This window comes from Heloderma suspectum, chromosome 5, assembly GCF_057233095.1.
Source record: "Heloderma suspectum isolate Gila_16-S chromosome 5, 16-S_ref, whole genome shotgun sequence".
Lineage (NCBI taxonomy): Eukaryota > Metazoa > Chordata > Lepidosauria > Squamata > Helodermatidae > Heloderma > Heloderma suspectum.
This window is the reverse complement of record NC_139462.1, coordinates 17,090,228-17,162,016: the sequence shown is the minus strand read 5'-3', so window position 1 is coordinate 17,162,016 and position 71,789 is coordinate 17,090,228. Positions and strand designations below refer to the sequence as shown.

Sequence of the window (71,789 nt, the reverse complement as noted above, 5' to 3'; positions counted from 1 at the left end):
AGGATGTCCGGCTCAAGTTCAGTGACCGCACTATCATGGCTATCAGGGACATTCAGATCTTTCCTGTATAGTTCTTCTGTGTATTCTTTCCACCTCTTCTTAATCTCATCTGCTTCTGTTAGGTCCCTGACTTCTTTGTCCTTTATCATGCCTGTCTTTGCACAAAACGTTCCCTTGAGATCTCCAATTTTCTTGAAGAGATCTCTAGTCTTTCCCATTCTGTTGTTTTCCTCCATTTCTTTGCATAGTTCATTTAAGAAGGCCTTCTTGTCTCTCCTTGCTATTCTCTGGAACTCTGCATTCAGTTGGATATATCTTCCCCTTTCTCCCTTGCTTTTCGCTTCCCTTCTTTCTTCAGCCACTTGTAAAGCCTCATCAGACAGCCACTTGGCTTTCTTGCATTTCTTTTTCTTTGGGATGGATTGAGTTGCTGCCTCCTGAACAATGTTACGGACCTCCGTCCATAGTTCCTCAGGCACTCTGTCTATCAGGTCTAATCCCTGAAATCTATTCCTCACCTCCACTGTATATTCATAAGGAATATGATTTAGGTCATACCTGAATGGTTTAGTGGTTTTCCCTACGTTCTTCAATTTAAGCTGAAATTTTGCAACAAGAAGCTCATGATCTGAGCCACAGTCAGCTCCAGGTCTTGTTTTTACTGACTGTATAGAGCTTCTCCATCTTTGGCTGCAAAGTACATAATCCATCTGATTTCGATATTGACCATCTGGTGATGTCCATGTGTAGAGTCGCCTCTTGTGCTGTTGGAAAAGAGTGTTTTCTATGATCAGCGTGTTCTCTTGGCAAAACTCTATTAGCCTTTGTCCTGCTTCATTTTGTACACCAAGGCCATGCCTGCCTGTTATCCCGGTGATTTCTTGACTTCCTACTTTAGCGTTCCAATCCCCTATGATGAAGAGGACATCTTTTTTTGGTGTTAGTTCTAGAAGGTGTTGTAGGTCTTCATAGAACCGATCAACCTCAGCTTCTTCGGCCTCAGTGGTTGGGGCATAGACTTGAATTACTGTGATGTTGAATGGTTTGCCTTGGATTCGTACTGAGATCATTCTATCATTTTTAAGATTGTACCCCAGTACTGCTTTTCCCACCCTTTTGTTGACTATGAGTGTTACTCCATTTCTTCTAAGGGATTCTTGCCCACAATAGTAGATATGATGGTCACCTGAATTAAATTCGCCCATGCCTGTCCATTTTAGTTCGCTGATTCCCAAGATGTCGATGTTCAATCTTGCCATCTCATGTTTGACCACCTCCAGCTTACCTTGATTCATTGATCTGACATTCCAGGTTCCTAAACAATATTGTTCTTTATAGTGTGTGTGTATATATATATATATATATATATATATATATTTCTCTTTCTGGGGGTTGTTATATTGGAAAAAAAAAGGCTCTTTCTCTAAAACTGGTCTGTCTTCTTCTTCTTCTTCTTCTTCTTCTTCTTCTTCTTCTTCTCCATAGAACAATCCCCAAAAGCAGTCTTGATGTCACAGGTCTATCAAGAAGGTATGTATTTTCTAGTTAATTTGTATGTTTTAAGGGGGTTGTGTGTGTGGGGGGGAACCACGTGCTGCTATCCACCTGCTGCTATTGGTAAAAATGAATCTGCATGACAGGGAGCATCAGTAGGTTAACCATTTTTTAAATTAATTATTATTTCCATACAGAGCTGTTGCTGCAATCTCTGTGCATAGAATAACAGCCATTTTGGGGGAAAATACTGCATGCAAGCAACTTTGATTTTTGTCTTCACATTGTAAGAATGTGTAGGAATCCAGGCATTTCTATCTTCAAACGTCTTTACAAATCCTTTTTCCTGCAATAAATAGAAAATAGTAGCTTTATCATGCCCTATTTTTTACGGATGGTAAAACATTACGTGGGGGGGTCTTGTTTTTAATACAAGAGCAGTATCGCTTCTTTATCATCTTGGAACCCACCCCCACCCGTAATAAATATTAAAAGAACACACGTCTCTAGCAAGGGATATGGATCTTAGTGTGGTGGGGTGTTTCAAACTTACCCATCCATCATGATCCATGATCCATTTCGCTTTGGTGTTTATGATAAAGGCAGTGATAAAATTAGCAAGTTCTTCTATATTCTGTCTTGTTAGAGCCCCATCGTGTGTCTGTAGCTTCTGTACAATTATACCTCCAAAAAGAAAAATGGTTAAAATCTGCCCCCAGTTGATTTTTCCATCAGCAAACTCAGACCGCATCACCACAGTAAAAGTGTTGAACACATCAGCCAGACTATGAATTTGGAGATCAAGGATGAGGGGGTTTAACTGCTGTTCAATGTCGTCTTGAATTGTAGAAAGTGTTTTTTACAAAATTAAGAACGTTTTGCATTTTGCTATTTTATGGGGTATTTGTCCACAAGCTGTGCTTAAATAAGCATGAACTAGCATAGCTGTTTCCCCCTCCATTCTTCTCAAGGGGTTTGCTAGAAATGGTCAAAAGGCTCTCACACCATACGTAGTACGGGTAGAGGGGGCGGAGCAAAAGCTTGAGACAAGACTCTACATACCTTTGAGTGATCAAACTAGCACCTTCGCCTTATTTACTATCTCATGAAATCACACACCTGACAGAAATGCACCAAAATTAAGTCAAATGATAAAGAACTGGGTAAGGCTTTTGGGGTGGGGGTATTTTTAATGTAAAAACAACATGCTGTTTCTGAAAGTACTGGCTATATGTATAATGTTATATATATATATATATATATATATATATATATATATATATATTTACACCCCTTCATGGATCACTGCCTTGTTGTGGCGAAGGGGCTTGCGTAACTCAGTGAAGCCATAAGCTATGCCGTGCAGGGCCACCCAAGACGGACAGGTCATGGCAGAGAGTTCTGACAAAATGTGGTCCACTGGAGAAGGAAATGGCAACCCACTCCAGTATTCTTGCCAAGAAAACCCCATGGAACGTATCACAAGGCTAAAAGAGATGACGCCGGAAGATGAGCCCCTCAGGTCGGAAGGTGTCCAATATGCTACTGGGGAAGAGCAGAGGGTATTTCCAAGTAGTGCCAGAAAGAGTGAAGCGGCTGGGCCAAACCCGAAAGGACACTCAGCTGTGGATGTGTCTGGTGGTGAAAACAAAATCCGATGCTGTAAAGAACAATATTGTTTAGGAACCTGGAATGTCAGATCAATGAATCAAGGTAAGCTGTAGGTGGTCAAACATGAGATGGCAAGATTGAACATCGACGTCTTGGGAATCAGCGAACTAAAATGGACAGGCATGGGCGAATTTAATTCAGGTGACCATCATATCTACTATTGTGGGCAAGAATCCCTTAGAAGAAATGGAGTAGCACTCATAGTCAACAAAAGGGTGGGAAAAGCAGTACTGGGGTACCATCTTAAAAATGATAGAATGATCTCAGTACGAATCCAAGGCAAACCATTCAACATCACAGTAATTCAAGTCTATGCCCCAACCACTGAGGCCGAAGAAGCTGAGGTTGATCGGTTCTATGAAGACCTACAACACCTTCTAGAACTAACACCAAAAAAAGATGTCCTCTTCATCATAGGGGATTGGAATGCTAAAGTAGGAAATCAAGAAATCACGGGACAACAGGCAGGCATGGCCTTGGTGTACAAAATGAAGCAGGACAAAAGCTAATAGAGTTTTGCCAAGAGTACATGCTGATCATAGCAAACACTCTTTTCCAACAGCACAAGAGGCGACTCTACACATGGACGTCACCAGATGGTCAATATCGAAATCAGATTGATTATGTCCTTTGCAGCCAAAGATGGAGAAGCTCCATACAGTCAGTAAAAACAAGACCTGGAGCTGACTGTGGCTCAGATCATGAGCTGCTTCTTGCAAAACTTCGTCTTAAATTGAAGAACGTCGGGAAAACCACTAAACCGTTCAGGTATGACCTAAATCATATCCCTGATGAATATACAGTGGAGGTGAGGAATAGATTTCAGGGATTAGACCTGATAGACAGAGTGCCTGAGGAACTATGGACGGAGGTCCGTAACATTGTTCAGGAGGCAGCAACGAAATCCATCCCAAAGAAAAAGAAATGCAAGAAAGCAAAGTGGCTGTCTGATGAGGCTTTACAAGTAGCTCACGAAAGAAGGGAAGCGAAAAGCAAGGGAGAAAGGGGAAGATATACCCAACTGAATACAGAGTTCCAGAGAATAGCAAGGAGAGACAAGACGGCCTTCTTAAATGAACAATGCAAAGAAATCGAGGAAAACAACAGAATGGGAAAGACTAGAGATCTTTTCAAGAAAATTGGAGATCTCAAGGGAACGTTTTGTGCAAAGACGGGCATGATAATAGACAAAGAAGGCAGGGACCTAACAGAAGCAGATGAGATTAAGAAGAGGTGGCAAGAATACACAGAAGAACTATACAGGAAAGATCTGAATGTCCCTGATAGCCATGATAGTGCGGTCACTGAACTTGAGCCGGACATCCTAGAGAGTGAAGTCAAGTGGGCCTTAGGAAGCATTACTAACAACAAAGCTAGCGGAGATGACAGTATTCCAGCCGAACTATTTAAAATCCTAAAAGATGTTGCTGTTAAAGTGCTGCATTCAATATGTCAACAAATCTGGAACACTCAACAGTGGCCACAAGACTGGAAAAGGTCAGTTTACATTCCAATTCCAAAGAAGGGCAACGCCAAAGAGTGTTCAAACTACCGCACAATTGCGCTCATTTCACATGCCAGCAAGGTGATGCTCAAAATCCTACAAGCTAGGCTTCAGCAGTATGCGAACCGAGAACTACCGGAAGTACAAGCTGGGTTTCGAAGAGGCAGAGGAACTAGAGATCAAATCGCCAACATTCGCTGCATCATGGAGAAAGCAAGAGAATTCCAGAAAAATGTCTATTTCTGCTTCATTGACTACGCTAAAGCCTTTGATTGTGTGGATCACAACAAACTGTGGCAAATTCTGAAAGTGATGGGAGTACCAGACCACCTTACCTGTCTCCTGAGAAACCTGTACGAGGGTCAAGAAGCAACAGTAAGAACCAGACATGGAACAACCGATTGGTTCAAAATTGGGAAAGGAGTACGACAAGGCTGCATATTGTCACCCTGCTTATTTAACTTATATGCAGAGTACATCATGGGAAATGCCGGGTTGGATGAATCACAGCTCGGAATTAAGATTGCTGGGAGAATTATCAACAACCTCCGATATGCAGACGATACCACCCTAATGGCAGAAAGCGAAGAGGATCTAAAGAGCCTCTTGTTGAGGGTGAAAGAGGAGAGTGCAAAAGCTGGTTTGAAACTCAACATTAAAAAAACTAAGATCATGGCATCTGGCCCCATCACTTCCTGGCATATAGAAGGGGAAGAAATGGAAGCAGTGACAGATTTTACTTTCTTGGGCTCCAAGATCACCGCAGACGGTGACTGTAGCCATGAAATTAAAGGACGCTTGCTCTTGGGGAGGAAAGCTATGGCCAACCTAGACAGCATAGTAAGAAGCAGAGACATCACCTTGCCGACAAAGGTCCGTCTAATCAAAGCTATGGTTTTCCCAGTAGTAATGTATGGCTGTGAGAGCTGGACTATAAGGAAGGCTGATTGCCGAAGAATTGATGCTTTCGAACTGTGGTGCTGGAGAAGACTCTTACGAGTCCCCTGGACTGCAAGGAGGTCAAATCAGTCCATCCTAAAGGAAATCAACCCTGAGTGCTCATTGGAAGGACAGATACTGAAGCTGAAGCTCAAATATTTTGGCCACCTAATGCGAAGAGAAAACTCCCTGGAAAAGACCCTGATGCTGGGAAAGACTGAAGGCAAAAGGAGAAGGGGACGGCAGAGGATGAGATGGCTAGATAGCATCACCGATGCAATGAATATGAACTTGAGCACGCTCCAGGAGAGAGCGCAGGACAGGAAGGCCTGGCGTGCTATGGTCCATGGGGTCACGAAGAGTCGGACACGACTGAACGACTGAACAACAACAACATGTATTTACAGAAGACTTTATGGCCAGCCATCCTTTTAGCAAGAAAAGGCCCAGTACAGCAGTCACACCAGCATCTGGTAGCGCAGATAAAACAGAATTGTTCTAATAAGTGTCATGTGGTTTTTAAGGTTTCCTGTAAAGCTGAAAGCAGTGTGTGTGTGTGTGTTTTCTTTTTTAGAAACTACAACCAATGTTCAGGAGGCTGCTGTGATTAACCCCCCAAAGAAGGCCACAAGAAAGCGCATGGGGATGTAAGCCCGTGGGCCATGGCTGGCAAAACGTGGGAGTTTAAGGGTGATTCCTGTCTCTCTGATTTTATCAAGACCTTCACAGACAGTGCGCAGTTCAAAGGGTGCACTTTTATAGCCCATGACTCAAAGGGGTATGATGGTTACGTTATTCTCAGTCAGCTGATAAAAGAGAAACTTACTGTAGATCTTATTACTCAAGGGGGAAAATTGCTGTGTATCACCGTGAAGGGGCTAGATATAAAATTTATCGATTCACTCTGTCATCTACCCATGGCCCTCTCAAAGCTACCAAAAGCCTTGGGTTTTACCGGCACCAAGGGCTACTTCCCACATTATTTTAACAAACCTGAACATTGGGACTATGTGGGCCCGCTGCCTAAAGCAGAGGACTATGGTGCCCAATACATGATGCCTGGAGAGAGAGAGGCTTTTTTAGCATGGTATGATGAGAACAAGTCAAAGACTTTTGAAATGCAGAAGGAGTTGATGTTTTACTGCAGGCAAGATGTTAATATTTTGGAACAGGCATGCACCAAGTACCGACACGAAATCATGGAACTGACACAGACAGTGAGAGCGTTTTGGAATGGTAAGAAGTATGTGAAGAAAAGGTTAGCAATAGATCCATTCCAATACCCCACTCTGGCTAGTACATCTTTTGCAATGTATAGGTTTAAGTTTCTGATGGAATACACCATTGCCATACCCCCACCAGATAATTATCCCCGGCTGTGTAAACGGTTTTCAACCCCTGCAATTCGGTGGTTGAGTTACATAGAACATAAAGAAAACATTCAGATTCAGCACGCCTTAAAGGGTGGGGAATTCAAAGCTGACCCTTATTTTCTAGATGGCTATGCGGTCATAGATAAGAAGAAGACAGCCTTTGAATTTCATGGCTGCTTTTGGCATGGGTGTTTAGTGTGTTATTCTCCGGAGGTTAAGAACCCCCTGCAGGGTAAAACATATGAATTCCTGTACAACTCCACACAAAAAAGGGCTGCTGAACTGAAACTGATGGAGTTTGAAGTCAGGACTCTATGGGAACACGAGTGGAGGTATATGTTAAAAACAGATGAGGACCTCAAGAATTTTCTTGGTGGTGCTCATTTTCCAGACCCTCTAGAACCTAGAGACGCTCTCTTTGGGGGGTGTACTAATGCGGTCTGTCTGTATTATAAACCTGAAGATGGGGAACAGATTCATTACTATGATTTTACAAGCCTGTATCCCTATGTGAACAAGAATAAAGCATACCCTTGTGCTCACCCCAAAATAATTTATGAGAACTTTAAACCGCTCTCAGATTACTTCAGGATTGCAAAGGTTAAAGTTTACCCACGCCGAGGTCTTTTCTTCCCGGTCCTTCCTACCAAGGTGGGCGCTAAGCTCATGTTTGCCCTGTGTGCTGCTTGTGCAGCAGCGCATCAGCAGGAAACGTGTAAACATCCTGATGAGGAACGGGCTCTGCTAGGAACATGGTGCACTGTTGAGCTGAATGCAGCTGTAGAAAAGGGCTTCAAGGTTGTGAAAATTTATGAAGTCTGGCATTTTGAAAAGCTGACCACCCGTTTGTTTTCAGATTACATTGACGTGCACCTTCGCCAAAAACAGGAGGCTTCAGGGTACCCACACTGGTGTGTCAGCGTAGAAGATAAACAGCAATATATCGCTGATTATCTCCAAAATGAAGGGGTGGCGTTGCGCCCCGATGAGATTGCCGTGAACCCCACAAAACGGCAAATTGCAAAATTACTTTTAAATTCTCTGTGGGGGAAATTTGGCCAGAGGACAAACCTGCCTAACACACAAGTGGTGAGAGACCCTGATGAGTTATTTCAGATTCTGTTTTCTGATGCTTATGAGGTTTCAGTGTGTGAATTTATCGATACTGATGCTGCATGCGTGTCCTGGAAACATTCTGAAGACCTCATGATAACTCTAGGTAGGAAGAATGTGTTCATAGCTGCCTTTACAACAGCATATGCTCGGCTGAAGCTCTACACTTTGCTAGATGGCCTGCAAGATCGTTGTTTATACCACGATACCGATTCTGTGATATTTGTGAGTAGGGAGGGGCAGTGGATACCCCCTCTCAGAGATTATTTAGGAGACCTCACAAGCGAAATCCCTGCAGATGAATTTATCACAGAGTTTGTGTCGGTGGGTCCTAAGTCCTATGGTTTTAAACTTTCAGGAGAAGGGAAAGTTTTTTTGAAGGTCAAAGGCATTACATTGAACACCACTAACTGTGAAAAAATTAATTTCAACAGTCTCAAAGACTTAGTTTTTGCCTGCGTCTCAGACAGGGAGCGCAGACCGCCTTGTGAGATTGTCGTACAGCAGCCAGGTATTGTAAGGAACAAAAGCCATTGGACTCTGGAAACTAAGACTCTCAGGAAAACTCAAAAGGTGCTATATGATAAAAGAGTTATTACTGAAGGGTTTAACACACTGCCTTACGGTTTTTGACTATGAATACACGCTGGCAACACCCCTTTTCAGCAATTCTAGCGGGGCCTAGCAACTGTGGGAAAAGCTTTTTCCTCAAAAATATGCTGGACAATGCTCACACTGTGTTCTTGGTTGTACCTGAAAATATTGTGTGGTGTTATGGTTGTTGGCAGCCTCTGTACAAAGATCTGCTATGTAAATACCCATTTATTCAGTTTGTGGAGGGTTTACCTGCAAAATTTGATGATAATGATTTCTTGCCCCTCAATAAAGTAAATTTTTTGGTGATAGACAATCTGATGTTGTCGGCGTCTGAGAGCTGTGAAGTCGAAAAGGCCTTTACTCAGTATGTACACCACAGGAACTTGAGTATTTTTTTCATCACGCAGAATATTTTCTGCAAGGGAAAAAGCAACCTCACCATCAGCCTAAATGCAAAATATATGGTGCTGTTCAAAAATCCCAGGGATAAATTACAAATTGCGATTTTAGCTCGTCAAATGTACCCACAAAACAGTCAATTCTTCATGGAGGCGTTTGCAGATTCTACAAGCAAACCTTATGGTTATCTGATGGTAGATTTAAATGCATCTACCCCAGAAACTTACAGGTTAAGAACTGGTCTTTTTCCACCAGACTGGCCTGTAGTGTACACCATTAAAAAAGCTCCATCTGGTTACAAAAGGCTTCGCCTTTAGTGCTAGCCCATCTATTGATGCCCAGCTCCTCTGCAAGGCAACATGTCTAACGGTGTAAAGAGAAATTTGGCACTCTTAAACATTCTTATCAAGGCACCGCCACGCCAGAGGAAAGCCATTTTATGTGCAGCATCTGATGATCTGACTGCGGCCATCTCAGAAATAGCACTCAATACTTTAAAAGGCAACATTCCTCTATCTCCCCAACAGGTACGTACATTAAGAAAGAAACGTAACTTTATTAAAAGCCTGAGTAACAAGAAAGTCTCTCTGAGAAAAAAGAAGCATCTGGTGAGACAATCTGGTGGGTTTCTTGAACCGTTACTGAGTTTCGCAGTCCCCCCGCTCACCGGGTGTTTAGCCAATCAGTGATGGAGTATGCTGAAAAGATGTATTTGGTCCCTAGCCACCAGCTGGAAAAATTAAAGGGGCCACCTCCTAAGGAGGAAAACATTGGAACTGCAGCAATCAGCTCACTAGATACTGAGATGCAGGGAATTCTCCACAGGAGCGACTTAACAGAACATGAAAAAGTTAAACATTATGCTTCTTTGCTTCAAAAATATCTAACCCATGTAAGACAGAGGGAGGTGGAGAAAGAAAACCTAAACCTGTTTCTACCTCAGCCACAACAAGCCTCTGTGGAAGCGTCAGTGATCTCTGACAATGTCTTCCAAGAAGTACTGGACAGTCTTCCTGCTAGATATAAGAACAATGCAAGGCTCCTATTGATCAAAATGCAGCAAAACAGAGATGTTTCTTTGTGGGATGAGAAAGGAGCCTTTGTGTACAAGGGGGTGGCTGTACCTGGTTCCAATATTCTGGATTTGGTGAAGGGGATCACACAGACCCTGAAAACCAAACGTGCCCCAAAAGGATGGGATGTTTTTATGAGTGCTCTGGCTGAACTAAATGTCCCAGCATCTGTAGTGGGTAATCCTACCCATAGAGAAACCTTGGACTACCTAAAGAACCCCAAAGGTGCGACGCCAATGTTGTTGCACACTTCTACAAGTGATGAAAAACAAAAGTGTTCTGATGCTCCTACCTGGTTCAGCTTATGAAGTAACCTTTTGTGTTTTTTTGTTTTATCAGGACTAAAAATAAATTAGTATTTATAAAAAACTTACTTAAAGTAATCTGCGCTGTGCCTGTCTACTTTAAGGGTAAATGGTTAGAAAACATAAAGATAAGAAATTCTTTGTTTTAAAAACCCCAGTAGAGGATGCTTTATTGGGAAATGAGGCTATGAAAATCACGGTATGATCTATAGCGCTGGGCAAGTTGGAGCATGTCTAAGGCATGCCTGGGCAGGTTGGAGCATGTCTAAGGCATGCCTGGGCAGGTTGGAGCATGTCTAAGGCATGCCTGGACAGGTTGGAACTTGTCTAAGGCATGCCTGGGCATGTTCTTGTTTTTTACAAAATGATCCACCATTTGATCATTTCTTTCTAAATTGTGAGAATAGGGTAAATAGTTAGAAAACATACAGACAAGAAATTCTTTGTTTTAAAAACTCCAATAGAGGGTGCTTTATTGGGAAATGTGGCTATGAAAATCACGGCATGATCTACAGTGTTGGGCAGGTTGGAACATGTCTAAGGCGTACCTGGACATGTTCTTCTTGTTTTTCACAAAATGTTCCACCATTTGATCATTTCTTTCTAAATTGTGAGAATACAGTTCTTGAATCTGTTTAAATGTTAGGCCTTTACAACGCTGCTGCAGGAAAAATACACAATGGCAGCCACAAACCACGGACTCATCGGCTTGGAGTTGCCTGGGTTGAAACACAGTCTTCCTGGCATTTTTTCTTAAAAAAATGTCAGTGCTCGCCAAAGCACAGTGCTTCCCTGTTTATGTGGTAAGTTCCCTAAACAAGGCCATCTGTCACTACAAAAAACTGTGTAACTATAAACTGCATAACGGAAACATAATCGCTGCCCTAGTTCTGCTCACTGCCAGTCGCTTCCTTTCTAGGCGCTGCCAAAGATGTTCTCCGCAAGTTCCTCATACCACGTTCTTCTAAAAACAAATGCCAGGACGCATGCCTCTTTGGAAACTCTGGACCCTTAATCCCAGGTGGGCTGTGAGTTATTCCGTGGCGGGAGGAAAGGCAGTCTGCATATGCTCAGGGGCACTGGTTTTTTACTCCACACATCCCATACTTGGGCTTAAGAACATAAGAAGAGTCATACTGAATCTCCTCTAACAGTTAGGAAAGCAAAGGTTGTCCTTGGGCAATAGCTCTCAGGCCAGCCTACCTCACAGGGTTGTTTGCGAGGCAAAGATGCTGCTCTGAGCTTCATGGAGAATGGGTGGTATCCAGCGTTGTCCCTCTTAGAGCCAGCATTTCACTGGAGGCACTGGTGGCCTTGGTGGTGTGGAAAGCCTTTTATCAGCTTAGGCTGATATGCCATTCACAACCTTACCCGGATAGAAGGAGCCTGGCCAAAGTTATCCATGCTCAGGTGACCTCTCGTTTGGATCACTGCAATGTGTTCTGTTGCAGTAAATATAATGCAAAGGGGCTGCCTTTGAAAATGGTCCAGAAACTTCAGCTGGTCTAAAATAGGGCAGTGACATAAAATAGGGCAGTGACATATGACTGGCCAATACGATCACATTACATCAGTACTTTATGCTCTGCACTGGCTAGCAGTCCATTTCTGGACCCAATTCAAAGTGCTGGTATTAAAGCCCTAAATAGCTTGGGGCCAGGTTACCTGAAGGACCTTCTCCTTCCATATATACTTGCCTGGACCCTAAAATCATCTTTAGAGGCCTTCATCTGGGTGCCCCTGCCAACTGAGGTGAGGACGGTGGCTACTAAGGAAAGGGCCTTTTCAGTGGTGGAACCCTGATTGTGTTATGTCCCCCACAGAGAGCCTTGCTTGGTGCCTACATTGTGGTCTTTTCAGCATCTGGTCAAGACCCTTTACTTTTTACAGGCTTTTTAGTCCACATTTAAAGGAAATGTGTCATTGTGCTTTTAGATCAGCTGCTGATTTTCACTCTTGTTTTAAACTTTTAAAGGGTTTATATTATGTATTATCAAGCTGTATTTTAGGGGTTTGATTTTTGTGAGCCACCCAGAGAGGTTTGGCTATTGCAGTCAATCAATCGATCGATCGATCGATCAATCAACGAGACAAACCAAAATACAGTACTATCACCATTAAGGTCAACCCGAGAGGAAAGGACAGCAAAAGAAAAACCCAGGCTGGTACTTACTTGCAACGCTGAGGTGAAAGGCAATGCACAGTGCGCGAAGCACGATGAGGCGTTGTGATGCCATTCCTGCTTTACTCGTCAGCCCCGCTCACCAAGAGGGAGTGCAGCCTTGAACACTTGCCTGGACGGATCTTCCATGGCCAAGAGGCTTCTATTTATTTTATAGAGCCAATGTGACGTCAAACAGTAAGGGGTAAAAACAATTTCCCATATGTCAATTTCCCATATGTCCATTTCCCATACGTTTTTCTCAAAATTTGCAGTGCCGAGTTTGCAATTTTGTAATAGAATCAGCACAGAAATAGAAATGTAATATATAGGGAGAGAGAAAGAGTGAGCAAGCAACTTTTAAGGGAGGAGTTCTAATTGGTGGGTACCTGGAAACATTCAAAACTAGGGGTGTGTGAGAATGTCTCTTGGCCTGTTTTGGATAAGAACTTACCAAAATTTGTAAATTTCTCCATAAACAGAGGAGAAAGAATGTCAAATTTAAAACAAACTGATTTTAGGAAAAAGCGAAACTGATAGATTAGACCACCCAGGCCCTGGGCACTGAGTGCTTAGCTGTTAAAAGTCTGGGTTTGTGTTGTCAACCCTGTTGGTGGGGCTGAAGTAAGGTTGCCAAATCTTTTTCTCTGACAGCTGCATGGCAGGCAAGGACAACATGGTTTTCTCCATGCTGGGAATAGCTGTCCCGGCTGAATTTCATAGAACCATAGAATCATAGAATAGTAGGGTTGGGAGGGGCCTATAAGACCATCCAGGCCAACCCCCTGCTCAATCAGGAATCCAAGTCAAAGCATCCTTGACAGATGGCTGTCCAGCCTCGTCTTGAAGGCCTCCAGTGTGGGAGAGCCCACCACCTCCCCAGGTCATTGGCTCCATTGTCCTTTTGCTCTAAGAGTCAGGATGTTTCTCCTGATGTTCAGACGGAATCTGGCTTCCTGTCACTTGAGCCCATTAGTCCGTGTCCTGCACTCTGGCATGATGGAGAAGAGATCCTGGCCTTCCTCTCTGTGACAGCCTTTCAAGTCCTTGAAGAGTGCTATCCTATCTCCCCTCAGTCTCCTCTTCTCAAGGCTAAACATGCCCAGTTCTTTCAGTCTCTCTTCATAGGGCTTTGTTTCTAGTCCCCTGATCATCTTTGTTGCCCTCCTCTGAACCCTCTCCAGTTTGTCTGCATCCTTCTTCAAGTGAGGTGCCCACAACTGGACACAGTACTCAAGAGGAGGCCTAACTAGTGCTGAGTAGAGGGGAACTTGGGATTCACGGGATTTGGAAGATATACTTCTCTGAATGCAGCCCAAAATAGCATTGGCCTTTTTTGCAGCCACATCACATTGTTGGCTCATATTCAGTTTGTGATCTACAATAATTCCATGATCCTTCTCGCTGGTAGTATTGCTGAGCCATGTATCCGCCATCTTGTAACTGTACATTTTCCTAGGTGCAGAACTGGGCATTTATCCCTATAAAATGTCATTCTGTTGTTTTCTGCCCAGCACTCCAGCCTATCAAGATCACTTTGAATTTTTTTCTGTTTTCCAGGGTATTAGCTATCCCCCCCCAATTTTGTGTCATCTGCAAATTTGATCAGCATTCCCTGCACCTTCTCATCCAAGTCATTAATAAAAATGTGGAAGAGCACTGGGCCCAGGACTGAGCCCTGCGGTACCCCGCTCGTTACCTCTCCCCAGTTTGAGAAGATCCCATTGAGAAGCACTCTTTGAGTCCAGTTCTGTAGCCAACTGTGGATCCACTTGATAGTTGTTTCATCTAGCCCACTTGGAGCTAGTTTGCTCATCAGGATATCATGGGGCACTTTGTCGAAAGCTTTGCTGAAGTCGAGGTATATGATGTCCACAGCTTCCCACAGCCCACAAGGGAGGTTACTTGATCCAAAAATGAGATCAGATTAGTCTGGCAAGATTTGTTCTTGACAAATCCATGTTGGTTTCGAGTAATCACTGCATTGTTTTCAAGGTGCTTACAGAGTGATTGCTTTATCATCTGCTCTAGAATTTTCCTGGGAATTGGTGTCAGACTGACTGGTCTGTAATTCCCTGGTTCTTCCTTTTTGCCCTTTTTGAGGATAGGAACAACATTAGCCCTCCTCCAGTCATCTGGCACTTCACCCATCCTCCATGACTTCTCATAGATAACAGACAGTATTTCTGAGAGTTGTTCTGCCAGTTCCTTTATTACTCTAGGGTGCAGTTCATCTGGCCCTGGAGATCTGAACTCATTCCAAGTAATTAGGTGTTCCTTGACCGTATGCCTACCGATCTCAAGCTGCAATCCTGCCCTTTCAGCCTGTACTTCACCTTTGCCAGGGGGGTCATAGACCCTCTTTCGGGAGAAGCCTGAGCTGAAGAAGAAACTGATCACTTCTGCCTTTTCTTTGTCATCTGTTATCATTTTGCCATCCTCATTGAGTAGTTGAGCCACCATTTCTTTCCTCTGTCTTTTACTATGTATATATCTGAAGAATGCTTCTTTGGTGCTTTTAGCATCCCCCTTGTTCTGCCACACAAGTCAGGAATTTCCTGGAGGGGCCATGTTTTGCAGAATTTGTCTCCCAACAAATATCGGGGAAATTGAAGTCCCCCATTACTACTACATCATGCTTCCTTAAAACATTGGCTATTTGCTTTTCGAAACCTCTGTTTGACTGACCTTCAGCCTCTTGCTCACTCTCATGTAGGTTCCCCTGTGATTCTTCCTCTGCAGGCTGTCCTCCAGTCTCATCCGCAAGTACTTGGAATCGGTTCCACAGCCCCACTGCTTCCACTGGTGCAGAGTGGCGTCTAGTTCTTCTTCTCCTAACTGTCACCTTTTTCCACGGAGTATCCTCTACTCCTTTTTTCTTCACCTCAGCATTTCCCACTGCCTCAGCTTGCTGTTGCTCTTCAAGCTTCTGGTCTTCCCTTTGCTGCTGCAGTTCCCCCATTCCGTCCAAGAACTCTTTGTGTTCTCTTATTCCCCGGAGGGTCGATAGTCGCCGCTCCAGTCCACTTACTTTTTCTTCCAGCAGCGTGATCAACTTGTGCTTGTTGCAGGTGTAGGCCATGTTGTTCTCAGGCAAGAAAACAAACATTGCACACACCTGGCAGGTCACCACCACTGGAGGGTCCTGTCCTTCCATTGCCTCTTTTCCCTTTTTGTGTCTAGCTTTGTGATTGTTCTAGACTAGCCTGTGCCTGCTCCTCTGCTCAGTAGAGGTTAAAAGCAGAGTCCCACTGGTGTGGAAGTGTGTGTTACAAGACAAATAAATGGAAAAAAGTTAGTTAACAAAATAAAATAAAATGAAAAATGAAAAAAAAAGTTAGGGGCTTCCCCTTGACCTCCCCTGCCGACCTCCCCTGGCCAACTCCTGTTTGCTCCCCCTGTCCGCTCGCTCTGGTCGCTCGCTCTCTGGGAGCTTGCCTGCTTCTGTAGTCCCTGGACCAGCTGGAGCAGCTTGCTCTGCTCTGCTCCGCTCTGCTCTGCTCTGCTCCGCTGGGAGGCGGGAAACAGACTTTTTGCTTCATGCGAACACGCAAACTTAGACATGCACACATACACAACTAACAAACGCACTCATTACATGTGGCAGCCAAAGTAATTTTGGGGAGCATCGTCATCCAGATCTGTGGGGCTGGACCGCTTTCAGCCTCAGGGCCGACTTCAGTTTTGCAGACACTCTCAGTGGCCATGTTGCAGTGGTTGGTATGCCGAAAAAGTGCAGGAAAGGGCAACTAAATGATCCAGGGGCTGCAGGGACTCCCCTGTGAGGAAAGACTACTGCGGCTGGGATCGTTTAGCTTAGGACACTGGTGACTGAGGGGAGACATCATGGAGGTGTATAGAATTACTGGGGCTGTGCACCGCTTCAGCCTCAAGCCCAGAATCTGAGCTGAAGTGGGGCACTTTGGGCCGCTTCCGAGTCGAGGCAGAGGGGGCACGAGGCGGCACAAAGCAGGTTGGGTCACTCTGAAGCGTCCCCCTTTGTAACATGGCAGCTGCTGGAGCCAGAAGAAGCCTGCCGCTGCGCATCCTCAGCTCCATTTTTCTCCTCCTCAGCATTTCCCACTTGCTGAGGAGCATCCTCAGGGACCGGAGTTGGTGGCGGCAGCGGCGGTGGCAGCAACGAGGACTTCCTGGAACAAGGAGACAGCTGCCGGCATGTGCCCTGAGGGCCCAGGTAAGGAGCTGGGGGCTCGCATGTTGCCTTGTGGGAGGGAGCAGGATTCAGCTGTCCGAATCCCACTTCAGCTCCGTAAGCCTAAGTGGTTTGGGGGCCTGAATCAGCCCAAAGCAAATCGGGCCTGCCTCAGAAGCCCCAGAGTGGCCTCCAAGCCAATTGGGGGTCCCTGCACAGCAAATTCCCTAAAAATTACATATGGTGTGGAGAAAGTGAAGAGGGAGACATTTTTCTCCCTCTCTGAAAAAGCTAGAACCTGGTGGGGTCATCCCATGAAGCTGATTGGCGGGAGATTCAGGACCGATAAATGGAAGTCCCCCTCCCCACAGGGCATAGGTAAACCATGGAATTTGCTTTTCCAAAGTTTCATCCTCGTCTTCTCCTTGATTGGGTGGCCGGTAGTAGACTCACAGCCCACCTGGGATTAAGGGTCCAGGGTTTCCAAAGAGGCGTGCGTCCTGGCATTTGTTTTTAGAAGAACGTGGTATGAGGAACTTGCGGAGAACATCTTTGGCAGCGCCCAGAAAGGAAGCGACTGGCAGCGAGCAGAACTAGGGGAGCGATTATGTTTCCGTTATGCAGTTTATAGTTACACAGTTTTTTGTAGTGATGGATGGCCTTGTTTAGGGAACTTACCACATAAACAGGGAAGCACTGTGCTTTGGCGAGCACTGACATCTCCGCAGATCTGCTTAACATGAGAACAGAAGAACAGCCACGCTGGATCAGACCAAGGGTCCATCTAGTCCAGCATTCTGTTCTGTCGGGGCCAAGCAGAGGCCCGTGGGAAGTCCACAAGCAGGACAGGAGCACAGGAGCCCCCTCCCCAGCTACTGGCATTGAGAAGCCTACTGCCTCTGGTGCTGGAGGTAACGGAACAGACAACCTGCCGAGACCCCGTCACCATGGATAGCCTTTTCCTCCGTCCATTTGTCCCATTGTCCTGGCCAAAGGAAAGGCGGATAGACGCTTGGCTGTTTGCACAAGGGGCGTGGCAAAGTCCACTGCGGAGTCCCAGTGGATCAGATATTGCGAAATATTTTTGTGGCCTCCTGCAGCAGCTCAGCCCGGCAGGGTTTTTTCCCTGCTGGCCCAGTTTAGGAAAACCACAAGGGCGTCCACCTGAGCATTTCCAAAACAGATAAAAAGCATCACCAAAAGAAGAGGGTGCCGATTTGCTTAGCATTCACATATGCAAATTGATGATGTACGAGTGCCCAACCTTTTTGGGCCAGCAGGCACAGCTGGAATGTTGAGTGTGTGTTGTGGGCACTCTCACAAAAATGGATGCCATAATGGAGGCTTTCCAAGTCAAAAGGTGGCCGCCCTGGTGGGCATGGCAAGCTGGTGAGGCAAAAAGAACGCGAACTTGCCCAAGAATGTAAGTACAAAGCAGAGCAGAGGTCTGAATTCGAATCACTCTTTGGAATCCATGGTTATCTGTTCCAACATCCATTTCACAGAAGACAAACGGATGAGGCTCAGACAGAAGTACTCAGTTTTGGGGCCAAGTGATAAGGCAGAGGCTTGACTGTTTCACCCAAATAACAAAGCACATGTTTGCCCCCATGAAGCACAATAAAATACCCAGGCAAACTGGTGATGTTCGTCAGAGAAACACACCCGCATATAGACAAAACACCATTTCACCCCACTCCCAAAGTCAGGCAAAACACCCTCAACCCCGGCAACACACACACACACATCACATTAAACATCAGACAAAACACAGACATACACGCACATACACAGAGGTCACAGACAAAATACCCCTCTCTAACGAATGCAGCATGCCAGCCTCCCTGTAAAAATAATAATGACATAAAGCTGTTTTTGTGTCGTTTTTTAAAGAGTTAACACATACCCCTCTCTTTAACATGTCCTTCAGGGACTCGCCAATCGAGATTTGTATGTCATTCAACAAAAGAGGGGAAGAGCATGTTATGTGAGTGAACGGGACTGACTCCATATTGAGACACAGCCACAAAGTCGGGCCTCTTCCTCCCCAGCCTCAGCAAAGGTGGCAGACAGGCACTGGAACGGGGTGGAGCGCATCATGCAAGGCTAGATCAAGCCATTCGGTTTCTAATGGCCTGCTTAAAATGGATTCCCCAGAGGCAAAGGTGGGGGTAAGAATTCAGCCAAACCTGAACGTCCTGGATAGCAAGAGTGATATCTGGCAAGTTACCTCATCAGCTACCTGCCATCTGCTCCCATGCTGAACTCTGGCCTTGACGCCTGTCTTGAGACAGTCATGGACATGCAAGGCCATCTTTTGTTAGAAGAGTAAGAGGTAGCAAGTAGGACTTTTGTCTCCCTCAAGTACAGCCATCATCCTCAAGCACCCTCTGTTTTATACGGGATGGGAGGCCAACTCAGCCTCTCTCCCATAGCAAGCAGTGCCATTTCCAGCGCCCATGAGCAGTGTCTGGCTCATCAGAGTTGTGATGCACTGCCTTTCTCTGCACTGTAGAAGAAGCCTCAGGTTGGGGCCGTCCTGAGGCCCCCTCTTCCCACAGGTGTGGGGCCATGCTGCTGAAATCACGAGGTGCCTCACCCCCCCGCCCCGCCCGGTAAGCTGCCACACTGCTGCGGAAATTGCTCAGAGTCTCTCCTCCCAGAGGACAGGCTCCATGCTGAAATGGCTGAAATCACACAGCTCCTTGCTTGCCAGAGCCAGGTGCCCACAGCGGGTGCTTTGCCTCCCCTAGCCAAGGCTCTCTGCTTTCCTTCCTCTTCACCTGAGACCAGGAATTGCCACGTGCACTAGTTCCTGTCTGCCCGAAAGGGCTTCGGCCCAAGGAAAGGTGTATTGCTTTTGGAGGTTCTTGGTTGAAATTGTAGCCTCTCCCACCCCACCCCCCGCCGGTGTGCTTCAAACCTTGGGAAGACCCCTTCCCACAGCCTTGGAAGCCCCTTTTAGGCCTGGAGCTTCACCAAGAATGCAGCTGATTTCCCCACCAACGCATAACTTGGTGAAGGCTGGAGCATCCCCAATTGGTCCAAAGCGCTAGATCCATTTGCTCAGCTAATTCCCACAAAACTAGCTTGTGCATCTGAATCTTTGAAACCCCAATACATGTGCCAGTGTGGCGTTGTCCTCTCCAACAGCGTCTTGAGTGTGGGTCTCTTTGTGTGGGAATCGCCTTCTTGGCCATAGATGCTCTGTTGCCAACGTCGAAAGATTCCTTATAAGCGGTTGTGTGAGTCTCATTAGAATGCGTGCAGGTTTGTACACAGGTCCAGCTACAGCACATCACGTAACAAGCAGCATGGCTTTCACACGCACAACTAACAAACACACATCAACACACAAATCTGTGGTGTTGAACCTCTTTCAGCCTGAGGGCCAAATTCAATTTGGAGAAGCTCATGGGGCCACCAGGACCATCGAGGTTTAGCTTAAAGCCCTTGCTGTCGGCAATGAAGCCTTCAGAGAGGCAATTCTACCGTTAGTGTAGGGAAAAAACTGCAAAAGCTGGGAAACCACGAAATGGTCTGGGGAAAGGGGTGGGGCCAGGGGAGGGGGCGTGGCCAATTGGAGAAACTTGGGAGGCCTCTTTTATTGTGTGCTTGTGATTGATCACTTCCAGCAGTTTGCAGGTCTTTTACACGATGTCGTCATCCTCCAGGGCTTCTCCCATGCTTTGTGACCATTATCATGTTTGTTTTTTTTCTTAATGGGGAAAGTGTGGTTTTTTTCTAAATGGCCTCTATAATGCCATAGAAATCTTGTGTATTTGCACAATTCTGCTATACCAGAGCTCCACCAAGTGATAATGGAACAGCTAAAAAGGCTGAGAAAGAAAAAACCCCAGGGGAAAAAACATGTAAAGGTACCCATCTTAATCCCACAAAGAATCCAGAAGCAGAAGCCTCGGAAAAGCTGCGAATTAAAAGCTTCACGCAGAAAAGCCCCTAGCCTCCGAGCGCCATCCTGGTTGGTTGGAGTGCCTTAGGTGGTGGCTACTACCAATCTCAGTGTGTTGTTGCAGAAAGATCTTCCAGACATAAGCGGCCGCTGAGGAAACATCATGTGATCACCATCAAGTAATCACGTGACCTGAGTCACTGACAGCCATTACCATTTTTATCTTTATTTTCTTTGTGCCAAACACAAGGTCAACAGATGCATTCAAGGTAGCCTCTGGTAATACCTGCTCAAAGACAGGATATAAATATGTAGGTCTGGGGTTACCGTCAAACTCTGTGTGGTAGTGCTGGAAGAATTAAGACATGTCACAAAGTAAAAACATTTGGTTTCAAGACCCATTGTCGAAACAGAACTTAACTTGCTGAAATGTTTGTCCCTTTAGCAAAACTCCAAGTACCTTTTTCAGATGGTTCAATCGGCTCATCAGCTTCAGGCCAAATTCTCAGCAGGTTTTGAACAGGGATGGTCAAATGGTCAGTTTCTCCCAAGTTCCGTTTTTAAAAATCTCAAGTACATAAATCCTTCCATCCTTCCAGTACTAAGAAGAGGGATAGAAAGGGAAAGCAAATACTCCAGGTGAATGACTGGCTACGAAGGTGGTGCCAGTGTGAGAGATTTGGATTCTGGGACCACGAGCTATACTTCCTGGAAGATGGGCTGTTGGCAAGGGACGGGTTGCACCTCACGAAGGCTGGGAAGAATGTGTTTGGCCACAGCATGAAGAACTTCATCAGGAGGGCTTTAAACTGAATCCTACGGGGAAGGGAGGCGTAAAGTTGGGGGTAACAATGGACTCATGCACCGCAACGGAGAGAACAGCTCTAATAGCGCCCAATAATAGTCTTCAGACACATGTAGGAAGAAAGCCAGACAATGAAGCACATGGTCTTTGATATCTATACACTAATGCCCAGAGTATGGGGAACAAACGGAACAAACTTGAACTCTTAATACAAGAGGGAAATTATGACTTGATAGGTGTAACTGAGACTTGGTGGGATGACTCTTATGACTGGAATTCAGCAATTGAAGGATATAACTTGTTCAAAAAGAACAGAAGGAACAGAAAGGGAGGTGGAATTGCACTATATGTTAAAAATACATATTTTTGCACAGAAATGCAGGAGGATGAGCTTGGTAGCCCCATCGAGAGCATCTGGGTTAAAATAAATGGAGCAAAGAATAAAAGGAACATAGTGGTCGGAGTCTACTACCGGCCACCCAATCAAGGAGAAGACGAGGATGAAACTTTGGAAAAGCAAATAGCCAGTTTCAAGGAAGCATGGTGTAATAATAATGGAGGACTTCAATTTCCCTCAAATTCTGCAAAACATGGCCGAACGAGCTGAGGTTATGTGAGTTACTCAGCGGAGGGAGGAAAGGCAGTCTGCATATGCGCAGAGGCACTAATTTTTACTTCATGCATCCCATACTGGAGCTTAAGAACATTAGAAGAACCATACTGGATCAAACCAAGGGCCACCTAGTCCAGCATTCTGTCCACAACAGCTGCCCACAGGAAACCCACAAGCAGGACATGACTGCAACAGCACCCTCCCGCCCATGTTCCCCAGCAACTGGCGTACAGAGGCAGACTGCCTCTGACCCTGGTCGCAGCATATAGCCATCAGGACTAGCAGCCATGGACAGCCTTCTCCTCCATGAACCAGTCTCACCCCCTTTGAAAGCCATCCAAGCTGGTGGCCATCACTGTATCTTGTGGTAGTGAATTCCATGGTTTACCTATGCCCTGTGGGGAGGGGGACTTCCATTTATCGGTCCTGAATCTCCCGCCAATCAGCTTCATGGGATGACCCCACCAGGTTCTAGCTTTTTCAGAGAGGGAGAAAAATGTCTCCCTCTTCACTTTCTCCACACCATATGTAATGTTTAGGGAATTTCTTGTGCAGGGACCCCCGGTTGGCTTGGAGGCCACTTTGGGGCTTCTGAGGCAGGCCTAATTTGCTTTGGGCTGATTCAGGCCCCCAAACCACTTAGGCTGACGGAGCTGAAGTGGGATTCGGACAGCGGAATCCTGCTCCCCCCACAAGGCAACACGCGAGCCCCCAGCTCCTTACCTGGGCCCTCAGGACACGTGCCGGCAGCCGTCTCCTTGTTCCAGGGAGTCCTCGTTGCTGCTGCTGCCGCCACCAACTCCGGGTCCTGAGGATGCACAGCGGCAGGCTTCTTCTGGCTCCAGCAGCTGCCATGTTACAAAGGGGGACTCCCTGGAACCAGAAGACAGCTGCCAGCGCACGTCCCGAGGGCCAAGCAAGGAGCTGGGGGCTGGGCAACAGAATGAGAGGCGACGCAGCTGGGCTGCTGGGCCACTCCGAGGTGTGCCGAGGTGCTTCAGAGTGACCCAACCTGCTTTGTGCCGCCTCGTGCCCCCTCTGCCTCGATGCGGAAGCGGCCCAAAGTGCCCCGCTTCAGCTCAGATTCCGGGCTTGAGGCTGAAGCGGTGCACAGCCCCAGTAATTCTATACACCTCCATGATGTCTCCCCTCACTCACCAGTGTCCTAAGCTAAACGATCCCAGCCGCAGTAGCCTTTCCTCACAGGGGAGTCCCTGCAGCCCCTGGATCATTTAGTTGCCCTTTCCTGCACTTTTTTGGCATGCCCACCACTGCAGCATGGCCCCTGAGAGCATCTGCAAAACTGAAGTCAGCCCTGAGGCTGAAAGAGGTCCAGCCCCACAGATCTGGATGACGATGCTCCCCAAAATTACTTTGGCTGCCACATGTAATGAGTGCGTTTGTTAGTTGTGTATGTGTGCGTGGGGGTGTGTGTGAATGCCTTCAGCCGGAGGGGCCGTAGCTCAGTGTGACAGAGCACAGGCTTTGCAGGCAGAAGGTCCCAGGGCTTCTCCAGGAAGGGTGAGGAAAGAATCCTGCCTGAAACCCTGGAGAGCCATTGCTGCCAGTCGGTGTCGGCAATACTGGGCTAGACGGACCAATACTGGGCGCAGGATGAGGCAGCTTCCCATGTCCTCACGTTCCTGAGCCTTGCTGCTCATTCCCCCTTTTGCGGAATGCCATACAAATCCCGACGGGCGAGGGCCTTGAGCACACGTCAAAGAGAGGGTGACGGCGCAAGGTCCCAAGTTCAAAGTGTGGGATCTCCAGATAACACGGGAGATATGGCCCTCCAGTCCAGCTCCTATCAGCCCCAGTTGGGGAGGATGGGGACTGTCATCCAGTAACATGCAGAGGGCCGCGGGCTGCCCACCCTGGGAAAAAGCCCCTCTGTGCTGCAGAAGACCCTCTAATGGAGACCCTGGAGGGCCGCAAGCAGACAGAGGAACGGCCCCAGGCTAAAGGGGGCAAGGGGCTCCTCCGCTGCACATGCATGCAGGCGGCAGTGCAGGAGCGCACCACCTCACAGAAAGAGTGCAGCGCAAGTGCGCCTCTCTCCGGCCAGGATCCTTCACCTCAGAGCTCAAGCGCACCGGGAATATCACAGGACGACTGTTGCGTGTTCGCATGAAGCAAAAAGTCTGTTTCCCGCCTCCCAGCTGAGCAGAGCAGAGCAGAGCGGAGCAGAGCAGAGCAAGCTGCTCCAGCTGGTCCAGGGACTACAGAAGCAAGCAAGCTCCCAGAGAGCGAGCGACCAGAACGAGCGGACAGGGGGAACAAACAGGAGTTGGCCAGGGGAGGTCGGCAGGGGAGGTCAAGTGGGGGCCCCTAACATTTTTTTCCCATTTTTTTAAATTTTATTTTGTTAACTAACTTTTTTCCATTTATTTGTCTTGTGACACACATTTCCACATCAGTGGGACTCTGCTTTTAACCTCTACTGCGTAGAGGAGCAGGCACAGGCTAGTCTAGAACAATCACAAAGCTAGACACAAAAAGGGAAAAGAGGCAATGGAAGGACAGGACTCTCCAGCAGTGGTGACCTGCCAGGTGTGTGCAATGTTTGTTTTCTTGCCTGAGAACAACATGGCCCACACCTGCAAGAAGTGCAAGTTGATCACGCTGCTGGAAGAAAAAGTAAGTGGACTGGAGCGGCAACTGTCGACCCTCCGGGGAATAAGAGAACACAAAGAGTTCTTGGACAGAATGGGGGAACTGCAGCAGCAAAGGGAAGACCAGAAGCTTGAAGAGCAACAGCAAGATGTGGCAGAAGTGGGAAATGCTGAGGAGGAGAAAAATGGAGTAGAGGATACTCCGTGGAAAAGGGTGACAGTTAGGAGAAGAAGAACTAGACGCCACTCTGCACCGGTGGAAGCAGTGGGGCTGTAGAACCGATTCCAAGTACTTGCGGATGAGACTGGAGGACAGCCTGCAGAGGAAGAATCACAGGGGAACCTACATGAGAGTGAGCAAGAGGCTGTAGGTCAAACAGAGGTGATGAAACCCAGGCCTACAACAAGAAGAAGAGAAGAGTGGTAGTAGTGGGAGACTCCTTGCTGCGTGGGATCGAGACCCAAGTATGTCGCGAAGACCCGTGGACTCGCCAGGTATGTTGTCTCCCGGGAGGACGGATTAGAGACATGACTGAAAGGTTGCCTGCACTCATCAAGCCCACTGACAGGTATCCCTTTCTTTTCATCCATGTGGGAACAAATGATACCACCAAGCGGAGCTACGAAAAGATCACGTCAGACTTTGAAGCTGTGGGAAGGAAACTCAAGAACTTTGGGGCCCAGATAGTTTCCTCATCCATCCTTCTCGTAGTTAGAAGAGGGATAGAAAGGGAACGAAAAATACTCCGGGTGAATGACTGGCTACGAAGGTGGTGCCAACGAGAGAGATTTGGATTCTGGGACCACGGCCTATACTTCCTGGAAGATGGGCTGTTGGCAAGGGACGGGTTGCACGTCACAAAGGCTGGGAAGAATGTGTTTGGCCATAGCATGAAGAACTTCATCAGGAGGTCTTTAAACTGAATCCAATGGGGAAGGGAGATGTAATGTTGGGGGTAACAATGGACGTAGGCACATGCACTGCAACAGAGAGAACAGCTCTGACAGCGCCCAATAATAGTCTTCAGACACATGTAGGAAGAAAGCCAGACTATGAAGCACATGGTCTTCGATGTCTATGTACTAATGCCCAGAGTATGGGAAACAAACAGAACGAACTTGAACTCTTAATACAGGAGGGAAATTATGACTTGATAGGTATAACTGAGACTTGGTGGGATGACTCTCATGACTGGAATACAGCAATTGAAGGATATAACTTGTTCATAAAGAACAGGAGGAACAGAAAGGGAGGTGGGGTTGCACTGTATGTGAAAAATATATATCTCTGCACAGAAATGCAAGAGGATGAGCTTGGTAGCCCCATCGAGAGCATCTGGATCAAAATAAATGGAGCAAAAAATAAAAGGAACATGGTGGTCGGAGTCTACTACCGGCTACCCAACCAAGGAGAAGACGAGGATGAAGATGTGCATAGTAAAAGGCAGAGGAAAGAAATGGTTGTTCAGCTATTAAATAAGGATGGTAAAACGATAACAGGTGACAAAGAAAAGGCAGAGGTGCTCAATTCCTACTTTGGCTCAGTCTTCTCCCAAAAGAGGGTCTATGACCCCCCTGGCAAAGGCGAAGTACAGGCTGAAGGGGCAGGAGTGCAGCTTGAGATCAATAGGCATATGGTCAAGGAACACCTAATTACTTGGAATGAGTTCAAATCTCCAGGGCCAGATGAACTGCACCCTAAAGTAATAAAGGAACTTGCAGAAGAACTCTCAGAACCGCTGTCTATTCTCTTTGAGCAGTCATGGAGGACGGGTGAAGTGCCAGATGACTGGAGGAGGGCTAACGTTGTCCCTATCTTCAAAAAGGGTAAAAAGGAGGAACCTGGGAAGTACAGACCAGTCAGTCTGACATCAATCCCTGGGAAAATTCTGGAGCAGATGATAAAGCAATCCATCTGGAAGCACCTTGAAAACAATGCCATGATTACTCGAAGCCAACATGGATTTGTCAAAAACAAGTCCTGCCAGACAAATCTGATCTCATTTTTTGATCAAGTAACTTCCCTTGTGGACTGTGGGAATGCTGTGGACATCATACACCTTGACTTCAGCAAAGCTTTCGACAAAGTGCCCCATGATATCCTGATGAGCAAACTAGCTCCAAGTAGGCTAGATGAAACAATGATCCGGTGGATCCACAGTTGGCTACAGAATCGGACTCAAAGAGTGCTTATCAATGGGATCTTCTCAAACTGAGGAGAGGTAACGAGTGGGGTACCGCAGGGCTCAGTCCTGGGCCCAGTGCTCTTCAATATTTTTATTAATGACTTGGAGGAGGAGGTGCAGGGAATGCTGATCAAATTTGCAGATGACACAAAATTGGGGGGGATAGCTAATACTTTGGGAGACAGAAACAAAATTCAAAGTGATCTGGATAGACTGGAGCACTGGGCAGAAAACAACAGAATGACATTTAATAGGGATAAATGCCAAGTTCTGGAACTAGGAAAAAGAAACCAAACGCACAGTTACCAGATGGGGGATGCGTCGCTCAACCCAAGCGAGAAAGATCTTGGAATTGTTGTCGATCACCAGCTGAGTATGAGCCAACAATGTGATGTGGCTGCAAAAAAGGCAAATGCTATTTTGGGCTGCATTGATAGAAGCATAACTTCCAAATCCCGTGAAGTACTAGTTCCCCTCTACTCAGCAGTGCTTAGGCCTCATCTGGCGTACTGTGTCCAGTTCTGGGCACCACACTTTAAGAAGGATGCAGACAAACTGGAAAGGGTTCAGAGGAGGGCAACAAAGATGATCAGGGGACTGGAAACAAAGCCCTATGAAGAGAGACTGAAAGAACTGGGCATGTTTAGCCTTGAGTAGAGAAGACTGAGGGGAGATATGATAGCGCTCTTCAAGTACTTGAAAGATTGTCACAGAGAGGAAGGCCAGGATCTCTTCTTGGTCATTCCAGAGTGCAGGACACGGAATAATGGGCTCAAGTGACAGGAAGCCAGATTCCAGCTGAACATCAGGAAAAACTTCCTGACTGTTAGAGCAATACGACAATGGAGCCAATGACCTAGGGAGGTGGTGGGCTCTCCCACACTGGAGGCCTTCAAGACGAGGCTGGACAGCCATCTGTCGGGGATGCTCTGCTTGGATTCCTGCATTGAGCAGGGGGTTGGACTCGATGGCCTTGTAGGCCCCTTCCGACCCTACTAGTCCTACTACCCGACTACCCTCATTCTATTCAATGATTCTATGACTGTTGCGTGTTCGCATGAAGCAAAAAGCACACCAACCCAGCCAGAAAGTCCTCGCTGGGGGTTTGCCCCTTGTCACAGAATTCAAGGTCTCTAGACAGCCAGAGAACCGGGTCAAATGAAGGCTGTTTTCCAGGAGGCTGATCTTGGCGCTGCTGCTCTTGCCAACGACAAGGACACAGATTTGTTTGGGGTTGGACAAAATTACCTGCAAGCAGACTTGCAGAGATCACCATGTCCAGGAGAGGGCAGGGCATCCCTGTTTATGGGGGCAAGTCCACTCCAAACCCATCTACAAGCAGAATAAAAGCTGCTGCAAAACCTGGACGTTTTCACTCCGGGACATTCCCTTGTGACCATTTGTCTTCCTTTCTCCACAGTGCCAAAGATGCAAGACGCTACTGCCTTACACGAAGTGGGTGGTTAGGTTTTTAAAAAGAAATGCCAGGACCGGAACCTCTGTGGTGCGCTGCGGGTTACAACGAAATGAAGTCTGGACATGCCCGGCAGCACTGTTTCTACTTCACACATTCCATTTCTGAGCCTCGGGGGCTGAGCCCTGCTAGGATTCTTCCATATCCAGATGCTTCCCTTTCTCCAAAAACCGGGCCTGGCTGACAGTAGACAAAAGCCACCGTGATTAAGTTTATTTCGGGTGTTTAAATGAAAAGTGGCATTTTCAGAGCTAGAATTGCCATAGTCGGGTCTCAGTGCCCACTAGATCACACTGCTTCCCTGTTTGTGTGGTACAGTTCAATAAACAAAACCACCTACCAGCAGGAAAAACAGTGGAACTCGAGGCTGCGTAAGGGAAACATTTTTGCTTCCCTAAATCTGCTCACTGCCTGTTATCTTCCTTTCTTGGCACTGCCAAAGATCTTCTCCGCTAGCTCCTCATGCGAAGTTCTTTTAAAAATAAATGCCAGGACGCACGCCTCTTTGGAAACCCTGAACCCTTAATCCCAGGTGCACTGTGAGTTATTCCGTGGAGGGAGGAAAGGCAGTCTGCATATGCTCAGGGGCACTGTTTTTTTACTCCACACATCCCATACTTGGGCTTAAGAACATAAGAAGAGTCATACTGAATCTCCACTAACTCCATTGTCATCCAGTGATCCAGCTTCCTCCCTAGCTGGTCTCCTGCATCTGATATATTTAAAGAAATCTTCATTGTTGGCCTTGATGTTGTTAGTGATACGGTCCTCAAAAAGTTTTTTTTTTTTTCATTTCTTATGGTCTGCTTGCACCTCCTTTGTGCAAGTCTGAGGACAGAGTCCTGCATTATTCCCCCACTTCCATCCGTACAGGCTCTTCTTCCAAACAAACCCAAACTGGACTGGTTGTAGACAAGGCTGGAGCATTTTGTTGCTCTGAGGGGCCTTCTTAGGAAAGCCAGTGTGGTGTAGTGGTGAGGGGGTTTGACTGGGAGTCGGGAGACCAGGCTCTAGTCCCCACTCAGCCATGGAAGCTCACTGGGTGACTTAGGGCCAGTCACAGACTCTCCGCTCAACCTACCTCACAGGGCTGTTGTTGTGAGGATAAAACGCAGAGGAGGAGGATTACATACACCACCTTGGGTTCCTTACGGAGGAAAAAGGCAGGATATAAATGTAATAAATAAATAAAATAAATATCTCCCCACTGCCGCTGCCTTCGCCACTACACACAGTCCTGGGTTCCTGACAGCCTTTGGCTCCTTCTCCCCTCTCCCATCCCTAATGATATATCTGCTCTACACTTATCAACGGTATATTCGTTGATCAAAAAGGTCAGCCCCTTGCCACACTGCAACTCCCAGGATTCTTAGGGGGAAGCCAGAGCATTCAAGATCTCCCGGCACCTCTACCCACAGAAGTACCGACCCTCATGGAGGGAAAGGAAATGATGGTTGAACAGTCTGTTCTGTAGACCTGGCCTAAGACCAACAAAGCAATCGTTGTGTATTTCCCTCAAGGGATCTACTGGGCATGTTAAGAACTACATTTTCTTTCTGTGTCCCAGCAGTCTGCGGGCCAGACTAAAGTGGCACGTCGTGATGTACCACCAGCGTGTGTGTTATCGCCAGAGGCCTCCAGTGTCAAGGTCGGACTTAGTCCAGTTAATTGGACTAAGCGATTTCAGTGGCTCTCGCCCCACCGCCTGGGGCCTGGGGAAACTGCCTTAGCCAGCCTATGATTGGCTGACAGGGATTTTCTTGGAGTTGCCGGGGTGGCAGTATACAATCAGGAGAGTGACAGCAGCCTGGGGCCTTCATCTTTGTTTCACCTTTGCTTTGGACACCACCTTGGTCTGCTTGGTCCTGTCCTAGTTGAAGACCCATGCTTAGGTGTGTATAGGCAGGTTTAGCTAAGCTTTGTTGTCTTTACCTTGAAGCATTGTTTCCAAAAGTAGGTCTTCAAGGCCTTTTATTCCCCTTTCCTTATGTAAATAAACTTAAAACCTACCTCAAGTGTTGTCTGTGCTTTCTTCCAAGCAAGCCTTGATACTAAATCCAGAGCCTTCTGCTTGGTTATTGCTAGTGCTTAAAGTTTCATGCCTGGGGCTTTGGAATTAGCGGGTGCCGGTTTGGCCTCTTATTTCACAATCCCTAGGAGTGTCCTGTAAGGTCTGAGGGTCCCCTGGCTCAGGCTGAGGTAGACGTCAGGGGTGGTGTCAGCCTACTTTGCAGGGTTGTTGTTCAGCTCAGCTACCATTTGTCCTTGCCTTCTCAGGTGGAAGCTAGGGCACCCTCCTTCCTCCTTTCACAGTACATTTGTACAATTCAGTCTCGAAGCCAGTTTTTCCCCAGTACTAGGAACACATTTGGTTCCTAACACTTCCCCCTACCAAGAGCTTCCATAGCTACACTGGAAGCTGTACTAAGTGGTTGTGTGAATGTCAAAATGCAGCATTCACAACAAAAAAAACACCTGAACAAAAGGATACATTGTAAAGTGAAAAAGGCAAATTAATTGCTTGAATTTATGCATAAAAACGTACTGTTAACAGCAACAACAACAGAAGAACAAGTTTTGATCTCTTCATGTTTTAATCTCTTCACATTTTAACAGCATTAAACGTTTTTACAAACAGATTCTTAGGAAATGTGACAGCCAGCTAGAAGCTAGTAGCGTGGAAGCTTTCTGAATGTGCCACGAGGTATGCTGACAAATGAACTGCTACATTATTCTTCAGTAGCTTTAATCTTTGCAGTGCCTCCTCTTGCAATATTTAAAATGGATTTAAAACTATTCTCCTAGAAAGCAACTGGTTTGTCTAGTAAAGTGAAATCACAACAGGCTTAACCATCATGGCCCACTAACCTAGGAATTCTGGGAAGTACGACTCTAGGGAAGGACAGATCCGTGTTTTACAATGCAGGTTGTTAAACAGATATAAGTGTGTGTGTGTGTGGTGGGGGCTACAATTTCATGCCGAGAAAGGGCAGTAAGAAGGGGATGCTGAACTCTGTTCATTGCCAGGCGCTTCCTTTTTTCCTCTTCCCCCAAAAGGAAAAGTAACAGCCTCCAAAACTCTATTTGTCTTAAAACTGGACTATGTTGGAGAGGCTGCATAATGGCAATTCACTCATTTTTTCCTTTGAGCTTTAAGAGCTACAGTTGAGCAGAGTGGGGGATAAATGAACACTTCCGGAAAATGCATTTTCAGGGCAGCTCCTGCCCTCTCAGGCAGAGATGTTTTGCAGCCCTGCAACCCCAAATCCTTGAACTGGAGATGAGAGGGATTAAACCTGGGGCTGTATAAAATTTTGGCATAGACACGTGTCACAGTGCAGGTTGTATGTGTGTAGGAACAGGATTTTAGTGGATGGAAAATAAAATAAGATCAGGGTATTTTTCCTCTCCTGCATAGGTAGACAGAATCAAAATGATGAAAGATGAAGAGAAGGGAGGGAGGGAGGGAGGGAGGGAGGGAGGGAGGGAGAGAGAAAGAAAGAAAGAAAGAAAGAAAGAAAGAAAGAAAGAAGCTGCATTTCACATTTGGGATTTGTGCGTCATTCGTGCCTTGCCTTCCAAGAGCATTTCAAATTGTTTCATTCCTGTATGAAAGATAAAACATAGAATAAATGTAGATAATACAGAAAAGAGGTCCCAGGAGACCGTGGCCACCATCTCTTAACCTACAAGGAGCTCCTGTATTTTTAAGACAGGCCTGCAAAACGTGTGACCCACGGAAGAGTGCGCCCCCTGTGTCCACATGAGGGTGCAACCCATGCTGCAGGGAGCTTGTTCTGTGTGCATAGGTTCATCCCCTGATTTAGAACCCGGGTTGCGCGTGGGGAAGCTGACACACATGGGTGGGGGGCGGCAGTGAGGATCTACTGGTATCAGGTATGTTCTTCTAGTAGGCATTTCAGAGGGAGAACTGGAGACAGAACTGGTGTTTTCAGTGGCAACTCTGCATGAAGAGTAATATCTCGTATGGCTCTTATCGATCATTTCTAAACAGGCTTCTTCTTCCGGTTTAGAAATTCTGACTTCGTTTATCCCTCCAAAGAATCCAGTGAGGCTGGAACTGGAATTGCCTGCACGTTCCTCTTCAATCGCCCTGCACTGGCAGCCAGAGGTTCCACTTAGCCAGTGGCTTTGCTGGTCACACGGCTAGGGCCCCAACACCCACACCGTGCAAGCAGAAGATCTAAAGCTCAGCCCCTGGTGTCTCCTGTTGGAGGATCTCAGATAGGGGGGCTGGAAGTGAGGCGTGTCCGAGACCTTGAAAGATGCTGCCAGTCAGGTTGGGCTGTGCTGGGCAAGCTAGATGGACCAGTGCTCAAACATGAGAACCGGGGAGGGGAGGTCATATTGGAACTTACGTTGCTTCCATAATTTTGATTAGATTCTTCACCCAGTTAGCTTCCGGCTCAACACATACTTTCAGTCCTTTCTTTAGTGTGATTCTACAAAGACAAACAAATTCGAAGATGTCGCTGTTCACGAATTGGCAGTTTGTGCAAGGCAGGAACGCTCTACAATAAATTACATCTCTGAAACCCGCGGAGAGGAAATGGACGAGTCACACTGTGGTTTACGCACTGGCCGCAACTCAGTTGTGACTAAAGGATCAATTCTCTGCTCCCTGGGAGGGAGGGAGCTGAAGGACCACAGGATGTTGTGGAGTTCTCTCTCTGTCTGAGGGAGGGAAGTCCTTCAGAGGGAGAAAAGAGGGAGATCCACCAGAAATGGGACATACTAGAACTGTACCAGGAGACCCTGTGGCAGCAAAGAGTCCTAAGCCCCCGTATTCCCCTGGCACACATAAAGAGTCCTAAGCCCCCGTATTCCCCTGGCACACATAAAGAGTCCTAAGCCCCCGTATTCCCCTGGCACACATAAAGAGTCCTAAGCCCCCGTATTCCCCTGGCACACATAAAGAGTCCTAAGCCCCCGTATTTCCCTGGACACATAAAGAGTCCTAAGCCCCCTTATTCCCCTGGCACATATACACACCCAAGGAAGCCTGGAGCTATCCAGCCCTGGAACTGGCATAGCAAATTCCTTCCCCTTGGAGTCAATAGGAATGAGGATGGTTGAAGAAAAGAGGGGCAAGAGACGTTGCCCCACTACCTGACCTGGCCAGGGCTTTAGAAATGGCAGAGCAACTGCCACAAACCTAACCCCCACACACACTCACCTCCATAGGATTGCAACGGGACTTGAATTTGACTACAGTCCTAAACCCCCATACTAGGGAGTAAGCCCCACTGAACACGAGTAAACAATACAAAGAATGGCACTGTTAAGGACAATGGACGTTCCGCTGGTCCATTGGTCTTAGTCCCAACTAACTAGAGCTGGACTGGAGTCAGCATGATTTACACAGAACGCTGGGAGGGGCTGTTTCCATGCCAGAAGGAAGACGACACTTGAGTGCTTTCTTCTGGCCTAACTTCAGAACCCATTTTGGAGCCCTACTCAGACAAGCACAGCAAAGGCCACTTACATGATTTCCATCTTCCTGCAGGCGACCCCAGTTGGAAATATTTCGATGCTTGCGTATTGTTTGGGATGGATGAATTTGGATGTTATTCTCGAACACTTGCAGGATAATTTCACTGGCACAAAGATATCTGTTGGGTCCAGAAATGGTTGAGAAGATAGGAATAAATCAATGTTTTTCAGTGATATAGGCGGGTGGCACTAGAAAGGAATATAGGAAGCTGCCATACTGAGTCAGGCCATCAGTTCATCTAGCTCAGTGTTGTCGACACTGACGGACAGCGGCTCTCCAGGGTTTCAGGCAGGATTCTTTCCTAGCCCTACCTGGAGAAGCCGGGGATCGAACCTGGGCCCGTCTGCATGCAAACAACTGCTCTGCCCCTGACCCATGGCTTCAAGACGTTACAGCATCTGTGAGGCTCTCACTGTGAAGAGCACTTCTGTGTTGTCTGCACTTCTTTGGTGATTTTGGTGTGCCTACGAATACCAGCCCTACGTTTGGAGCCTCATCACACAAGGCTTTTTATTTCACAGTTTACTGGGCTTCCCTTTCCACATTCTAAGCGAGATCACCATCACGTCTTTACACAGGCAAGTCATCTGCAGCCTTGGGGCGGAGAGCGAGCCGTGAATCAGTGGGTGTCCCGGGAGATTCGTGTCTCTCTCTCCCTCTCCCTCTCTCCAAAGCAGTGGTGTAGTGGCAAATTCAGAAGTGCAGGGTCCCTTCATGGTAGTCACAGCCACGCCCCCTCGCAGCCACGCCCCCTTCGAAAATTAGACAACCTTGAAGGTTATACAATACAAATGAGCTTTCAGTCACTTCGTTCAGAGTACCTGGTCACCCTAATTCAGAATTATTAAAAGGTCCATTTGAAAAGAAGACACAGACACAGACAAAGTCATGTCCAGCAACTTGCTAGAAAATATTATTTGGTTCATCATAGAATAGTAGGACCATCGAGTCCAACCCCCTGCTCAATGCAGGAAGCCAAGTCAAAGCATCCCAGACAGATGGCTGTCCAGCTTCATCTTGAATGCCTCCAGTGCGGACTAAAAAGGTTAGTCCTTTTTAATCCAAGAAACATGTGGTGGTGGTGGTGGTGGTGGTGGTGGTGGTAGTGGTAGTGGTAATAGTAGCAGCAATAATAATAGTAATAAATCATAGGATGACGATGACGATGACGAAGAGCATTGCAACCAGATGTGACGCAATGCCCCATTAAAATACATGGGACTTAGTCCACGGTGCCCCACAACTCCTTTAAGGCTGCAATCCTACACACACTTATTTGGGAGTAAATCCCATTCAGCATAATGGTACCTACTTAGCAGAGGGAGGGGACAAGGAAAGCCAGGAGGACCTCTCAGAGATCCTCTCCCACTTTACTCATATTAACCCTTCAGGTTCAGGTTAAGTGACTCGTGGCCCTAGTCCCTCCAACATAAACTCCACTGAACATGTTGGGACTTACTTCAGAGTAAACAAACCTACTGTCAACCAGAGAGGTTGGATCCAACCCCAGCCCCCCTCCTGCACCTTGAAGGGCAAACTTGATGTGCAAACAAACAGCAGGTGGAAGCTTTTCCCTGCATGGTGCTAAAACACGATCCCCTGCTACTGTCTGCACGCCGGGCCCACTAGAATCCCCCTCCCACACACAGCAAACCCCACACATCAGCACGAGCAACAGGCAATGGCGGCAGCAGCGTGCCCCCACCCTGCTCCTGCTGTGGCCAGTGGCAGCCACCCTGAGCGGGTGGCTGGTGCTGCAGGGCGACAAGGGCAGTGCCGGGCACAGAGCTGGGACGGGAAGCAGGGTGGGTCAGGAAGCTGAGGGGCTGGCTGGGGATGGTCAAGTTGTGAGGCATGGCAGCTGCTTGGGGGGGGGAGGCGGAGGAGCCGAGAGCTGAGGAGGAGTGTGGGGGCACCGAGAGGAGGCTGCAGAGCTCCCTCAGGCTCCCTCTCTCACGCCCTTTGTCTGGCTGGCTCTGCGTGGTACGCGAGGCAGGTGCCAGTCGCCCGCACTCCTTTCCTCTGCTCCCTCCTTCTCCCGCCACATCTGCCCTGCAGCAGCAGCAGCAGCAGCAGCAGCAGACTGCAACCCAGCTGGCAGCCAGCTCCAATAAAAGCACAGGAGCAAGCCCTGGTGCAGCCCCAGAGCACTACACCGCTGCTGCAAAGCAGCATGGGGCGGGTGGGTGTGGCTTCGTTGCTGTCAGCTGTTTACATGGGGGGGTCGTCTTCTTCCTCCTCCCCGGCCAGCTCTGCACTCGCTCTGAGCCTCTCCTAACCCAGCGAAGAAAACTCTCCCCCCCAGCCCAGGTCAACAGGCAGACACGTGGGGGCGGGGGAATTGTCATTTTCCTGCTAGCCCAATCGCTTCTTCTTCCCAGGCTGTGGTTATAGCGGAACCCCACATTTACACACAGCCATTAAAGCGGATTTACATTTAAATAGTGGATTATCGGGGGGGGGGGTAAAGATAAAAGCCAGCTGGATGTGCCCTGGCGGTTGACGGCATCATGTAAATGACCCACAACCTTCCATGAGTGACCAAACACGAGCACAAGATAAATGCCTCGTGTAAAGACAGCCTTGGAGGGAGGGTGAAATCTTCTTTATTTTCAGGGGCCGGGGAGCTGATGATGAGGTAGGACACAGAGCGTTGAAGAAGAATGGAAATGAAAATGCAATCCAGAGTTTCTGTCAGCAGCTAGGTTGTGTATCAGTTCTGTACAATTCATTCTGGATCATACGGTTGTTTGTACATTGAGTAATCACACCTGATGCACAGGGGCTCAATTATCTACTGATTAATTGCTTTGTTATGTACAGTATGTAATGTGTACTGCATTCTTGTTTATAAGATTGTTTGTACATTGAGCATTTGCACCCGATGCATAGGTGCTCAATTACCTACTGATTGTTATCGGGTTGACATTGACTCGTGTTCTCTTTGTGCATCAACAGTAGAAGTGTTTTTATGTTCCTTTGATTGGTCCTATTATTTTATCTCTCTCTCGGAGGGACCTCTTCCTCCCCTGTTTTTTTGGGCACTTATTGCAGAATATTTCCCTACATGAAAAGGTGACTCTGATGAAACAATGATCCCCTTTATCAACATTTGACAAATACATAAAGCACATTTAATACTGAAGGTATTACGACTCTTCCTGCTTCAGACATTTCAAGGCATGTCCAAGAAGTGACGCATCACACACCGTTGCAAGCGGTGTGAGGGAATTCTCAGGAACAGGCTCCCTATCATAGAATTGAATCTTCTGCTAACTCCGCCATGATTGTCTGAGTCAGCTTTTAGGGTTAACTGAGCAGCAGTGAAGTACATCAGGTGACCCAGGGTCCAGAGGGCCACAAATATTCTGCTTCAGATTAACAGCCCCCTTTACTGCTTTTTAAACTCTGCAGAGTTCTAAAAAACCATTTGCCTTCAATTACAATGTGGCCATTTTGAAATTGCACAAAACGGAGGCATGTACAGTCAAACCTTAAACTCCAAATGTGGATCCCACTCTAGGCTGCTGCCATAATGTGTCTTGCTATGCTAGAACTGGAACGGAAAACTCCACATCAGACAGGACAATCAAAACATTAGGATTTTTCCCACTTAGAATGGACACCACGGACTTTTAAAAACCAACACAGTTTGGAAAGTTCCTGAATTTTGCTTCCTATTTCTTCAAATTGAAAGGTTGTGAGGTAACAAACTGACCTATTGGAGTGGCCGTGGCTCAGTGGTAGAAGGTCCCAGGTTCAATTCATGGCATCTTCAGGTAGGGCAAGCAGGTAAGTCAAGTAGGAAGCTTGCAATGTGACGGAGGGAGCCCACAGGAGGCAATCGCTCAGAGGACATTTCAAGCTTCCTCAACTCAACTGGTGTAAAATACAGGTTGCTTATTAGCCTCTCCACAGCCAGCCATGTTTCCTGTCTGGAGACCAAAGTGCATCTAGATATCGGTTGCTAATGCATGCGACATATTCCCCCAAATGGCTGGCAGCACTTCTTTCCCCTGTGGCTTGAATGGGTGGATGGCAAAGCCAGCGCAGCTTTTCCCAGCAGAGACTTGCAGCAATGAAAAAGGCTGTTCCTGCTGCGGAGCCCTACCAGAAAAAGGTATTTTAGTTCACTATCACCATTCCTAGGATTGCTGGCTTTTCAACAGGTGCAAATAGCGGTATTTCAGCAGGTGCAAATAGTGGTATTTGAGTTCACTACCACTATTCCTAGGATTGCCAGCTTTTCAGCAGGTGCAAATAGCGGTGCCTCTACTTTTAACAAACTTGATCTGCTGAAATGGGGCAGAAAGATTGTTAACATGGGACTGGCCGATATGATCATATTACATCAGTGCTTTATGATCCGCACTCACTACCAGTCCATTCTGGGCTCAATTCAAAGTGCTGGTATTAATCTTTAAAGCCCTAAATCAGGTTACCTGAATGATTGCCTCCCGCAATATATACATGCCTGGATACTAAGGTCATCTTCAGAGGCCAGGTGCTCCCACCAAATGAGGTGAAGAAGATGGCTACTAAGGGCCTTTTTAGTGGTAGCACCCCAATTAAGGGACATCCCCCCCAGAGAGGCTCACTTGGTACCTACATTGTGGTCTTTTCAGCATCTGGTGAAGACCTTTTAATTTTTACAGGCTTTTTAGTCCACATTTTTTAAAATGTGTCCTTGTGCTTTTAGATCTTTAAACTGCTGCTGGTTTTCACTCTGGTTTTAAACTTTTCAAGGGTTCATACTTTATTTTATCAGGCTATATTTTAGGGTGTTAATTTTTGTGAGCCACTCAGAGAGGTTTGGCTGTTGGGTGGAATAGAACTGCAGTCAATCAATCAAGACAAAGCAAAATACAGTACTATAACCATTAAGGTCAACCCGAGAGAAAAGGACAGCAAAAGAAAAACCCAGGCTGGTACTTACTTGCAACACTGAGGTGAAAGGCAATGCACAGTGCAAGAAGCACGATGAAATGGTGTGATGCCATTCCTGCTGTAGTCGTCAGCCCCGTGCACCAAGAGGGAGTGCAGCCTTGATCACTTGCCTGGATAGATCTCCCGTGGCCAAGAGGCTTCTATTTATTCTATAGAGCCAATGTGACGTCAAACAGTAAGGGGCTATTTTAGCTAACATATTTGCAAAGTTGCATCACGGTCAGTTTCCCATGTGCTTCCCTCAGAATTTGCAGTGCTGAGTTTGCCATTTGCTAATAGAAGCTGCACAGAAAATGTAAACAGCTGAGTATTTAACAAATCATAAGGGTTACAACAGCTTGGCAAATCAAGTCCATTAAAATGCGCGCGCATGCGCACACACACACACAGTATACTCTTTATTCAACTGCAGTATATAAATTTTTTAGTTGTATTCACTATATTCATTTTTGAGCCATGCTCCGAGGGAGAAGTAGCTGGTAACTTTCAAAACTAAGGGTGCATGAGAATTTCATTTTGCAAATTTCTCCATAAACGGCAGGGGGCCGGGGGAAGGGAGGGAGAATATCAGATTTTTAAAAACTGAATTTGGGAGAAAGTGAAACAGATAGATTAGACTACCAATGTCAGGGTTGCCTCGGAGCATATAGAGTGCCAGAGCAGTTCAGATGCTGAGGAAGAGCTGCAACACGTGGGCGAGGAACTTTCCCAGGCTTCAGAGGCACAGCTGGACGGAGAGGCCCTCCCTTCACACATCCCTCTGAGTGGTAGCGAACAGGGGGAGGCGAGGGAAGGACAACCTGAACTCTTAGACGCAAGGTGCAGACGCAGGCACAAGTGGGAAATCGCAGGGGCTGAACTTAGGCGCTCTGCCTGATTGCCTCGGCATCCACAGCTGCACCTAGAGGTGTCACGGGACTGGGGGAGATCTTCCCCTCCCACCCCTTGAGTTAAGAGCGTTTGCTGCCTTTTTCCCAAACGGAGACCAACTTTCGTAGCTCCCCTCTGAACTCCTTGAAGACTTTTCCTGTGTAGACTGTGAGTCTCTAGCAATTTGCATCTGTATGCCTCATTCGGGTAAATGGAATTAAAGCCTTGGAAATGCAGCCTCTTGTCTGAGTGTTGATTTGGCTATTGGAGTTCTCAGCAGGGCAAAAGGGAATCCTAACAACCCAGGCACCGGGCACTGAGTGCTTAGCTGTTAACAGTCTGGGTTTGTGTTGTCAACCCTGTTTGTGGGCTGAAGTAGGGCTGCCACCTCTTTTTCTCTGACAGCTGCATGGCAGGCAGGGACAACATGGTCCTCTCCATGCTGGGAATAGCTGTCCCGACTGAATTTACCTACTTGAGATTTTTAAAAAAGGGAACGTGGGAGAAACTGACCATTTGACCATCCCTGTTCAAAACCTGCTGAGAATTTGGCCTGAAGCTGATGAGCCGATTGAACCATCTGAAAAAGGTACTTGGAGTTTCGCTAAAGGGACAAACATTTCAGCAAGTTAAGTTCTGTTTCGACAATGGGTCTTGAAACCAAATGTTTTTACTTTGCGGCATGTCTTAATTCTTCCAGCACTACCACACAGAGTTTGACGGTAACCCCAGACCTACATATTTATATCCTGTCTTTGAGCAGGTATTACCAGAGGCTACCTTGAATGCATCTGTTGACCTTGTGTTTGGCACAAAGAAAATAAAGATAAAAATGGTAATGGCTGTCAATGACTAGGGTCACGTGATTACTTGATGGTGATCACATGATGTTTCCTCAGTGGCTGCTTATGTCTGAAGATCTTTCTGTGACAACACACTGAGATTGGGAGTGGCCGCCACCTAAGGCACTTCAACCAACCAGGATGGCGCTCGGAGGCTAGTGGCTTTTCTGTGTGGAGCTTTTAATTCGTAGCTTTACCGAGGCTTCTGCTTCTGGATTCTTTGTAGGATTAAGATTGGCACCTTTTCATGTTTTTTTTCCCGGGTTTTTTTTCTTTCTCAGCCTTTTTAGCTGTTCCATTATCACTTGGTGGAGCTCTGGTATAGCAGCCCTAGAGTTGCACGTTCCTGACCAAAACAAAAAACAAGAAACAAAAAACAGCTGCACCGATTTAATTCAATTGAGTTTAATTGGTGCAGCTGTTTCTTTTTTTTATTTGGGGGAATTCAACTGGTGCCGCTGTTTCTTTCTTTTACTTTGGTTTCCAGCCTTATAGCTGTTTTTTCTGGTCCCTAATGGGACTGTTGCTTGCAGGTTCCTGATCCCTGATTTGCAGAAAACTTAGCATCAAGAATGACAGAGCTCTGTCATCTCACCAATTAAGCATTGACAGAGCATGTCACTATAACAGGATAGCACAAGAAGCTGTGGATGAAACTTAAAATGTCTTCACAAATGTCACACAAGTACATTTCTTAAAAAACAAAAACAAAATACCCCTCTGATATTGATAAATCATGCAAAAATAAAGGAGAGGATCAAAATATAACTTGCATCAAATCTTGAAACTCTTATAAACGTGTTAGTATTTTACTTTCCCCTTCATGGATCACTGCCTTGTTGTGGTGAAGGGGCTTGCGTAACTCAGTGAAGCCATAAGCTATGCTGTGCAGGGCCACCCAAGACGGACAGGTCATGGTGGAGAGTTCTGACAAAATGTGGTCCACTGGAGAAGGAAATGGCAATCCACTCCAGTATTCTTGCCAAGAAAACCCCATGGAACGTATCATAAGGCTGAAAGAGATGACGCCGGAAGATGAGCCCCTCAGGTCGGAAGGTGTCCAATATACTACTGGGGAAGAGCAGAGGGAATTTCCAAGTAGCGCCAGAAAGAGTGAAGCGGCTGGGCCAAAGCCAAAAGGACACTCAGCTGTGGATGTGTCTGGGGGTGAAAAGAAAGTCTGATGCTGTAAAGAACAATATTGTTTAGGAACCTGGAATGTAAGATCAATGAATCAAGGTAAGCTGGAGGTGGTCAAACGTGAGATGGCAAGATTGAACATCGACATCTTGGGAATCAGCGAACTAAAATGGACAGGCATGGGCGAATTTAATTCAGGTGACCATCATATCTACTACTGTGGGCAAGAATCCCTTAGAAGAAATGGAGTAGCACTCATAGTCAACAAAAGGGTGGGAAAAGCAGTACTGGGGTACAATCTCAAAAATGATAGAATGATCTCAGTACGAATCCAAGGGAAACCATTCAACATCACAGTAATTCAAGTCTATGCCCCAACCACTGAGGCCGAAGAAGCGGAGGTTGATCGGTTCTATGAAGACCTACAACACCTTCTAGAACTAACACCAAAAAAAAGATGTCCTCTTCATCACAGGGGATTGGAATGCTAAAGTAGGAAGTCAAGACATAATTGGGATAACAGGCAAGCATGGCCTTGGTGTACAAAATGAAGCAGGACAAAGGCTAATAAGAGTTTTGCCAAGAGAACACGCTGATCATCGCAAACGCTCTTTTCCAACAGCACAAGAGGCGACTCTACACATGGATGTCACCAGATCGTCAATATCGAAATCAGATGGATTATGTCCTTTGCAGCCAAAGATGGAGAAGCTCTATTCAGTCAGTAAAAACAAGACCTGGAGCTGACTGTGGCTCAGATCATGAGCTTCTTGTTGCAAAATTTCAGTTTAAATTGAAGAATGCAGGGAAAACCACTAAACCATTCAGGTATGACCTAAATCATATCCCTTATGAATATACAGTGGAGGTGAGGAATAGATTTCAGGGATTAGACCTGATAGACAGAGTGCCTGAGGAACTATGGACGGAGGTCTGTAACATTGTTCAGGAGACAGCAACGAAATCCATCCCAAAGAAAAAGAAATGCAAGAAAGCCAAGTGGCTGTCTGAGGAGGCTTTACAAGTAGCTGAGGAAAGAAGGGAAGTGAAAAGCAAGGGAGAAAGGGGAAGATATATTCAACTGAATGCAGAGTTCCAGAGAATAGCAAGGAGAGACAAGAAGGCCTTCTTAAATGAACAATGCAAAGAAATCGAAGAAAACAATAGAATGGGAAAGACTAGAGATCTTTTCAAGAAAATTGGAGATCTCAAGGGAACGTTTTGTGCAAAGACAGGCATGATAAAGGACAAAGAAGGCAGGGACCTCACAGAAGCAGATGAGATTAAGAAGAGGTGGAAAGAATACACACAAGAACTATACAAGAAAGATCTTAATGTCCCTGATAGCCATGATAGTGCGGTCACTGAACATGAGCCGGACATCCTAGAGAGTGAAGTCAAGTGGGCCTTAGGAAGCATTAGTAACAACAAAGCTAGCGGAGATGACAGTATTCCAGCTGAGCTATTTAAAATCCTAAAAGATGATGCTGTTAAAGTGCTGCACTCAATATGCCAACACATTTGGAACATTCAACAGTGGCCATAAGACTGGAAAAGGACAGTTTACATTCCAATTCCAAAGAAGGGCAATGCCAAAGAGTGTTCAAACTACCGCACAATTGTGCTCATTTCACATGCCAGCAAGGTGATGCTCAAAATCCTACAAGCTAGGCTTCAGCAGTACGTGAACAGAGAACTACCGGAAGTACAAGCTGGGTTCCGAAGAGGCAGAGGAACTAGAGATCAAATTGCCAACATTCGCTGCATCATGGAGAAAACAAGAGAATTCCAGAAAAACGTCTATGTCTGCTTCATTGACTACGCTAAAGCCTTTGACTGTGTGGATCACAACAAACTCTGGCAAATTCTTAAAGAGATGGGAGTACCAGACCACCTTACCTGTCTCCTGAGAAACCTGTACGAGGGTCAAGAAGCAACAGTAAGAATCAGACATGGAACAACCAATTGGTTCCAAATTTGGCAAGGAGTACGAAAAAGCTGCATATTGTCGCCCTGCTTATTTAACTTAAATGCAGAGTACATCATGAGAAATGCCGGGTTGGATGAATCACAGCTCGGAATTAAAATTCCTGGGAGAATTATCAACAACCTCAGATATGCAGACAATACCACCCTAATGGCAGAAAGCGAAGAGGATCTAAAGAGCCTCTTGTTGAGGGTGAAAGTGGAGAGTGCAAAAGCTGGTTTGAAACTCAACATTAAAAAAACTAAGATCATGGCATCTGGCCCCATCACTTCCTGGCATATAGAAGGGGAAGAAATGGAAGCAGTGACAGATGTTATTTTCTTGGGCTCCAAGATCACCGCAGACGGTGACTGTAGCCATGAAATTAAAAGACGCTTGCTCCTTGGGAGGAAAGCTATGGCACACCTAGACAACACAGTAAGAAGCAGAGACAGCACCTTGCCAACAAAGGTCTGCATAATCAAAGCTATGGTTTTCCCAGTAGTAACGTATGGCTGTGAGAGCTGGACTATAAGGAAGGCTGAGCGCCGAAGAATTGATGCTTTCGAACTGTGGTGCTGGAGAAGACTCTTACGAGTCCCCTGGACTGCAAGGAGGTCAAATCAGTCCATCCTGAAGGAAATCAACCCTGAGTGCTCATTGGAAGGACAGATACTGAAGCTGAAGTTCCAATATTTTGGCCACCTAATGCGAAGAGAAAACTCCCTGGAAAAGACACTGATGCTGGGAAAGATTGAGGGCGAAAGGAGAAGGGGACGGCAGAGGATGAGATGGCTAGATAGCATCACCAATGCAATGAATATGAACTTGAGCACACTCCGGGAGAGAGCGGAGGACAGGAAGGCCTGGCGTGCTATGGTCCATGGGGTCACAAAGAGTCAGACACGACTTAACGACTGAACAACAACAACAAAAATAATGAACTGTCAGTTGACTGTTGTCCCAGTCCTTAAATATGTATTGAATTTTTGCCACTCCTGGCCTAAGCATTTCTGGCAACCTTTTCGACAAGTGTGGAACAAGTCATGTCTGAAGGATGGGGCAATACTGTGCAGTACATCTGCCTCCCAGAACACCTTGAAGTTGTTTTGCTTGCAGTCTGCTCCAAGTGGTGCAGGCAGCCTTACAACACTGGAGAGGGAGGTGGGAACACTGGCCTGGCTCTGTTGTAGGTAGCCCCATAGCCCTCCTGTCTCTGCCCAAGAGTGCCCCAAATCACTGTGCAGCCTATGCCACAAGAAGATCAATGCTAAAATGTTTAAAAGCACGCTTTTTCAGAATTGAGCACAAACTATACAGCTGGGCTTCCAGCACTGAATTTGACCTCATTCTCCATTTTCATTGTCAAAAGATTTTGCTGATTGTCTTCCTTGGTAACTGTTGTAAATCCCCTCCTACAAAAGTAATTGCATTCTTTAGAGACAGCAGTCTTTGAAGGTAGGGGCATTCCCAAGAAAGCCATATCACAAGAGGAAGCAGATGGCCGACCTCTCTAGCATTGAAGCTGAAGAGATAGCAAAATGCCATGTTCGTGCAAATAATTAGCGCAAGAGAAAGGGAAATGGGAAAAATGCTGGTTCAGTTTACTGATTGTACCCCTAAATATACTGATAACTGGTTTTAGGGGCTTTTTTCATTTCTGCATTCAAACCAGTGGAGCGGGACGGGGTGAGGAGTTCCTGAAACTGCAAGGTTGGGGAAGATTAAGAACACAACCTTCCTTTAAACTGTTGTCTTCAGATTGAACTTCAGAAGAAAGCTGAAACTGTTCTTAGGGAGGCATCACTTCTCTTGTGTATGCCTGCTATTCCTTTCGACCCACCGTTGCCCCTGGGTGAACAGGTTTTGCAGGTGGTGGAAACTATGGTAAAATGTGCAAAATCTGTTTTAACAAGAAACGAAAGTGTGAGCATAAGGATATAAGAAGAGCCATCCTGGATCAGACCAAGGGTCCATCTAGTCCAGCATTCTGTTCAGACAGTGGCCAAGTAGCTGCCCACAGGAAACCCACAAGCAGGATATGAACGCAACAGCACCCTCCTGCCCATGTTCCCCTGCCTACGGTGTACATAGGCATACTGCCTCTGATACTGGAGGTAGCTTATAGTCATCAGGACTAACAGCAATGCCTCTTTCATACAAGTGTTGATGACTGTCTGAAACGGCTACCTTATTCAACCTCAGTTACTCCAAAGACTGATATGCATTCTTTCCCTTAACGCTTGATTATGTAACCCAAAGTAACTAAGCTCCGGAATGTTTGTTAGAGGTTCACCGCTATGTGCAGGGCTTACCATGGAAGAGGTCTCATGTTATTTTCTGTTCCTTTGTAGTAGAGTGGCAGTCCAAAGGAGAACTAAAGTTAGTTCTGCACACACATAGATAATGTGCTGCCAATGAAATGTAAATGTGGAGTCACTTCAATTTTGGCCTAGATATCCAAAATGGATGCCAATTCCAATATGGCTGCCATCCCAGCTCTGGTTCTGGGCTTTTTCAACAATACAACTGTCTGTGGTAAACATACCATTCTGTTATTGGAAGTCTTTTGTCTATGTAACAATAAAGAACTTATTCTTATATTATCTACCTTCTTTCTGGTTCTCTGTAACATTCTCTCTGAATAGCCTCTCTGTATACAGGGTTGGTGGAAATTATCAGGTTTCCTTCTATAATCTGAATTCTTTTGATTCTTATAAATTGTCCATAAGGCATATTTTCCCTGATGTGCACTGTCATATCTGAGAAGTTTATTTCAAGCTGTACTTTTATTATATTTAATCCCCCTCCTCCTTTTTGTACTACAATATCTAAGAAATTGATATTTTGGTAGTCCTGGGTCATCTCACATTTGGTATTTTCAGTTCTAACATTTACCCACTTATGAAATTCAACCAACTCATCCATATTTTCTTGGCAGATCAAAAATATGTCATCTATATATCTGCACCAGAATGTAATGGGCTTGCTGAAGGGATTATCAGAAGAATATATGTACAGGTCTTCCAACTGTCGTGTGTGTGTGTGTGTGTGTGTGTATGCTAATTCTGGTGCCTTGGGAGAGCCCATTGACATTCCGTGTGTCTGTCAATAGAACTGTGTATGAAATGCAAAATAATTTTTAGAGAAAACAAATGCCGGGAAAGCTACAATATATTGTGTGGGTGGTATCTCCCTTTCTCTAGAGTGTAACACTTTCTCTGCACGTTGTAGTGCTTCGTCTTGTGGCATGTTTGTATATAATGTGGTGACATCTAGAGTTACCAACTCATTTGGAGGGGAAAGTGGCATACAAATATATTATGATTCCCAGATTGCCAGTTCACGCCTTGTATCAGTCGTGTAGGAATCATGTGCTATGCCCAGGTATTGACAATTCACATTGCCAGATGCCAGCACACAAAGGGAGAGAGTTTTTCCCTTTCTGACGAGCTCCATTCCCTATTTGAATTCTTCATACATTTCAAAGAATGGGAGGGCGATGAGGTGTCTGTCTCACTTCCCGTGGTGCATATGATCAGAAGCCATCTCCTGTCATTTTAGTGGGATGTAGCGGAGCCAGGTTTTGCAGGGTCAAAGCGCCGGGACTTTTAGATTAGCAGGGATGATTATGTCTCCTGCCACTCCCTCATGCTTCCCTGTTTCCTGGGTGCTTACTTACTATCCTTATTGGGGCAGGGCAGAGCAAGGTGGTGCGGGGGTGGTGGTGGTGGTGGATTTTCCTAGCAGCAATATAATGTTCCTTGCTTTTAATACAAAATATTTTGGAGTAATTTGCTCTTGAACAGGCTGTTAAGACCCATTAGCATTACAAAGGGCACATAATACACAGGAAGAATAAGAAAAAAGGAAGAAGCAGTGGAAAAACACAGGAGGGTTACAAATGGAAGACAGGGATGTCTGTTGTTGTTGTTCAGTCATTCAGTCGTGTCCGACTCTTCGTGACCGCATGGACCATAGCACGTCAGGCCTTCCTGTCCTGCGCTCTCTCCCGGAGTGTGCTCAAGTTCATATTCATTGCATCGGTGATGCTATCTAGCCATCTCATCCTCTGCCGTCCCCTTCTCCTTTTGCCTTCAGCCTTTCCCAGCATCAGGGTCTTTTCCAGTGACTTTTCTCTTTGCATTAGGTGGCCAAAATATTGGAGCTTCAGCTTCAGTATCTGTCCTTCCAATGAGCACTCAGGGTTGATTTCCTTCAGGATGGACTGATTTGACCTCCTTGCAGTCCAGGGGACTCGTAAGAGTCTTCTCCAGCACCACAGTTCAAAAGCATCGATTCTTCGGCGCTCAGCCTTCCTTAGAGTCCAGCTCTCACAGCCATACATTGCTACTGGGAAAACCATAGCTTTGATTATACGGACCTTTGTCGGCAAGGTGATGTCTCTGCTTCTTACTATGCTGTCTAGCTTTGCTATAGCTTTCCTCCCAAGGAGCAAGCGTCTTTTAATTTCATGGCTACAGTCACCGTCTGCGGTGATCTTGGAGCCCAAGAAAATAAAATCTGTCACTGCTTCCATTTCTTCCCCTTCCATATGCCAGGAAGTGATGGGGCCAGATGCCATGATCTTAGTTTTTTTAATGTTGAGTTTCAAACCAGCTTTTGCACTCTCCTCTTTCACCCTCAACAAGAGGCTCTTTAGATCCTCTTCGCTTTCTGCCATTAGGGTGGTATCGTCTGCGTATCTGAGGTTGTTAATAATTCTTCTGGCAATCTTAATTCCGAGCTGTGATTCATCCAACCCGGCGCTTCTCATGATGTACTCTGCATATAAATTAAATAAGCAGGGCAACAATATACAGCCTTGTCGTACTCCTTTCCCAATTTTGAACCAATCGGTTGTTCCATGTCTGGTTCTTATTGTTGCTTCTTGACCCTCGTACAGGTTTCTCAGGAGACAGGTAAGGTGGTCTGGTACTCCCATCTCTTTAAGAATTTGCCACAGTTTGTTGTGATCCACACAATCAAAGGCTTTAGCATAGTCAATGAAGCAGACATAGACGCTTTTCTGGAATTCTCTTGCTTTCTCCATGATCCAGCGAACGTTGGCGATTTGATCTCTAGTTCCTCTGCCTCTTCGAAACTCAGCTTGTACTTCTGGTAGTTCTCGGTTCGCATACTGCTGAAGCCTAGCTTGTAGGATTTTGAGCATCACCTTGCTGGCATGTGAAATGAGCACAACTGTACGGTAGTTTGAACATTCTTTGGCATTGCTCTTCTTTGGAATTGGAATGTAAACTGACCTTTTCCAGTCTTGTGGCCACTGTTGAGTGTTCCAAATTTGTTGGCATATTGAGTGCAGCACTTTAACAGCATCATGTTGGAAATCAACATTTTTTTCTGAATTAAAATGGAAGGTACAAATTACCACCTGAGAGAGTTTTCTTTTTACAGTGTGTGTGAGAGTAAGAGTTAAGAATCGAACCACCCATCCTCACTGAAGCCCATCTCATATTCTTCTGCATGAGTCTCAGTACAATAATGTGGTGACATCTAGAGTTACCAACTCATTTGGAGGGGAAAGTGGCATACAAATATATTATGATTCCCAGATTGCCAGTTCACGCCTTGTATCAGTCGTGTAGGAATCATGTGCTATGCCCAGGTATTGACAATTCACATTGCCAGATGCCAGCACACAAAGGGAGAGAGTTTTTCCCTTTCTGACGAGCTCCATTCCCTATTTGAATTCTTCATACATTTCAAAGAATGGGAGGGTGATGAGGTGTCTGTCTCACTTCCCGTGGTGCATATGATCAGAAGCCATCTCCTGCCATTTTAGTGGGATGTAGCGGAGCCAGGTTTTGCAGGGTCAAAGCGCCGGGACTTTTAGATTAGCAGGGATGATTATGTCTCCTGCCACTCCCTCATGCTTCCCTGTTTCCTGGGTGCTTACTTACTATCCTTATTGGGGCAGGGCAGAGCAAGGTGGTGCGGGGGTGGTGGTGGTGGTGGATTTTCCTAGCAGCAATATAATGTTCCTTGCTTTTAATACAAAATATTTTGGAGTAATTTGCTCTTGAACAGGCTGTTAAGACCCATTAGCATTACAAAGGGCACATAATACACAGGAAGAATAAGAAAAAAGGAAGAAGCAGTGGAAAAACACAGGAGGGTTACAAATGGAAGACAGGGATGTCTGTTGTTGTTGTTCAGTCATTCAGTCGTGTCCGACTCTTCGTGACCGCATGGACCATAGCACGTCAGGCCTTCCTGTCCTGCGCTCTCTCCCGGAGTGTGCTCAAGTTCATATTCATTGCATCGGTGATGCTATCTAGCCATCTCATCCTCTGCCGTCCCCTTCTCCTTTCGCCCTCAATCTTTCCCAGCATCAGGGTCTTTTCCAGGGAGTTTTCTCTTCGCATTAGGTGGCCAAAATATTGGAGCTTCAGCTTCAGTATCTGTCCTTCCAATGAGCACTCAGGGTTGATTTCCTTCAGGATGGACTGATTTGACCTCCTTGCAGTCCAGGGGACTCGTAAGAGTCTTCTCCAGCACCACAGTTCGAAAGCGTCAATTCTTCGGTGCTCAGCCTTCCTTATAGTCCAGCTCTCACAGCCATACGTTACTACTGGGAAAACCATATCTTTGATTATATGGACCTTTGTTGGCAAGGTAATGTCTCTGCTTCTTACTATGCTGTCTAGGTTTTTAAATGCAGGATTTTTAAATTTAAATTTTTTAATGCAAGATTTTAGGCTGGTGTAGAGATGCTCCACAAAACGTAGATGGAACAGTTTTTACAAAATCTGAACATCTCTATGTGACCCCACCCCCTTTCCCCCAACCACCAATTGTTTGGTTGTTTCCTGGGTGTTGTACAGTTTTCTCCCCATTCTAAATGGTCAAAATGCCTCTCCTAAGGCTTAGTTAATGGTAGTAGGAGGTTTAAGCTAAAATATGCAGGTATTTTGGCCATGCCCCCTTTTCATTTGGCCCTGCCCCTTTCTTCCCTCAGCCCTGCCCACCACTGAACGTGGCTTCCGTCAGCTTCTCCAAAATGGAATTTGCCCCTCAGGCTGAAAGAGGTTATGGGGTCATCTGATAACAGGAGGCACAGGAGAGGTGGCCCTCTCACCTTCCACACACTGTGAACAGCCAGCCGGAGGTGACCGTACTGGCCCCAGTCCAGCTAATCAAGGAGGGGGATCCAGATGAGCTGTCTGTGAGCAGCAGAACCCATGGAAAGGATTAAGTGGGTGCCATGTGTTTGCTGGCTCACCCACTTCCCAGCAGGAGCTGTGGCTGATTGGAGTGGGGCTAACGGGAGGGTCAGGAAGCGCGGAGCGGGTTAAAGGGCTCAGTGAACCAGGAGCGGAGGGGAGAACAGAGGGAAAAATGAGATTAGAAAAGGAAGGAGCAAACAGGACAGGTAAACAGAGCTAGGAGAGAAAAGGACTGGACTTTTTCTTGGGGGTTTTATTATGTATGTCGCCCTGAGAGCTTTGGCTATAGGGTGACTCATAAAGTGAAGTAATAATAGGAGAGAACTAGAAAGATAGGAGAGGATGCTGGAGAAGCAGAGGAAAAAGTACTGGAAATGTGGAGGATGAGAGAAGGAGAGGTTCAGGAAAAAGAATATGGAAAAGCCCTGCAGGGCTAGAAAAGGAGAAACCCTTAACTGAATGGGAGACCAGTGAACACAGGAACTGAAGGCAAGTCGAGGCCAACATTGGAGAAGGGAGTGAAATCTCTGAGGAGCTGGGGTGCCACCACCCAGCCTCTCCAGGAAACCCAGAAAGGAGCAACAGAGAAAGAAAGAGGGCTGATTCCGAGCCATGATGGAGGACAGTGGCAAAGCATGTCAAACCGTACCACCCCAGACCTGGGTCTTCAGCCATATAAGAGGGCTTAGGAGACCATAGGAAGGGGTGGTTCACTAGAAATTGGGGTCACCCTTGCTTCCCCTGAGAAACACAAATTTATTTACTTGTTACATTTATATCCCACCTTTCCTCCAAGGAGCCCAAGGTGATGTACATCATCTTCCTCCTCCTCTGCATGTTATCCTCACAACAACCCTGTGAGGTAGGTTAGGCTGAGAGTCAGTGACTGGCCCAAAGCCAGCCAGTGAGCTTTGTGGCCGAGTGGGGACTAGAACCTGGATCTCTCAAGTCCCAGTCCAACACTCTAATCTCTACACCACATTGGCTCACAAATGAGAAAAGCCTTCCCTGCCCCCCCCCCCAAAACCATTGTGGCTGTGAACGCAAGTGTGACTGGTGACCAAGGCCTTTCCCCTTGCACCTGGCTGACACCTCCCCACTCAGTAAACTACACTGTGAAGCCTCCTAAGCATCTGTGGTCTCTCTAGGGATGGAGGAAGGGCGATTTGATGGGCCCATCCCCATGAATGGGACAAGCCAACCCACACACATTTCTGCTTTGCAACTCTCCCCTCTCAATTAAGCCATGTGCTTCTCCAATAGGCCATGTGCTATAACTGCAGGCCGCCCTGACAAGGAACACAGGAGCAAGAGCTATTGATGGGTTGGGGCCAGAGTACATGAAACACCACTTCCTTCCCCATCCTTACCTTCACATTTTGATGGTAGCATACAGGGCAAGTCCACTAGAGCTTCTGTTCTTTACCCTTGAGGAAGGCAAAGTCTGGCTTAGCACTAAGCTGATCCCCTGGACCCACCCTCAAACAGACCTGCCCGGAGTGGGCGGGAGGCAAAGGGGGCAGTTTGTCCTGGGCCCCTGCACAGTAGGGGGGCTCCCTGGACAAGTGTTATTTTAATAAAGAAAGTGAGCTATTCACATGAGCCAAGGCAAGGAGAACATTTTTTTTTTAAAAAAGGGAAAAACATGCTCGCACCTGCTCAGAACGTTCCTGCTACTCCAGAGCCTTTCCCTGGACCAGAAAGGCTTTGGAGTCTGCCTGGTGCCCAGCGCCAGGCAGTGCTAGCCCCCCTAATTAAGAGGGGAAGCACCACAAAAAAAAGGCTCGGCACAGGCTGTTAGCCTGAGCTGGCCAATCAAAGATGATCCCTTCCCTCCGCAAGGGAGGTACTTTGGGGCGATGGGGTGGGCGAGGGGTGTTGCACAGAGGAAGGAGGCTGGCTGATTGACTGGACAGTAAATGGAGTAGGTGGCTGGCTGGCCAGTCAGTGGCCAGTCAGAGCCACTTGTAGGTGTGTTGGGTGATCCAAGCTGGGTTGAATGGGGTGGGTGGAGTGAATGAGTTATTTCCACTCTACCCTTCCTCATGCGTAGAAAGTGAGGGAGGGGGAGAGAGAGAGAGAGAGAGAGAGAGAGAGACCAGACCAGACCATCACTCTTATTTTTTCATATTTATACCAGTATGTACTTTATTTAAAAATCTTTCCAGTCTGTTTTGGATGTCTGGAGAAATTTATAGGTGGTGCTGAGTTGTAAAAAGAGATCTAGTCCAACACGATTTTATTCTGCAGAATAAGGCAATCTTTTTGGGGCTTGTGCACCAACAAAGACAGCAATCAAGTAGTGTGATCCAGAAGCTTATATACACGAAGTCTTTGGGGGTAGTCTTATGCCTGCTTTCTACTAACTTCTTTGTCGAGCTGGCACAAACAATGCCCCTCAACACTCAAGCATGCATAGAGAGACAGCAGAGAGATAGTCACATACTCTTGCATACTACATTCTTGAGTCTCTGATAAGGCACTATATCTTTGCTAGCATGGCAGTTTTATACAGAGGTAGAACACACACAAAAATCAAGCTACATAGAACAGCTTAAGCTAAGCTAAACATTTGTTGTTGTTTATTTGGTCAGTTGCTTCGGACTCTTCGTGACTTCATGGACCAGCCCACTCCAGAGCTTCCTGTCGGCCGTCGCCACCCCCAGCTCCCCCAAGGTCGAGTCCGTCACCTCCAGAATATCATCCATCCACCTTGCCCTTGGTCAGCCCCTCTTCCTTTTGCCTTCCACTTTCCCTAGCATCAGCATCTTCTCCAGGGTATCCTGTCTTCTCATGATGTGGCCAAAGTACTTCAGTTTTGCCTTTAATATCATTCCCTCAAGTGAGCAGTCTGGCTTGATTTCCTGGAGTATGGACTGGTTTGATCTTCTTGCAGTCCAAGGCACGCTCCAACACCACAGTTCAAAAGCATCTATCTTCCTTCGCTCAGCCTTCCTTATGGTCCAACTCTCGCAGCCATAGGTTACTATGGGGAATACCATTGTTAAAGCTGAAATTTCTATAACAATTATGTAACCCAAACTCAGCATTGACGTCAATTGCCCGCTGCCTCAGTTTTCCTGAGTGTGAAATGGGTTCCCTCTCTCCTCCCCTGCTTCCAATCGTTGTTAAGTGGCCTCTGCCAGAAATTGCTTTCTTTGAGCTGCTATGCTGGATAAATTGGGGTGGGAGATGGGGGAGGGGTCTGAACTGCTTTTAAATTGGGGGTATCTTTGTCCTCCCTTATGCTTACCTTAAGTAATGAATTGAGGCCCATGCCTGGCCTCCATTTTGTGGTGCTGTACAATGCATCTCAGTCTGGTTTTTTTGTTTTTTGTTTATCCTTTCCTTTTTTTGGTGGTGGAAAGTAACACCTTAGAACACACATTTCTGGCTAAATTCCTTCTGTTTTCTATTTGCTGGTCAAAATTACTGTTTGAAATTCTGTGATGATGTAATCCATACTCAGCATTGACTTCAATTGCCTGCTACCTCAGTTTTCCAGGGTGTGAAATGGGTCCCGTCCCCCCTTTCTTCCAAGCATTGGTAAGTTGCCTTAGAACATATTCCTAGCTAAATTCCTCCTTTTTCTGCTTGCTGGGCCACAGCAGGGGGGCGTCCCGGCAAGTTGGAAGGTCGGCACACTGGCCCAATTCCCTTCCTACTGAGAAATGTGTGTCTGGCTGTCCTTCCTTCCTGCAGTCCCTCCTTCTTCCTAGTTCCCTCAAGGTGCCTGTGATGGCAGCGGTGGCGGCTTGGCTGGGCACATACTGGTGTCAGGAGGAGGTTGGGCTCCTCCTTGATCTTGTGAGGGGCAGCAGCTCCGTGAAGCTGCTTATGCAAAGTGCACCCCTCCCAAGCAGAGCTGCCTTCATTAAAATCTCCAGGATGCTGACTAGGGGCGGATTCCTAAGGACTCCAGGACAGGCACATTCCAAATTCAAATGCCTTGGAGGTCCATGATGGAAAACTGCCCCTGTAGCATTAGGCCCTTTCTGTCAGAGGCTGCAAAGCCTCTGGGTGGCTGCAGGGAAGCCCAGCCTGCTGGATAGAACCGTGCCTGCAAGTGCCCTGCCATTTCTTTTGAGCTTTCTCCCATGTTGTGGTTGCCCCATGGGGTCTGCCAATTTGGGAGGGGGGGTCGGGGGCAGGAGCAGGTACTGCACTCCACTGACATGCTGACCTGCTGCCTTGTTTAGAATGTGGCAGGCTGAAAAAGGCAAGGACCCAAAATGGCGCAGGCATGGGGAGGCGACAGGCTCCACAGCCCATCACCGCCTTCGCCATCATGACCGCACCGCCAACAACCCAAGCCAACCGCCCACAGCTGCCAACACACAGTGGTTCATTCACGCTAGGGGAGAAATAAACGGGGAGGTCATGGCACTCCATTTGCGTATATTTGGAAAAATACCACATTTTTTCCATTTAAGAAAGACATGGGATAGGTGAGCAGAAATGGTGGAATAATGACTGGACAACGATGATGTCATGTAATGGACCTGCACGATTCAGTGAGTGGCCAATCATGAATGCGCAATAAACTGGAAGTGTACAGTCACCTTTTAAATTCAATCCTGAGTGTCAGTGATCATGGAAGTTAGCCTGTGGGACCTGCAGAGAAATTCACAGGACCTACTGCTTTTACCTCAGGAGTGGAGAACCATGCCAGAGACTGCACAGTCTCTGGGTCACAGCGGTGAGGCCCAGCTGCCAGGAGAGAGGGCCTGCCTGTAAGTAGCTCTGCTGCTGTCCTTCACATTCTCAGCCATCATAGCACTGCCCCCCCGCTCCCCCATTCCCTACTACTTGTAAACTCTTCCCTGAGTCCTTCCTCCAAACCACACTGGTCCACGTGCCCATTTTTGGTTCGCTCCAGCTGAGGCGCTTGGTATAAAATAGGGTTGCAGGAGTGGGTCTGTGTATGAGCACAGTGGTTGAGGCGGCCCTTTGGTGAGGTGTTGTCCTGTAAACCCCCTCATCCTGAGCCAGCATGGCCACCATGCTGGTTGGGGATGATCAGACTTGCACTCCAGCAGGCCTAAAGGGTGCAGGTTTGGGGAGGGCTACATTCCTCATATGACTGTCGCTGTAATGTTTTGCTCTATCAGTGTCACTGATGAACGCTGCATGACCCAGGAGCTGTGTCACTGACCTGGTTCACCTGACACTGACTGTGGGGGGAATGTTGCATCTTGCTGTGCGCCTCTGGGTGCCTCCACACCATCATGCCTGCGTGCACCAGTTCTGATGGGCCTTGCCTTCACAGCCAAGTTTGCAGGTTGTGCGTTCGAGTTGAAGAGACCTCTAAACTGACAGGCGCATAGCAAAACTGGTGCAATGACATGCCGGCCCACTGAAACTCTGAGGGGCTACAGTGTTGTGATCACCACATCACTGTGCCTGCTAGTAGGGCTTCACATTGACCAATACTGCAGGACTGGAGCGTGTCAAATGTTTCCTGGCATGTGTTGGTGCTGGGAGAAGTGGCACTTCCGCATGTCGGGCTGACATGTAACACGTGGTTCCAGGGCTAGTAATTTTGGCATTTCAGAGAAGCGTGTGACCTGCCAATTTACAGGGGTGGTAACATTGTGGCCTCCCCCATGCAGGGAGACATTCCTTGTGCTAGGGGAATGGGGGGGGGGTGAGGCTATGGACCATTACAAAACCTATGTCCCCTACTTCTCCTCAGCTCCAAGGCTGCCATATGCAAACACACTCTGAAGCAATGATTGGAGGGCCACACAGCCCTCAAGGGGGAGATTCCGATGCAGGCAGGCATGTGGCTTGTGTGTGGAGTGTGCATTGCTATGCAGCCGCACAGACGGCTGTACATGACCCACAGGCCTTTGAATCCAGAGAGGGGAGTGGTATGGGACAATGGGTGCTCCTGTGTGCTCACCGAGCTGGGAGGACTCTCCCACACCACCTCCTTCTCATGGCCTGCTTGGTCTTGGACAGAAAGCAAAGACTCCACAGTAGCTGTCTTCGCCCTTCCACAGATGTGAGCTCCACAGCAGAGAAGCCATTAAGTGATTGCACCAACCATGCTAATAGTGGGGAGGAGAAGGAGGACGTGGTGTGGGAGAGTTCTCCCAGCTCAGTGAGCACCGTGGAGCACAAGCCATCATTGCAAGAGGCAGCTGGACACAAGGGGATGGCTACCAAGCAGGTGGAACATGAGGTCCCGTGCTGCACAAACAGTATGTGTGACAAAACACAAGTTTTTCTGAGAAGGAGGGGACAGAAGTGAGGAGCTCCATCCCATGCTCTGTTGCTCCTACCTGCTGCTTAAGAATTACTTCCCAAGGGGGTGCTGTGTGATGTGTAAACCCTTTTTGGGCAGGGGAATGACCAGACAGTGCCTCTTTCAGGCCCTCACTTCTTCTGTTGCACAAGCAACTGTACCCTGACACTCAGAGCTCGTCGTCCCCTTCTCTCTGGGCCGCTGTAGGGGTGGACCTAAAGATGAATGATTGAAGGGAAGAGGAGGAGCAGGAGACAGGGCCCTACTGAGGGCATGTTGCCTGAAGGTCCCTCCAAACCTTGCAGCCTGCACTACTATGTTGAAGGAAGTATGAAAATGTATAATTTCATAAAGAAAAACTACCACGGTTAGAAGAAAGGCCCATTTTCTTGATAGTTCATGTTCATAGTGCCAATACAGTGGTGCCCCAGAACTGAAATACCCTTTTAATGTTTGCCTTTAACACACTGCGCCATTGGGTTGGATCCAGACTAACTCATACTTGGAGTAGCTCCACTGAAATCAATGTGGCTTTAAGTTACTCAGTACTAGTTTAAGTCTGATTGTTTTCACTGGCCCTTCCCTAAGTATGACTAAGTCTAGATCCAACCATCTGATTATAATCCCCCCCCTCCCGCAAGTTAAACATATCCTCTGTTGTTTGGCTCAAGCAACACAATCCTATACATGTTTACCTGTATATAAGCCCCTACTGCAGCCTTCCCCAACCTGGCACCCTCCAGGTGTTCTGGACTACACACCAAAGATGAGCAACTGAAAGGAAGAAGAGGAGCAGGAGAGGGGCCCCCACTGAGGGTATGTTGCCTGACGGTCCCCCCAAAACCTGCAGCCTACGCTATGTTGAAATAAAGCCATAAGCTGTAACAGGTCAGCTGGATACCCTTTTTATTTATACTTTTTATTTATTATTTTTAAAGATAAAAATAATAGATATTCTAAAATAAAGAAGGGTTACCAACAGGCAGGAACTTCTACACAACAAAAAATATTAAAAGTAAAACCAGTGATAGTTCTGCTGTGTTGCAGCAAGGGCAGAAGACTGAAGAAGAAGCTATAGCCTGGGAGACTGTAGTATATGGTGATTCTGTTCCTTGAAGACTAGTGATACCACTCCAACAGAGGAATTACTTCTTGTAGCTAAGGAGGGAGTGTTGGAGCTCAGGTGGAGAGGTGGCAGCAGGAGCCATTTTGTGCGTGTGCTGAACATGATAAAGAATATAGGCCTTCAACTCCATGAGAGGCATCTCTTGAGAGCCACATGACAGAGATTTCATTGGGATCCCAGAAGTGGAGCAAGAGTGGACTGAAAGCAGAGCAGCAAATAAGAGGTAGCTTGCTTTGATAGGTAGCCCTTTTGATAGACATCACCAGGGAAAGTCCTGGGAGTAGCAGGGCCCGTTACACTGCTGTATTTTGCAATCCTGCGCAAACCATACAACTTGGTAACACTGCAAAGCTTCAGGGCTGCCCAGGGAAGTGAGGGGATGGGGGACAACTAGGGCACTTTGCCCCAGGACCCCACAAAGCAAGGGCCCCCAGCTCAGTTCCTGCACATACCATTGGCCTATGCCCTGACCCTGCCACATTGCTTACCAGAATTCTTGGTATTTTGTTCAAAGTTTTTATATAATGAGGAAATTGTATATTAGAGTGCAAGATGACACTGAATCTCAACATGTAATTGTGATGTAAGGGCCTGGCCCTGGCCATGATGAAGTAGATTTTTACATAGTTGTATATGAAACAGAATAGATGCTAATTTGAGGCTTAAGCTGGCTGTAAAATATATTCTTGAGAGGCTGGAAGCGCGAGACTACTTGTTAGCTAGGCCTACAGTGCAAGTGTACGGGAGTCTAAACCCATCACGGCAAGGTCAAATCTTCCTTTATGTCCAGGCAGCAATAGAGAGAAGATTGGTCAGGCAAGCCAAGTAGCCCCGGTTACAGAGTTGGTTGTAAGGAGAGAAGGAACAGGGAAGGCTTTCAGGAGGGATGCTGTGGCAGAGGAGGTGGCCTGTTCTAGTCACAGGAAGGAGTCCAGGCCCACTGGGGAAAGAGTTCAAGGAAGGGGTGAGTGAACGCCACCTAAGATTTCCAGGCAAGATGCCACTGGAGACTAATTTTCTGTGGCAGTTACCACAGGGAAAGGCGTAGGAGTGGCGTGAGGCCAGGCCTTAGGAAGGAAGGATTCCTCCCCTGAACAGTGGAGAAGGCCAGCAGCAGGCCGCAACCAGAAGACCTGTGAGACTGAGCCCCAGGAAGCAGAAAGAAGCTCTGCCAGAAGGGGGTTGGAATTTGGAGGAGGTACCTAGGAGAAGCACGACCCGATCCCTATTCCCTCATCCCCATGTAAGAAAAACTGAAGCACATCTATCATTTTCCTTGATCCCAGGGCAAGGAGGAGCTGCCAGCGAGAATTCTCAGATGTAGTCTCTGCATACAATAATTCTCGCATGTGGCCCCCCAGCTTGTGTACATACGCGTGGGTCCTTGTAGGGGGCAGCAGCAGGGCCCCCAACATGCGCCTGGCCCCATAAACCATCTGGGTGGCCCTGTAAACCTGACCACACAGGGTGGGGGCACCAAAGGCACTGCTCGCCCGGGTCATTATTTATTCTAGGGCTGTTACAAAAACTGTGTTCTTTTCCCTGGTAGACTTTCCAATTTGTTTACCAAGAACGAGAGGAGGCAGAGATCTGGTCCAACACGATTTTATTCTGCAGAATAAGGCAACCCTTGGGGCTAATGCTCCAACAAAGGTCACAATCAGGTGATGTGATCCAGAGGCTTATATACACAAGTCTCTGGGGGCTGTCTTACGCCTGCTCTCTACCACTTTCTTTGTCTAGCTGAAAGGGAGACAGGAAACAGACAACACCTTTTACATACTCAGGCATGCGTAGAGAGAGGCAGCAGAGAGATAGTTGTGTACTACGTAAACACACTCTTGGCATTCCTGAGTCTCTGATAAGGCGCTGCGTCTTTGTTTAGCATGGCAATCTCACATAGAGGTAGAATAGACATAGCCTAGCTTATAAAATCATGGGATAACAGACATATTACAACTGAAATTTCTGTAACAGGGCCAGCCCTGTCCGCTGGGGCTTCCAACTCTTCCTCCTCGTAGGAATCTTCTAATGGGGCCGTGGCAGCAGGTAACAAACACAGGCTGGGCAGCTGCTGTCCAGCCTGGAGGTTGGCTGAAGGAGCTGCAACGGCGCTGCACAACAGATGGGGAGGAAGCTCAGGAAGGACCAGAGACAGAAGCGCTGCCTTTAAAAGGGCAATATCGGCCAGTAGAATGGGGGTGGGGGAGTGGGTCAGTTTTGGCATTTCTGGAAGGACAGAACATTTGTCTGCTAGAAGCCTCGAGGAGGGATGTGAAGCCTGGACGGAGAGTCGAGGGGGGCAGCAGAATGCCTCTTCAGCCCCAGAAGAGAGGAGGAAGTGAGGCGAGCCTCTGTTAAAGCCATCAGAAAAGCTGGAGATACAACCCAGGTACAAGTGGGGCAGGGGAGGAGGTGGCCAGCCACCCCTTTTCAGGGCTGGAGGACAAAGATGCAGGTCAGCAGAAAGAAGCCTGGCTAAGAGAATGGGCTAGGAAGGAGAGACAGCTGGGCCGGCGGGGGAAGGGGGGGCTACTCACAGATACTTACCAACCAACGCTAAGGTCTCAGCCCATGGATGTAATAATTCTTACCTGAAGCAAGAGAACAGCCAGTAGAGGCTGTTGGTGCCAACATCAGTAGGGCAGTGAATCCGCTCCAGGTTTCAGTCAGAACCAGTCGGAATTCTGCTTTGCATCTTGGAGAGCTCCTTTAGAGTTCTGACTGAAAGCCAGAGTGGATTCATCACCCCACTGACACTAGAGCAGCTATCCAGTGTCTTTCTCTGTGGCCTCAGGTAACTATCCTTCCCTTGAGCAAGACTCATAACACTTGCCTTGAGCCACCTGTAAATGGGGATGGAAAGTCAATATGTTTGTTTTTAGGAGGTCAGGTAAATCAATGATTTTTTATTTTGAAAGGTGAAAGAGCTTCTTTGTCATAGTTACGGATAGGGATGTGCGAACTCCCCCCAGTCCTGTTCTCCCCCTTTTCACCGAACCCCCCTCCAGCGCCTGGCACATCTGCGAGCCGACAGACACGAACTTGCAGATTTTTTTTTAACTTGGCAATTTATGTGCACAATTTTAAATGCGCAAAAAACCCCGAAACTAAAAATTCAGTAAATAATAGCACATTTTTCATGTTGCGATCTGTGCAGTTTGAAAAAGATCTGCACAATGTTGGAGTATATATACAGAATCATGATTTGTGCAACTTTCCAGTTATGATTGAGGTGATGTTGGGGGAGGTGGAACATGCTTTGATGTGCGGTGCCGCTAATTGTTTTTCGGTGGGACAGACTCCTGTGTGTAACCTGCTTATTGAGACAATACCGAAGTACTCTCCCCTCGTGTTCCATTCTGCTTCCACTCTCCCTCTGTTGCATTCTGTCCCTGTCTGCCTGCCCTGACAGCCCATCCCCAGCAAGGGGGGGGGGGAGCAGTTCAACGAGTTTCCCCAATTTTCATTCAGTAAGCATGGATGATGAGTTGATGACCCACTCATTCAGTCTGTCAGAGAACTGATCTTGCATCTCTCCTCTCCTTTGTTTTGATAATGCATTGAAAAGGAGCCTGGGGGAGGGGGACTGGGGCATTTACTCTTTTGCTTGAGAATATGCACAATTATGTGCTATTCTCTCTTGCTGAGTGTCAGAAAGTTGAATATCGATCATCCGGGCTGGGGAAGGGCAGGGGTCAATACTATTCCAATTAGCAGAAATGGGAAATTGGAAATACGTTCTTTTGCTTTTGTGTACACACTAACCCTGAATTTGTTTCTTCTTTCTTTCATCTTAGGGTTGAAAATAGTATCCACATCTTTCTCCTCCAGATAACTGACTGACTCACTTGACTAAAGAAAGCGGTGTATGGGCTTATGGCAGTATATGCAATTCTGAAGCCTAATGACATGTGTCCTCTGTGCTCTGCTCTCAGATTCAAGGGAAATAAATTATGGAGCAGTAAAAGAGAGTGGCAAACCATTTTTTATGGTTTCTTCTGGTATGAAACCCGCCCACTCATTATTTCCAAATGGGAGTTATGCTGTTGCCTCTCTCAGGTTCTTATCATTCTATCCCATTTTGTTCTGAAGCTGTGCTCTGCCTGTGCTTACTTGTTATTTTATCTAAAGAACCTAGTTGGACTGGCCAGTGTAGATGGGTGAGAATTTTGGGGGTGTAGAAAGCTTGTCTTGTTGGTTTTTTAAAAATATTTTTATTTATTATTATGTTTTCAACTTCTGACTCACCCTATAGTCGAGTTGGTGCTCTCTTTTAATGGCAGGCTAGCAGCATCATTTACCTTGGTATACATGCTTAAACTATGTACCCCAATGCATATGCATGATCATAGAGAATCACAGAATAGTAGGGTTGGAAGGGGCCTACAAGACCATCGAGTCCAACCCCCTGCTCAGTGCAGGAAGCCTGATTCCCAGGCGTACTCCCATCCAAGTAATAACCAAGTCTGACCCTGCTTAGCTTCCAAGATCAGAGGAGATCAGGCGCATCCAGCCCTTTGCTCACCACATGGGGCCATGCTGTTGAGTATAGCCCCAGAACATCAGTTCACACACTGTTGAATGTAAGATTGCAGATCGCTCTCTTGTGTGTTTCCCCACCCACAAACCTTGTACCACCAAGGGAGGCACAGGCTCTGTTGATCCAAGGGTGGTGACAGGGGGACATGGCAATGTAGCATGGGCCGCTGTGTGATTGGTCTAATGGTGTGTCTATCACAGACCTGCCGGTACACTGACCAGCAGTGGCTTTAGGGTCTCTGGTTGTTGCCTCTCCCATCAGCTGCTACCTCTTCCTTCTGGGACACAGAACCCCACTACCACCACTGATTGTTTGCTGTTTTTCCAGCTTTGGTACAGTTTCCCCCCATTCTAAAGGGTTGAAATGCCTCTCCTCAGACTCAGTTACTTACTTACTTATAAATAAATAAATACTTCCTGGAGGTAAGAGCTTTAAGCTAAAAGACATAACACAAGAAGAGCCATGCTGGATCATACCAAGGGTGCGGGAATTGGTTCACACAGTACAGTGGCCAAACAGATGCTCACGGGAAACCCACAATCAGGACACAAGTGCACTAGCACCCTCCCACCCATGTTCCACAGCAACTGGTGCACATCGGCATACTTCCTCTGGACCTGGAAGTAGTGTCTAGCCATCCGGACTAGTAGCCATTGATAGCCTCCTCCTCAAGGACTTTGTATAACCACCTTTTAAAGCAATCCAAATTGGTGGCCATCACTCATTATACTCCTTTGGGGTGGGATGCGGGGAATAAAAAATACTCAGTACAGCATGGGTTGAAAACAAAACATACGCGTTTTATTTACAATCTCCGACTCCAAACTATGTACATTCCAGCAAATGGCTGGCCTCACCGCTGCGGCAGCAGCTGGTCCTGAGGTGGGGCCCTCTCCTGCTGCACGGCATCCAGTCTCTGCCTCATTTCTTTGTCTGTGGAAGGAACAATAGGAAACCTGTTATCCGCATGTCAGGATCACATGGAAAAGACAAACACACACGTCATAACACACAGCCAGCATGACTGCTGCTGTTGACATCTTCTGATGTTTTCCTTTTATATTTCATTTGGTGAACATTATGATCATTCTCATATGGTTACCACATCTTAACAATGTATAATGCAAGAACAGGCGCACGACAGTCAATGTCACTGCATCGACCGTTACAAAATACAGCACAGCTTGGACACCCATGCAGCAGCAGTCCTTTCCCTGTGTACAGTAAAAGACTCACTCTCACAACTCAGGCATTTGACTTTATTCGTGAGCGCTGCCACCTCTGCCACTAGCCATCCGAGTGTCACTGCTGGTGAATCTTGCAGGACACAGCGGTTGGCTTGTGCAGGTTCTGCTGGCGTCACGGGTAGGAATGGGCCAGCTTCCACTCTGTCAGGAGGCTGTGGTGCATCCCCCTCTGCTGCTTCCTCCTCCTCCTCCCTTTGCCGGCGCCTCTGTTCCCTGGCCCCCTCCTCCAAAAGTTGCTGGTGTCAACCTGTGGAAGTTAGGAGCAACTGTCTCAGTGTCATGTTATACCAGAGCAATCTCCATACATTTCTTCCCACCCATACAGTAAACCCCGCAGAATTGCTCTGTGTGTGACCTCCCTCCTGCGCATGACTGTCAAAGTCCCCCAGTCTCAGTGACTGACGTCGTGTCATCAACAGAACAACCATAAAGTGTCCCCAAAGTAACATCCCCCTTGACCCTTAACCTTCTGTGGCTTAAACTGCTTGGATTTCCAATGGGATATAGGGATCATACAGTCAGAGGAACTTTGCCAGAAAAGTCCAGCAGCAAACCATGTCCTGGAGTGTGCATGTCACAACAGCATACTACACGGGTCATGGTGCCGCTTACATACAGATTCTTTTGGGAATCACTGCTGTCCTGGGAAAGCCAATGCCTGCACTCAGGGACACATCTGAAAACCAAACACCATGACTAAAACACACTTCCAGTGCAGTCTGCAGCAGCATTACGCACCAGGACGCTGAGCTCTAATTTCATTTTTGCATGGAGCCAACACTGCATCCATGGACAAGAGTCCACTACGGTTATCTAATTTCCCTGATGCATTAGCAGTACGTCAGTCTGCTTGACATGGTCACATTGACCTCATCACAAAACCACCAGGGTGGGCGGCCTGCACTGCAACTTTGTGTGACACATTGAGCTTGGGGAGTAGGCCTGGCAGGAGTGGCTCAATATTTGGCAGGGGGGTTCCGGATCTTTATCCTGCCTGATTGTACATCCCCAGCCATTATCTACCATTTCTTAAATGAAGGGGCCATTAAAAGACTGTCTTATCACATAACTCTCATTGCTTTATTACATTTCTAGACCTCCCAATGGCCTATGCTCTCTGGACATTTCAGTAAAAGTACAACCGCAGTGTACAGAGTGTACAGAGTCCAAAAAGAAAGAAACATGAAAACATCTACCTGGCATCCAGCGACGATGAAAGCAAGGCATCCTTGCCACCACCCTGTGTCGCCCTGGCTGTGGGTGTTGAACTCTTAGGTTAGAGGTGCCAAGATAGTGATAAATCAGACTCAAAGGTTTACGTACAAGGAGTAATTTATTGGGTAGCTTACAGCACACAGGCGTACCCAGTGGTTGGATCAGACAGCTTCTCTGAACCCGGAGCCATGGGGTCAAATGGGTTTTACACAATCCATGTTAGCCATGAGGCAGCACGACACTAGCAAGCACCCCTAGTGTTCATTCCCCGCATAGGCTAGAAGTGTTTGGTTCTCAGGCACAGCCACCTGTAAACAAACTTTGCTTCCTAGGCACATCAGAGACAAGACATTCTCCTCATTCGCAAGGAATGCACTGAGAAGGCTGTTATCGACCTTTTGACTCATCTGCACATGCTCAGAAGCTTACTAGGATGGGAATGGCACCAATAATGAACATAAGCAAGCATTATGGATCTCTAGGCCCCTCTAGCACTACAAATGACTTGGCTACGCTCCTGGGGCCAATACACACCCAGACCTGCCGTATCTGCTGATAAAATGGAGCAGCATTTTCTGGCATCTCCTGCCCTCTGGTGCAGTCAAGGCCCAGGTAGAAGTCAGCCTTTAGCCTCTTCCACCTGGACCTCAACTGGCCAGTGGTCCTCCAATACCGACTCCTAGCCACGCTGACCCGGATGATCAGCCAGTATTCTGTGCTCTGGCAGGAGCTGCTTCCCATCAAGAGAGCCACTGCCAGGCTCCTCCTAATACTGATGAGGAGGGCTTTTACTTCCTCCTCCTCCTCCCAAGCATGATGCATGGGCACCTCTAGGCCATGACGCTGCTCTGCTGCCTGTGCCATTGCTGCACTCTCGGTGAGGCCTAGCAGCAGAGAAGCAGAACAACAGTGTGTGTGCATCTATTTTCAGTTTCCCCAGGATAGCAAGAACAGTGACATTAAGGCCTAGGCAATGGTTCCCCTTGATTTCACTTCTTTTTTCTTTTTTTTTCATATGTAACATTCCCCAAGATCAACCACCTAGGGGTAAGGGGAATAATAAAAAATGCACATTTGATACCCTTTTCTGGAAAGGAGACACTTTCATAGACAGGAAGGAGCTGCAGGGACGCACACTGTGCGAGGCCTGAATGTTGCAACAGGACAGGGATTTAGAAAAAAAAGTTTGGACGCTGAGCTGAGGTTGGGAGAATTGGGAGCAAAAAGGGGAGGACAGGCACCGGATGGCAAAGGTTGCATTCGCAGCAGTGGCCAGCCATTGCCACACATCCCCATTTGACTCCACAAATTTGCACAAATGTAGGCATATATTTTGGGCAAATTTGTGGAGGAGGCTGGGAATGGTGCTTTTTGCACAGATAAGAAATATACATAGTCTTAGTTTGGGGTAGTTGCTCTCACTTTCCGCATCCACTCTCACAAACATGTAGGAAGAAAGCCAGACCATGAAGCACATGGTCTTCGATGTCTATATACTAATGCCCAGAGTATGGGAAACAGACAGAATGAACTTGAACTCTTAATACAGGAGGGAAATTATGACTTGATAGGTGTAACTGAGACTTGGTGGGATGACTCGCATGACTGGAATACAGCAATTGAAGGATATAACTTCTCAAAAAGAACAGGAGGAACAGAAAGGGAGGTGCGGTTGCACTATATGTTAAAAATACTTATCACTGCACAGAAATACAGGAGGATGAGCTTGGTAGTCCCATCGAAAGCATCTGGGTTAAAATAAATGCAGCAAAGAATAAAAGGAACCTGGTGGTTGGAGTCTACTACCGGCCACCCAATCAAGGAGAAGACGAGGATGAAACTTTTGAAAAGCAAATAGCCAATGTTTCAAGGAAGCATGATGTAGTAGTAATAGGGGCCTTCAATTTCCCTGATATTTGTTGGGAGACAAATTCTGCAAAACATGGCCCCTCCAGGAAATTCTTGACTTATGTGGTCAATAACTTCCTCCTACAGAAAGTAGCGGTAGGAACTAGAGGATCGGCTATCCTTTACTTGATCCTAACCAACAGAGATGACTTAGTGGGTAAAGTAGCAGTTACAGGAACTCTGGGGGAAAGTGACCATGTTATACTCGACTTCTTGGTTCTAAAGGAAGCAAAAGCCAAGTGTAGCCAAATGCATACCCTGGATTTTAGGAAAGCTGATTTTAATAAACCCAGAACAATGATAAGTAAGGTCCCATGGCAAGCGACTCTAACGAGAAAAGGAGTCCAAGATGGGTGGGAGTTTTTAAAAAAGGAAATCCTCAAGGCACAATTACAAACCATTCCAACAAGGTGGAAGACAACAGAAGAAGCCAATGTGGCTTCAAAAAAAGCTTAGGGATGAGCTGAAAACAAAAAAGGACACATATAGGAAGTGGAAAGAAGGCCAAGCAACAAAGGAAGAGTACAGGCAGGTAGCACAGAATGCAGGGGTGGTGTCAGGAAGGCTAAAGCTGAGAACGAGCTGAGGTTAGTGAGGGATGCTAAAAGCAACAAAAAGGCTTTCGTCAGCTACGTGCATAGTAAAAGACAGAGGAAAGAAATGGTGGTTCAGCTATTAAATAAGGATGGCAAAATGATAACAGATGACAAAGAAATGGCAGAAGTGCTCAGTTCCTACTTTGGCTCAGTCTTCTCCCAAAAGAGGGTCTATGACCAACCAACCACCCCGGCAAAGGCAAAGTGCAGGCTGAAGCAGCAGGATTGCAGCTTGAGATTGATAGGCGTATGGTCAAGAAACACCTAATTACTTTGAATGAGTTCAGATCTCCAGGGCCAGATGAACTGCACCCTAAAGTAATAAAGGAACTTGCAGAAGAACTCTCAGAGCCGCTGTCTATTCTCTTTGAGCAGTCATGGAGGACGGGTGAAGTGCCAGATGACTGGAGGAGGGCTAATGTTGTTCCTATCTTCAAAAAGGGTAAAAAGGAGGAACCTGGGAACTACAGACCAGTCAGTCTGACATCAATCCCTGGGAAAATTCTGGAGCAGATGATAAAGCAATCCATCTGGAAGCACCTTGACAACAATGCCGTGATTACTCGAAGTCAACATGGATTTGTCAAGAACAAATCCTGCCAGATGATTCTGATCTCATTTTTGGATCAGATAACCTCCCTTGTGGACTGTGGGAATGCTGTGGACATAATATATCTTGACTTCAGCAAAGCTTTCGACAAAGTGGCCCACAATATCCTGATGAGCAAACTAGCTCAAAGTCAGCTAGATGAAAAAACGATCAGGTGGATCCACAGTTGGCTACAGAAGCAGACTCAAAGAGTGCTTATCAATGGGATCTTCTCAAACTGGGGAGAGGTAACAAGTGGGGTACGACAGGGCTCACTCCTGGGCTTAGTGCTCTTCAACATTTTTATTAATGACTTGGAGGAGGAGGTGCAGGGAAAGCTGATCAAATTTACAGATGACACAAAATTGGGCGGGATAACTAATACTTTGGAAGACAGAAACAAAATTCAAAGTGATCTTGATAGACTGGAGCACTGGGCAGAAAACAACAGAATGAAATTTAACAGGGATAAATGCCAAGTTCTGCACCAAGGAAAAAGAAACCAAATGCACAGTTACAAGATGGGGGATACGTGGCTCAACAACACTACAAGCAAGAAGGATCTTGGAATTGTTGTCGATCACAAGCTGAATATGAGCCAACAATGTGATGTGGCTGCAAAAAAGGCAAATGCTCTTTTGGGCTGCATTAATAGAAGCATAGCTTCCAAATCCTGGGAAGTACTAGTTCCCCTCTACTCAGCACTGGTTAGGCCTCATCTGGAGTACTGTGTCCAGACCACTGGAGAGGTTTCAGAGGAGGGCAACAAAGATGATCAGGGGACTGGAAACAAAGCCCTATGAAGAGAGACTGAAAGAACTAGGCATGTTTAGCCTTGAGAAGAGAAGACCCAGGGGAGATATGATAGCGCTCTTCAAGTACTTGAAAGGTTGTCACAGAGAGGAAGGGCAGGATCTCTTCGCAATCATCCCAGAGTGCAGGACACGGAATAATGGGCTCAAGTGACAGGATGCCAGATTCCGGCTGCACATCAGAAAAAACCTCCTGACTGTCAGAGCAATACGGCAATGGAACCAATTACCTGGGGAGGTGGTGGGCTCTCCCACACTGGAGGCGTTCAAGACGAGGCTGGACAGCCATCTGTCGGGGATGCTCTGACTTGGACTCCTGCATTGAGCAGGGGGTTGGACTCGATGGTCTTGCAGGCCCCTTCCAACCCTACTATTCTATGATTCTAGGGCAGTCAGCAGCAGCAGCAGCAGGCAGGCAGTAGTGCTGGAAATGGGGAAAAACAGATAACAGCATTTCCCCAAATGTGATGTCCTTTTGAACTACGATTTTGACCATTTCTCAATCACTACAGAATTCTTTGTTTATTGAGTTGAAAAGTAAGTCAGTAAAGACCAGCTTGCTCAGCAATCAAGCAGTGCTGTTCATTTGCAAACTGAATCACCTCTCCTTTGTTTTAAGAATGCATCCACATGACAAAGGACCAGGCAGGGCAGTTGACTTGAGTACCTCATTCATTCTCTTGCTGACTGCCTGGGGAAAACAGAAGGTTGATGGGTCAGTCACATATTCATTCATTATCATCATCATGCTCTGCTGCGGAAGGGCAGGGGACTGACTTAGCTGCTTGCCGCTTTATGTATGCCAGAAAGACTACTTATCCAATGGAAGAGGTGCCTTTTGTTTTGTATACCCAAATACCCCTGCTTGAGAATGTTAACTTCTTGCTGTAACAGTGGAAATTCCACTCTCCAGTTGTCTCCAGACCACTGTGACTTGACTGTAGTCATGGATTTCAATGGAGAAATGTGCAATTCTGAATACTGTGGCTTTGCCTTTGACCTCTGGTTTACTCTGTGTTAGGGATGTCAGAGAAGTCCGCCACGGATCTCAGTGAGACCGAATGCCAGTGAATTCGGCCCCCCGAAATCCATGGTGGAACGAAGCCCCCCCGCCTCCCCGCCCCGTGAAATGGGCCCAGAACGGAGCACCTACCTGCTGCCGTCCGCGCTGACTTGCGAATGGCGGCTGCATCTGTGGCCGCCATTCGCTTCCTCATCATAGCCGTGATAGGCTACATAAGTATTTACGTAGCCTATCATGGCTTAACTAAAGGAACGCAAATGGCGGCGGCTACAGCAGCCGCCATTTGCGTTCCCTTTTTTTTGCCATTTTAGCCTACGTAAATATTTACATAGGCTAAAACGGCAAAAAAAAGGGAACGCAAATGGCGGCTGCCATAGCTGCCGCCATTTGCATCAGCTGGGTTTTGTTTGTTTTTTTGCCGTGATAGTCTACGTAAATATTTACGTAGCCTATCACGGCAAAATACAGGGACACAAATGGCGGCAGCTATGGCCGCCGCCATTTGCATCCCTGCAGGCTGCCCAGCGGCCGGATGTCCAGCTGCGGGCGGCCCCGGCCGGCGGCTCTGCAGAATCTCCGCAGAGCAGAGCCGGCCGGAGAGAATTTCGGGAGGAGGGATGGAGCGCCTCCCCACACTGCGAATGTCACCCTTCGAAAACGTAAGTGACTTTTGTACATCCCTACTCTGTGTGTGTGCACTGCTCTCCAATTTTAGAGAAATAAAGGAGCAGAAGACAGTGTGGTTGGTGGCCAAATACCCCTCTTAATGATTTCTTCTGGTGTGAAAATAAACCAACACAGGAGGAAAATGTTTAAAGACTTATCACCTGGTTCAGTGATAGAGAGCCAGCGTTGGTGTAGTGACTAGAGTGTTGGACTGGGAGCCAGGAGACCTGGGTTCTAGTCCCCACTCAGCCATGGAAGCTCACTGGGTGATTGTGGGCCAGTCACAGCCTCTCAGCCCAACCTACCTCACAGGGTTGTTGTTGTGAGGATAAAATGGAGAGGAGGAGGATTATGTATGCCACCTTGGGTTCCTCAAATAGGAAAAAAGGTGGGATATAAATGTAATAAATAATACCTTTTCAGTAATAATGATGGTGGGGGGAGATGGGATCCGCCGATCCGTGCGGGGACCCTGGGGGCAGCAATGATCTCAAGTACCGCCCAAGCCCTCAAATCCTCGATAACAGAAACTGCTTAATGACTTGCATGAGTGCAAGTCTTGGGACAATTTTTATTCAAGTCCTTTGGGAGGACCAAAGGAGACTTTCCCCAGGCTCACCTTTTGGAGACCTCACTGGAGCCATGTTGTTTTCATCTAGAAGTGATTGAAGTTGTGCTGTCTCCTTGGTCTGGTTAGACCCTCTTCAACAATGTGTCACAAAGAACATGGTTATTATGGAGGAGTAGAGTGAGTGGTTGTACCTGTGATGGTACAGAACTGCTGCATAACGTTGGGCAGGATTGTCCTCTTGTCCTGCCTACTGCCTTTCGTTCTTGCCCTGGCTCAGCAAGGCACTGTTCAAGTACTGAGTTATCTATGTCTGTGCGCTGCTTGTGATAACTCTTTTTAGTTGTAAGTGACTTGCCAATCCATGTCCAGTCGCTGGCATGTTTTCTCTGA

The 71,789-nt window shown here is 46.9% G+C and overlaps 1 protein-coding gene across 1 annotated transcript; it reads right to left on the bottom strand.

Annotated features, from left to right (window-relative positions):
* Nucleotides 1–30,874: 30,874 nt before the first annotated feature.
* Nucleotides 30,875–38,963, bottom strand: LOC146343633 (alveolar macrophage chemotactic factor-like). Its single transcript, XM_084855424.1, has 4 exons — nt 38,837–38,963; nt 33,892–34,018; nt 32,765–32,848; nt 30,875–31,990 (listed from the first exon to the last, which is right to left on the bottom strand). The coding sequence occupies exons 1-4, from the start codon at nt 38,898–38,900 to the stop codon at nt 31,975–31,977; spliced, it is 291 nt and encodes a 96-aa protein (XP_084711550.1). The 5' UTR covers nt 38,901–38,963; the 3' UTR covers nt 30,875–31,974.
* Nucleotides 38,964–71,789: the final 32,826 nt, after the last annotated feature.

What these genes read in the sequence shown, in the direction of transcription:
- LOC146343633 (XM_084855424.1), bottom strand. Translation starts at nt 38,900, where the DNA reads ATGGCATCACACCATTTCATCGTGCTTCTTGCACTGTGCATTGCCTTT. An exon ending in CTTTCACCTCAGTGTTGCAA is followed by an intron (nt 34,019 to 38,836) that starts GTAAGTACCAGC and finishes TGGACCCAACAG; the next exon opens with ATATCTTTGTGCCAGTGAAA. An exon ending in TGCAGGAAGATGGAAATCAT is followed by an intron (nt 32,849 to 33,891) that starts GTAAGTGGCCTT and finishes TTGTCTTTGTAG; the next exon opens with AATCACACTAAAGAAAGGAC.